Source organism: Amblyomma maculatum, chromosome 1 (genome assembly GCF_055883805.1).
Source record: "Amblyomma maculatum isolate TAMU_Amacu chromosome 1, ASM5588380v1, whole genome shotgun sequence".
Classification (NCBI taxonomy): domain Eukaryota; kingdom Metazoa; phylum Arthropoda; class Arachnida; order Ixodida; family Ixodidae; genus Amblyomma; species Amblyomma maculatum.
In genome coordinates, this window is record NC_139344.1 from 327520948 (window position 1) to 327593036 (window position 72089).

At 45.8% G+C, this 72089-nt stretch overlaps 4 protein-coding genes across 4 annotated transcripts; 3 read left to right on the plus strand and 1 right to left on the minus strand.

Annotated features, from left to right (window-relative positions):
* The first annotated feature begins 21570 nt into the window (after positions 1–21570).
* On the plus strand, positions 21571–28622 carry LOC146207372 (uncharacterized). The gene is made up of 2 exons (XM_084586997.1): positions 21571–21773; positions 25715–28622. The coding sequence occupies exons 1-2, from the start codon at positions 21704–21706 to the stop codon at positions 26251–26253; spliced, it is 609 nt and encodes a 202-aa protein (XP_084443123.1). The 5' UTR covers positions 21571–21703; the 3' UTR covers positions 26254–28622.
* A 186-nt stretch (positions 28623–28808) lies between these two features.
* LOC146207373 (uncharacterized) lies at positions 28809–30246 on the plus strand. The gene has a single exon (XM_084587002.1). The coding sequence runs from the start codon at positions 29387–29389 to the stop codon at positions 29753–29755; it is 369 nt and encodes a 122-aa protein (XP_084443128.1). The 5' UTR covers positions 28809–29386; the 3' UTR covers positions 29756–30246.
* Positions 30247–40719: 10473 nt separating this feature from the next.
* On the minus strand, positions 40720–53150 carry LOC146207374 (neprilysin-2-like). The gene is made up of 6 exons (XM_084576597.1): positions 53025–53150; positions 52201–52257; positions 51363–51419; positions 46229–46527; positions 42956–43165; positions 40720–42286 (listed from the first exon to the last, which is right to left on the minus strand). Exons 1-6 carry the CDS (start codon positions 53148–53150, stop codon positions 40720–40722), a joined length of 2316 nt encoding a protein of 771 aa, XP_084432723.1.
* A 15760-nt stretch (positions 53151–68910) lies between these two features.
* Positions 68911–69621, plus strand: LOC146207375 (neprilysin-1-like). The gene has a single exon (XM_084576605.1). It carries the CDS (start codon positions 68911–68913, stop codon positions 69619–69621), a length of 711 nt encoding a protein of 236 aa, XP_084432731.1.
* Positions 69622–72089: the final 2468 nt, after the last annotated feature.

The window sequence follows — 72089 nt, forward strand, 5'->3', positions numbered from 1 at the left end:
ATCCATGTATACAGGGCTATAGAGGTCGAACAACTCCGGCGCAGGGGGTGGGTTGACTGGACTCGATCCCGCTGTAGGAAGCATGTAAACGCGGTCGAGGTGAGCCGGAGCACAGTGCGAGAGGAGAACAGTACGGAAAACGCTATAATTGAGCGGGGGGAAAAAAATCGGAATCGGGTGCCGTATGCTAGTTCTTCGCCTCGACGCGAGGCGCCGACGTATTCGCCGCTCGTTTACGCGCTCATCGGGTCGGGCTCACGTAAATCCTGTAGGGTAGAATTCAATCAACTCCTCAGCTCGACTCACGCTGTCGGGTCCATGCAAACAGTGCCAGGGGAATGATCAAATCTGTTGACATTCGCCACTGGTGTAACTAGTCCCCCCACCCCCCATCCGCTCTCTTCCCCTCCCTCGCACCAGTTTTACAGTGCAGGTGTAACGACTCATTCTTCGGATGAGGGACGTTAGTGGTGTAATCTCATTGCGCCACCACTCGTAGACAAGTATACTCGACTGGCACAATGCTTAGGATCGCTTTTCACAAACATGGCGAAGTTAGTCGAATGACTCAATAAGATCCTGGTTTCTGATCGACTGCCATGGTCAAGACCCATATCTGACCTCTCCGATGCCTTTGACTGGTTCTCGGTAATAAATAAGAAACTGAATGAAATCCTATCAGCAAACGCTTTTAATACATCAATTAGCTTTAAACATAGATAACCCTTACAATGCATTTATAAATCACTCACATGCCTGGTCTTTAATAACACATTGCCGACTATCGTAATCGTTATCTGTGTGTGTGTGTGTGTGTGTGTGTGTGTGTGTGTGTGTGTGTGTGTGTGTGTGTGTGTGTGTGTGTGTGTGTGTGTGTGTGTGTGTGTGTGTGTGTGTGTGTGTGTGTGTGTGTGTGTGTGTGTGTGTGTGTGTGTGTGTGTGTGTGTGTGTGTGTGTGTGTGTGTGTGTGCGTGCGTGCGTGCGTGCGTGCGTGTGTGTGTGTGAGCGTGTGTGTGTGTGTGTGTGTGTGTGTGTGTGTGTGTGTGTGTGTGTGTGTGTGTGTGTGTGTGTGTGTGTGTGTGTGTGTGTGTGTGTGTGTGTGTGTGTGTGTGTGTGTGTGTGTGTGTGTGTGTGTGTACGTGCGTGCGTGCGTGCGTACGTGCACTGCTTGCTCCAGATGTCGTTATTCTGTTTACTTAATATGATGCCTTTCAACCTCTTGATGCTTTTACAACGATACTGCAAGCATTCTATTGTACGAATAAATATGTGAATTCTGTTGCGTTCAAATGATTTGCCGCGCGAAACTAAAGTACTTGGATCGGCAACGCTGCGAGTTCACTACAGCGCAAAAGAATCCAAGAACACGTGTGATGTCAAATTGCGAGGGAAAAGAAAAAAAAAAAAAAAGAGCACACGAAATGGACAACGAGGAAAAGCTGTGCTGTGTCACATTGACACACGACGCAGGGTCGTCCGGCGAAGCGAGGAACTCGAGGAATGCGATCCAACGGAAACAGTGGTGCGTTCCATTGCCGATGTCCTCGGGCACCGTCAGAAGAGAGCGTTGCAATACGACACGCGTTGGCGATAATTCTTCCTGCCACACAGCGCTCCGTCTTTTACTCTGCGTGATTTCAGTCCCTTCAACCCGCCTTGGGACGGCCGAAAAATTCGAAACCCACCAAAGAAGCAGTGTTACATTTCTCCGGCCGTCGTGTGTTTCTGTAGTTCACTTCAGCCAACTGACATATGGCTTGGAGCCAGGCATAGGCCTGTTGTATAGGCGGATAGGAGGAGCCTCTTGTATAGGCGGATAAAGCTTCAACACTGTTCCTGAATATGCTCCACCATATATAGGAACACTATAGGCTTCAACGAAGTCAAATCATGTGATGTTTAGGCTTTTCGTTTTGTACGCGACGGTGCTAGGACCTCTATCAGGCATCCATGAGTGTTTAGTCTCAGCCTCTTCTCGTACCTCAGTAGTTGGGAACGTAAATCATAAAATATTTACGTAAATGGAACGTGATGAAAAGACAAATTTTATTTTGTGCGAAGCTGTTACAATCGTAGTTCTTGAATACTGACCTTTAAGTAAGTAAATATATTGTGAAGAGGAAGAAGTGCACAAGGAACATGCCAGTCAGTGGCATCGTGATCGTCAGTGCCGCTGAAGATGGCGGGGTCTCACTGGCGGAGGGAGCCGGGACAGATGATGGCAGAGCCAACTTGTACGGCTTGGTGGTTGACGTCCTCAGGCATCGCAGGAGGTGGTAATGTACGGCTGCGGAGTTCCAGGGCGAGAGGATAGATCTTGACCTGCAGCTCCACCAAATGTAAGAATGGGGGGTTTATTCAGCAGATCAACAGGACTTGATCAGCAGGACTGAGCAGATATATATATATATATATATATATATATATATATATATATAAACAGTGCCAAATGGCAAAAACATTTGGCATGTCCTCTCTTTTTTTCTCCAACTGTTTGAGAGGACGTGTTACCCTGTGCTTCTTTAAGCCACTCATGCGAGATTTAACACTAACACGTTTATATGCGACTTCAGCTACTCTTAGCATGGTAATAACTTTAGGGCTCGAGCACTAAAACTTTTCTTTAATGACGACACCCAATGATAGGAATTAAAACGCAGATGTGGCATCTTACATTTGGTTACCCACTGCAAGCATGACGCAGAAAGTGGAGGTGGCTCAAGGCAGCACCCGCAAACGGTTAGAGTAAAGGGAAAATTTTCTCGAGAACGCCATTTTCGGCACACGCCATCTGTCGCCTAATCACAGCCACTCCTTCTAGAGCTTCAGGCCTGTGAGCAAACACGACAGTAGGGGTTCGCAGTTCACGCGGCCGGGCCTGTGGATGTTCTTGCCGATGGGAGCTTGCTGTGTGGGCCATTTGTTTTCAGCATTGCTTGATTTATAAACTGAAATATCGAAAACGTGAACAACACTTGTCCTGAAAGAAAATGCATTGCCAACTAATTGTGGTCGCCATTTTGTCTTGTTGAGGCTGGTCATGCACCTCGTAGGTGCGTTATTATAGAGGCCGACCAGCTGGTGGTATGAGTTTACGGTGACCTATTTTAACTGGAACAAGATGCGAAGCAAACGAAAGTGCATGCCTCAGTGCAATGTCGCGGACAGATCGAATTCAGCGCTGAAGGCACAGAAACCCATCACGAGGAGACATTTAGTTTTGTGAACTTCGTGTGCGCCTTATAAGTTCAGTTTCCGTTTCTTTGCGAGAAAAAATAACTATTTCTTCGGACTTCCGGGCTTTAAGGAAGAGCTGTTTCTTCGTTTTAAGAACTCGTATAGAATCCTTTGGTTCTTGGCCTCCCAGTGAACATTGGCATTGATCTCCAGGCAGTGCGCCGAGCGTGGCAGCTTCTTCATGAGAATAATTTGTTTTTCTTTCAATCTCCCCATTTTGAGTCAATTTTCGAATATGCTCGCTTAGATGTCCTGGTACGTCAGCCTCAGTTCACAATGCAGATAATGTTTTTTCTGCAAGTCTCAGTTGGATCTCTCCCAATAACGTGTATTTGCAATTTTTTCCCCGTGCTGTGAGAGGCAAGCAGGAAGCAGTCCTCGTCAATCTAACGATGTATATTATTCGTGCTTGCCTCAGAAACAACTAAATCCGAGTGTGGAGACGCTGTTATGACGCGTGACACCATTCGCTCTTTGTGATAACATATACATTCACAATGAAGCCGTCTGATAACAAGCGCTGCGAAAAGCTCTTTTTATGTCCTGGGTAATAACTCTGGCGCCTTCCCTTCAGGACGAAGCTGAGAAAAGCGGCTCAACCCAGCGAGCTGCCTTCGTCGTCACATGCCTCTTCTTATCACTGCCCTAACGTTGGCCACGTGTTAGCCTCAATACACGGCGCTGTTGCAACTGTTGGCTTGCTTTATGTTTATGACGGCTACTCCGAACATCTAAACGAGCTATGCCTAGTCACTGATATCGGCGTATAATAATAATAATAATAATAATAATAATAATAATAATAATAATAATAATAATAATAATAATAATAATAATAATAATAATAATAATAATAATAATAATAATAATAATAATAATAATAATAATAATAATAATAATAAAGCAGCTGTAATGCAGTTGGAATTTTGAGGTCCACATTCCAGCGCATCAGAAAGAAAAAAAAAAAAAGACCACTGGGGGTTATTTAAAGTGCACGGACATCGCAGAGCACGCGCCTATTTTTGTATTTATCGTCCATCGAAATACGGCGGCTACGGCCGACATTCGAACCCACGACTTGTCGCGCTCAGTAGCCAAGCGCTCAGTAGCCAAACGCCACGGCCACCCAGACACCGTGGTGGGTGTGTAGAGTGCATAATGATTTTATTCTGAAAACAAGAGGATGGCATCAATCATACTGCGGCAATATAGAGGCAGGGCGCAGTATACCCATATGCCATAGAATCATCAGTCATGAGAGTTGCGAGGCATTTAGCAGTTTTAAACGCTTTGTAGAAAATAAGTAACCGATTACAATGATCGAGCGATATATGCTGCTCCGAAGGCGGTTCGTCGTTGCTCAGTCAAGAAGGGAACATCCCCGCTAGCACTAATGTTTGCCGCTTAGTTGAGGTTCTCAAATCTGCATATGGCTGGTTACAACTTGTTCTGTAAAAACTAGAAAGCGTAACCGATTACAAGTAATCTATTACCAGATAACTTTTTTTATGCAATTGGTTAAATGAAAACTACAAGTAGTCAGTCACTTGAAACATACTACGCAAAACGTTCGAATTTACTATCAATCAAAATGCGATTGAAGCTTTTGGGCAGTTCAAGCGACCGTACATGACATGAAATCAGAATGCGCAGAATTATAAAGCAAAATATGTCACATTGAACTCAATAAATTACATGTATTAACGTACAAAAAAAAGAGAGTAAGGACGCAAAAACACGAACGGGGTTTGGCAGACACGATTACTAGGTAACGAAGAGTGCGTGCAAGGGGTGAACGTACTACAGGTCCGCTAGACTAATACGTCACTATAGCCGGATGCAAATTAGGACCGAAGGAAGCCCCGCTACCAAAGGAATCGTCCTGTTCTCGTCGTGTCTTGATTGGTTGCTTTTCCCACGGTTGCTATAGCGGATGGACGTTATAAAAGATGCAAGGCGGTCGACTGGGTAGTCATGGTGATAGATTGATACCCATACCTGGTAAATGAATTTGCCGCTTCGGCCTCGATTTATTTTTGACTACAGTGCATGACGAGTGCACACCTATTGCAGCATTAACACAAGTCTGACATGCCCCTATACTCCTCCTTCACTCCTGTGCCTAGTTTGTTGCTGTGTTGAATTTAGCCGTGACGACATGCTAAAGAGTTTGCCTGCATTTTATCTCGATGCACAACTATTATAACGTGCACCAGGCTGTACTGGTCTGCGCCCGTCGAAAACGATGAAAATTCTCAGACAAAGGGCACAGCGATAAAAGGCCCTCAAAGCATGTCTTGTACTGGGCACCATTCCTGCGGGGGTTGCACGTACGCCATCAGTTGTGACGTCGTCGCACCCGCGCAACTAATTAACGTCTTCCTTAATTAACCCCTTCTTCTTCTTTACCCAATTTACAGCGCCTCTTCCTTCCCAAAGTACCCGTGCCAGAGGCGTATAGCAAGCAATGCTCATTACCTGCGCACGTTCTACGTAGCGACAAGAGCGGAGAACACAACACTGTTGTCACCTTCGTCGTATCGCTTTTTTCCCCCCCTCTGGTGCTACACTAATTGAATCGCTACTAGAAAAGGAAATCGGCTCGGCGGTATACACTCCGTGCATTTTACCTTCTTGAGAATTTCATCTCAGTTTCAGTGTCTGGACCAAGCATGCAGACCATGCCGCTCGACATCCTATCCTCCGTGCTTGCTCTACATTTGCTTGAATACCTTCTTTTTTTTTCTTCTTCTTCTGTGCAAAAGCAAGAACGCACAGGTTCTTTTATTCAACAAAACTTGAAGTTGGGCTAGATGGTGCATTGTAATTTGACTGAAGAAAAGCGTACGGGAAGACACACACAAGAGAAGAAGACACAGGACACGCGCTAACTCACATCTGGTTTATTGCAGCAATAACAGCAAATATATGCTGAAAAGGGGTCATGCGCAGTACATACCAATCACATAAAGACAGAGGAAAAAATATAAGGAATATTACAAAACATTTTCAAGGAATATCACAGACCCGATCAAGAAAACTGATCTCTGCCTTCCAGAGCCGCACCGACGTATCGCTGACACACCTATCTCCCCTTTTCCCGATATGGAATGCCTCCAAAAGCTCACGCGCTGTCTTATCACGGCCTCTGCCCAGAATCTTAATGTCAGCCAGTCGCGGCTCGCACACAGTGCAGTTCGCGCAATGCGCTGCCAAATTTGTCCCTCCACTCCTTAAAGCCCGCAAATGATCCCCTGCTCGATCATTAATACAGCGCCCGGTCTGGCCAATGTAGGCCTTCCCACAGGTCAGCGGGATCTCATAAACGACCCCCATGCAGCAGTCGACAAACCGCTTAGCATGTTTTTTTTGCGGGCTTTAAGGAGTGGAGGGACAAATTTGGCAGCGCATTGCGCGAACTGCACTGCGTGTGAGCCGCGACTGGCTGACATTAAGATTCTGGGCAGAGGCCGTGATAAGACAGCGCGTGAGCTTTTGGAGGCATTCCATATCGGGAAAAGGGGAGATAGGTGTGTCAGCGATACGTCGGTGCGGCTCTGGAAGGCAGAGATCAGTTTTCTTGATCGGGTCTGTGATATTCCTTGATAATGTTTTGTAATATTCCTTATATTTTTTTCCTCTGTCTTTATGTGATTGGTATGTACTGCGCATAACCCCTTTTCAGCATATATTTGCTGTTATTGCTGCAATAAACCAGATGTGAGTTAGCGCGTGTCCTGTGTCTTCTTCTCTTGTGTGTGTCTTCCCGTGCGCTTTTCTTCAGTCTTTTATTCAAACGCACGCAGTAGACCACACTAGGTGAACTGCAATGTTTACAGAAAGTCGTCCTGAGTGATACTAAGAAATGCTATCCTTCTTAAGCATATTTCAGTCCTTCATTGGTTTTACTCTTGCAAATAAACAAAAGCAAACAAACAATAAAGCTGCTGAGCCCTTTATGTAACCGGCTTTGAGCGACGCGTTTTTCAGACGCCTGGAAAGATGCCGATACGTTAACGAACAATTGGCGTCATCGAGAAATCGTATAGGATGGTCTATGCGACAACCCTTGCTAATAGACCCGTCCTCTGCATTGACATCCGAACCAGCACACTAATAAGCGTAAAGGGCAATGCCTTCCTTGGAAAAGGATGTTTCCTGACAACAGATAAGGATAAACAAAGTACGCATGAGGCTGGGGCTCATGAACTAGATGATCGCCTTTCACGTGTCTGGCGGATGCCAAGTGAACGGGCTTTCCGTGTGTGCAGAAAAAAGCAAAAGGAAAAAAAAAATCGGCAAGGGGCCTGATAGCTCGTTGTCCGTAAGCCTTTCTGACGTACGAGTAAAGGTAAACAATTGCAGGGGCTTTACGTCAGCCCTTTCGAGCAGGGCTGAACAAAGTGCGCGAGGCATTCTCTTAAAACGGAGTTTTCCACTGGGGGTCGTTCGCTGGTTATCTGAGAACAGTCCTGCGTGTAGGCGATTGTTTGTATACAATCAAGAAGCAAAAGTGCACGGAAGCTAAAGTAGGCGGCCCAGGGCCGATGATAAGATGGCAGGCTAAATTTGTCTCTTTTGAACAGGCAGCAGAGAAAGGACGCACAAAATTAACAAAACAAGAACGGTAGGAGGGTAAACACGACCAAATTCACTTTTTTTTTTTTGTCCCATAATTCTACGCAGCAATGTACGCGGAAGGCAGTCCCTTTCAGCTGCCACCGTTGAGATTATGTAAGCGATGGGGACTAAAATCATAGTGATATTTGTTAATATACCTACTCTAGCTCTAGGACAGCCCAATGATAAATTTAACGGGCCAGAAGAAGAGGAAAATGAAAATATAGCTTAAAGTCTATAGAAAACGGCCCGAGAACTGGAACATTCACTTTGGCACAGCCTTCTGCTTGTCGTTGGATCCAGACATCAAGAAAATTTAGCTTTCAAAGAGCTCCACTGGTCTACTTTGAAAAAGCTCTGAAAGCAGACGACACAAAACTGTTCGGCGTTCCTCACTGGTCTTTCCAAGTATCAGTTAATCTTGCTTACACGTTCTGCCAATCGAGGCAGGACGATGATCGCCAGTGACGCAGCCATATGGGCTGTTCATACTGAAGTAGGGGGAGGCACAAGATGCTATACAAGACTAATGGTGTCAACATTTGTAACCTTGATCGTCTGCATCAGCAAGACTACGACCCCTGCGGCGCGAATGGCTCTCCATATCTCCATTCCGCATGTCATATCACCATTTAATACTGTCCTGAACCAGCGGAGGCCCACATCCTTCCCGCAAACTTCCTAATCTCGTTTCCCAATCTGAAGTTCTGCCGCATACGTATTCCTAATTCTTTCGATAAAATGAGATCCATAACGACATTTTCATTTTCATTCATCCTGGCTTTCATCAGTCGCACAGTTAATAATATAATGCATCGGCAGTGTCTTTAATCATGACGTGTCTTGCAACACGATAAAGCCAATTAAGAGATCGACAGGATGCTGCCAGACTGTTTCGACAAATTGCGGGATTTACTAATAAGCACTTAATAAATAGGTTACTACGCGACTTAATCGGCTTCCGTGAAAGCGCACTCCACGTGAGCATGTCTAGTGTTTTGGTCTTTAATTGCCTGTAGAAAACAGCGAGAGAATACCTGAAAATGTTCAAAAAGAGCAGCGCAAACTGTGAGGTCACTTTGCGCAGTTTATGCTTTTACATAACAAAGAAAAGCTCGCACGTAATTTTAAATATCGCGCTCACAAAACCTAGCACATTTCAGGAGCTTGTTCCCGGTTTTATCAATCGAAATCAAAAGATTTAAGTGAAATGTCAACATTAGTTTTTTTTTTTTTTTTGTGCTAATGGTATGGCATGACTATAGAAAGTGTGCAGGCAGTGCTTGTATCATGGCTTCTTAACACGCTGTTGACTGCAAAAAAGTAACCGTAATCGAAAGCGAGGTAAACACGATAATGACATGCTCAGGAACACGAAGGCATTTCCTTTATCACAAGCCATTGACCCCCATTACAAAGCGGTCTAGCAAGAATAAACGCTCACTCGGCCTGAAGGCCTTACAGCTGCGGTATAACATCCTCCACGCGAAAGAAGTCCACTTGTGACAACCTTTCCCCACGTCTTTCTCAGAGTTACAGTGGGAATCAAGGCGAGAATGACTACGCTAGGAGAAAAACTACAAAAATAACACAACGAAGCACCCCCTTGAATGAAGTTCACTTAAACAAACTTTTCATTGACAAATCGCGTCACCAAGAACACAATGAAGTAATCTAGGAAAGGTGTCAAACATTGCAATTGCAAGGATATGTTTCCAATAACATGTAATGTCGGCATTTTCTCAGATTGTACGAGCGTCGGATAAAGAGTATATATTCAACGCAGCTTTTCTGCGCATACATCCTCTAAAAGGTTGCTTTGCTCTTCAGCAGGGTAGAGGGACACTTGTGACGTCCCTAAAGCTCTATATTTGTGCAGTGTGCGGAGAACCCGCATTTCAACTTTAGTTACTGCACTTACTTAATTGAATGCCTCTTTTTTAAAATCGGTGCTGTTAATCGGAGCTTTAAAATCGTTCCGGGGAGAGGATACAATAATAAAATGAGTAAATTTGACAATTCAGCCCTTATACACCATGTTTATCGCCGAAAGCGCCAGCGGCTCATTCATAAAAGATAATACTCGCTAAGAAAACCGACAGATGAGTTCAAAAATAGCCATAAAAATGTCCATAAAAATGTTCAACCCATACTTATAAGGTTATCTATGCGGCGCGCAAGTGAGGCCATAAATGTCTCAAGCGTCCATGCTTTATCTTTTATGCTGTCCTGTTTTCTCTCGCACCTGCTCCATTTTATTCTTTGCTTTTTGTTCTGCGTAAAGCGTATTTCCATCACCATACGACGTACTATAAGAAAAAGGAGTTTGTTTCAGGTCAAGCTACGAAGAAGTGCTCACGTTCTTGTACTGTTGGAAACGAATAAGTAGTACGCCTGAACTCAGTACACGAGGCTAAAATCAAGAATTGCAGCTGCAAAAGCACCATCCTTTGTGTAAGTTTTAGCCGTCTGGGCAGTTTCAGGCGGAAACTATTGAAATGTGTCCGTGTTCACAGTTTCCAAGTAGGTGCCTGATCAGAAAGAAGCGAAAGCGCAGTGAAATGGTGAGCGCGTATTTGCCAGCTGCCTTTATTGCGAATGCATTCGAAGTGTTTGCACACTGTTGACGTGCTCAAGCGATCTCACAAGCGCTCGAACATGTTCGCGCGGAATAAAAGCACTGGTTTCAGTATTTGTTCGGGTATTTTTGTTTTTGTTTTTTTCATCACAAGTACATCCATACGTATCCAGCATTATTGTATGGGCCGAATTTAGTATGTTGAAAGACAGCCGTGTAAAGCTTGGATTTCGTACACTTTTGTTTCTTGGGTTCACCTAAGCGCGAGAAAAAGAAAAAGAGAGAGAGAGAGCGGTTCATTTTATCCTCGCTCACGTCTCCGTTTCAACGCAGTGTAGAGCGTCTGGATGGCAGACTGCTGGCCTCATCACTTGCATTCAACGTTATCAGCCCACGTAACAAAAATAAGCAAATTCTCAACGGAGTCGATCACTGGCGCTTGGGCAAAAATAATTAGAAGAATAAAAGTGTTGAGCCTTTTGCCACGGGGACCGAGTTCGAGATAGAGTTCCAGGAACTACGGTATTCGCTTTTGCTCTGGGTTCTGTTGCCAGGGCTCGAAGCTTGACGACCGAGCTCTAGGGCTGTAGCATTCCGTCTTTCCAACTCCGGTGCTGTTGAGCTGCTGCCCATTCAGGATACTTCACTTGGCAGAAAGACGCAGCTGCGCGCACGCAAGAGGAGGAGTATTAGAAGGAGGAGAGAGCGGGGGGGGGGGGGGGGGGAGGGGGGGAGTGGACGGGGGAAGGAGACAGGAGGCGGTATTTCACCCAGACGCGCACAGCGGCAGAGTTTAATGAGCGCGTCTCATTAAACTTGGCCACAAAACCGAACTGAGCCTTCTCGTTTCGCGGGCACCCGCTACCGCCGCGTTTCCTTTCACGCAGATCACATTCGTCGGCTCTCTTCCTTCCTCCTCAAATATCCTCTCTTTCTCCCTCGCATGTTTTTCGCCTCTGCAGTTCTCGCCTGTCGGCCTCCAGCATCTTCTGAACGTTCCGTAGTTCTCCAGAAACAGACACACGCACAAAAAGAAGAAAAGTTGATTCAAGAGAACAAAAATGTAGCCCTTGATGTCCCTGTAAGTACAAGTGTGGCAGATGCGAGCAGCATTAAAGGGTTGAACAGAATAGTTTTAATGGGATGTTTTGAGGATGCCACGTACTTTTAATGAGAGCTCGTTTTGAACATCGATTGCTCTCAGTCTTGAAAAAACAAAACAAAGAAAAAAAATAAGCTTCTGCTTTGGAAATGAGGAGTGCTAAACGGAAACGAGAGAAGAAAAAAAAAATCTTGTGGTAACTAAATCTGATACAGCAGCGCTTAGGCCTAGTCTCTTTGGGAACTCTAATGATTGCAGGGTGATCTGTCTCATAATTAAATTTTCCTGCTGGCTTTTCGAGAAGCTGCTAACGTTTCGACCGGTGTCCAGTTGAGGATTAAGCACACATGAGAAAAGCGTTGTGAATTGAGGGCCTGCAGGGTACATCTCTCTCTCTCTCTCTGTCTCTCTCTCACACACACGCACACACACATACACACGCACGTCTTCAGGCCCTTTGATTTTCTTCTGGGGAACGACCATACTCTCACCCCCCCCCCCCCCCCCCTTTTTTTTTTAACCTTTCAGCGTTCGTATGCTATGACCAATGGGTTGAAATTTTGACGTTTATTTTCAATATTCAGTGGAATTTTTCCGTTGCTTTCGGAACGCTAGTTTCGTCTTTTTTCCGTCGAATATTATTTTTGGTGAATTAGTTATTCACCAATTTCGGATATTTAAAGTGACAATCCATTGCGGCGAAAAATAATTAACGTTTGTCAGTGTGTTTTTGTCCGCATGATCAGCTTGTTCACCAGTAGTTAACGTACAAACAGTATAGTAACTGGAGCTGTGCTTCCAGAAGGAATTGCCATCGTTCCTAAATAAAGTAATGAAAAAGAAATAAACTAGTCAACAGGCGAAAATGCAGGTGGAATTTCACTCCTAGAAAAAAAATTAGGCAGAGGTTTCATCCGGCTATACCTAAGTAACCAAAGCGAAAGCTACGCGTTACGCTCGACCTCGCTCCCTTTGTCTCTGTGCGGCCGCCTCTCGGCGAGCTACGTCCACTGGATGATCGAATTCGGCCTGTCTTCTTCGCACCCTCTGAGACGCAGACAGTTGACGAGGCGTCTCGCCTGGATCATCCATGACATCTGCTGCCGTCAAATTGTCGAGAGCTGTTGTGATTCCTTGGCATCGGCTGAGGTATCTGTAGAAAGAGCGAGTGCACGGCTCCGCTGTAGCTGCGGTTCAGTGACGTCATGGCTGTCACGTGACAGGGCAGCGGCGAGCGCTCGGTCTCAGCTGCGACGACTGTGACGACATAGCTGTCACGTGGTTTCCCCTTGGATAAAGGCCAACATCGCGCACACGCTGAAGAAGCTACGGACGGGTGTAGTAAAAGCTTTCGTTTCAAATCTAGAACAAGTTGCCGTCGGATTGTCGTGCTGGATTAAACGAGATAGCCGGGCAGCACACTTGTCTGCATGCTGGCTTATAGCCAGAACATTTGTGCCCACGCGTGGTTTCGTGTCACTGTCCTATGATCATTTGGCAAACCTACTTAACCTACTAACTGCTCTAAGAAAGTGGTGATAGTGAAGAAACAGAGCTAGCAGGTAGCGAGAAGAGGTTGGTTCCAGGTCAGCAGAGACGTGTACAATAGCGAAGTGACACCTCCAATCGTTCATGAGCGCTACTAGTTGTCCAAATCATGCCGGTAGTGCCGAACATGTGAATTATGTTATAAAAATGCTATCTAAGTATATGCTTCGTTTAAGAGTAAATTAGGTTAACAACAACAAACAACGCTATATTTAGAACTGAAAACATTAGTTTAAAGCTGGAAGTAAATGTAATTTTAAGCTACACTTCTGAATGGCATTACCGTCCTGTAAATACATACTAATGTTATATGCTTATAGAATTAATTTAACGTTCTAAATAAACATTGCGATAATCCAGACGATATAACAACGTATGCTTGAAAATTACAAAACAACGCCATAAATATATTTTAAGCTTTGTATACAAGATATTTACCCACTATTTCTAGACTATAAGTGTTTTTCCGCTAGCCGTAATATTGTGCTCTTGAATTGTGCATTCTGTGAATTAATCCACTCAGCTCAATTTCTTTACCAGGAAGGTTTGCTTATTACCTTTTCACCACTATCACTCATGGGACACCCTTGAGTGATGGTTATATGGTAGCTGTTAGAAGGTGAGTGTATGAGTTGCAGGCATAAGCAGATCAAAGATACTTGTACCTTCGATACTATCTTTCGATACAATTTGTGTATGCAGGCTGGAAAATGCGGGCTATCATATTCAACTTCAGCATGCTTTGAATGAGGCTAGTCGTAGCGCATTTTTGGCATTGGTGTGCACGAAAAACTACGGACTATATGGGAACACATACAAAAAGACACAATACTGTCAGCTAAATATTTCGACAGTGTCCGTTATTATACACTATCTATACACGGATACAAACGCATGGCAAATGAAAAAAAAACAAACATACATAAGAAAGCATAAAACGTGATTAATTATTAAAACCAGTCTATTATGTGTTCTTTATTATGCAGTCTCTACCTACCAGCTGTCGATAAGTTATGGTTATATTTTTCAGAAGTGCATGAAAAGGGTGGCTATGAACATAAATAAAAAGCATAGACGTTTCGGGATAGATCAAGTCTCCTCTTCAGAAATGACTGCTAATCTGCTTCGGAGGCCGAAACACTCAACGCAAGCTTTATTTGCTTCAACGCTGACGTAGCAGAGGAATTTACTGCAAGCCCTTTGCAACACTCCAAGCGATCTGCTGACGTTAACTGATGCTTGAATACACCATGTCGCAAATAATACAGTGTTCAGGTAGCACGACCGGAGAGATTTCTATGCCGTTACAATGCAATTACAACAACACATCCCACATTACTACAGACCCTGAAATGCTTGTGGTACCTAGATGTGGAACAAACTGTTATTAGAATATTGAAATATATAATACCAAAATGTTTGAACTTCTCTGTTTACAGGAACCTAAACAAGTTTGTTATCTTCTGTTGGAGAAATGTTCTTTGATTAGTTTTTATCGGTGCTGAAATGTATCTGTCTAGAAATTATATTTTTCCTTTGTTTGATATTGCATTGTGATTCTCCAGCCTGTAATAAAGCTAGCTCCTTTGTATAACGCATGTATTGTTCATTGTGTGTCGCACGAACTGTCGCTGCTGACAATGTCGATTTCTACAGGTTAAGAAACCTGTCAAGCTGTCATTATGGAACCGCTTTCTTTCGTGACCTACGCATCATCTTGTATAACAGAAGTGAAACCGTATTCATTTATTCGCTCGAATGACTTCGTAAAATGGCTTTCTGAATTCTTTGCAGAATCTGATATTATGAAACTTAGGCAGATCCCTTGGAGCGTCATCACTTGTTAATGATGCTGTAATAGGGCGTTTATTGACGCTCAGATGGAGAGCTGTGAGGACAGGACCTTGCAACGGCGAGCCCAGCGTACTTCTTTGTCTTCGTCGCACAACGCACAGGTGCATGTCGATGGCTGAAGTGCTGACTATCACAGTACATTTTCCCCCCGGGTAAAAAAAAGGAGCCATCCTGGCGACTTATGGCGCGGAAAGCACAGCAAGGTCATAGAATGGCTTCAATCGGTTCACGTGAACTGTTTCACGACCACGGCGACGCAAGTCCGCAGAGGGCGTGACGGGATCAACTACGTAGTTGACTGCAGATGTTTGCTGGAGGACCCTATATGGCCCGTGGTAGCGAGCAAGAAACATCTTTGAAAGGCCAGGGGTTGTGGAGGGCACCCAGAGCCACACCAGTGTGTTCGGGAGATATGACGAAGCTTCGCCGGTATCACGGAGGTATTTTTGTTGCCACTGATTTTCTGTTGTGAGAGAGCGGGCGAGCTGACGGCATTCTTCTGCGTACGTGACGGCATCGGATAGCGGGGAAGATTCGGAAACGTCAGGGCGGTAGGGAATAAGTGTGTCCATAGTACAGGGTGGCTCGCGCCCGTAAAGGAGAAAGAATGGAGAGAATCCAGTAGTGGCCTGTGTCGCGGTGTTATATGCGTAAGTAACAAACGGTAGAACTTGGTCCCAATTGGAATGGTCGGTGTTCACGTACATAGCCAGCATGTCACCGAGAGTGCGGTTAAAACGTTCTGTCAGTCCATTCGTCTGAGGGTGGTACGAGGTAGCGGTGCGGTGTATGATGCGGCATTCTTTCAGGAGAGCCTCAAGAGCGTCTGATAAGAAAACGCGTCCGCGGTCACTGAGCAGTTCGCGAGGGGCACTATGGCGAAGAACCAGGTTTTTCAGAATAAAGGCAGCCACGTCGCGTGCGGAAGCAGAGGGCAGTGATGATGTCTCAGTGTAGCGGGTTAGATGATCCACTGCCACGATAATCCAGCGGTTGCCAGCTGAAGTTGTAGGAAGGGGACCGTATAGATCTATGCCGACACGATCAAACGGACGGGCAGGACACGGCAACGGCTGCAACGAAGCAGGGGACTTGAGAGGAGTCTTTCGGCGTTGGCAAGACTGGCAAGAGCGGACAAAATGGCGGACAAAGCGGTACATTCCACGCCAGAAGAAGCGTAGACGCAAGCGCGTGTAGGTTTTCAACACTCCGCCGTGGGCGCACTGGGGATCAGTATGGAAAGCAGCACAAATTTCGGCGCGGAGATGACGGGGGATGACTAAAAGCCACTTCCTTCCGTCGTGAAGATAATTGCGGCGATAGAGCAGCCCGTCACGAATTGAAAAATGGTGAGCTTGGCGGGCAAGCGCCCGAGACAAACGACCTGGAGAGTGACTTGAAAGAAAGTCCAGAAGTGTATAGATATCCAAGGGTCGCGCCGCTGTTCCGTGGCCATGTCGATAGTGGCAAGCGAAGACAAAGGCTGCACCCTTTGCTGCAAAGGCAGATCCCTTGGAGCGTCATCACTTGTTAATGATGCTGTAATAGGGCGTTTATTGACGCTCAGATGGAGAGCTGTGAGGACAGGACCTTGCAACGGCGAGCCCAGCGTACTTCTTTGTCTTCGTCGCACAACGCACAGGTGCATGTCGATGGCTGAAGTGCTGACTATCACAGTACAATGCCAACACTTCCTCTATGAAAAATGCACGAACAAGCATTTGCTTGGCTGTTATTACTGCACTTTTCTGCCTCAGTTTTCAACTATTAAGAGCGCGTTTATTTCAAAGACCATGAACTTATCAATAAGCTCGTCAAAATGTATTCGCCAGAGTTTATATAAAATCTCTTTGCCCGGCTGACATCAATACAATTCTAACCATGTGCTTGGCGCATCATGGACTTAGAGCCGCTTTTGTGTAATAAAACTCAATATAACTATCATCAGCCCCATAGCTAGCATAAAGAGGTCAAATAAATTCTAAATACTCAAAATCTCGTTTAAATTTCTACTCGAGTCTTTCTCTCGCCTCTCTGATATGTGGCTAGGCAGTGTCGGCCACAGAAACAAAGACTACAAACAATTGTGCAGCTTGTCACCTACGTACCTGCGTGGGGAAGTTAAAGATTCCGCTGCATCAACAATCGGATCATCGCAGTGATGAGGCGTAACATTAAACTGCTCGCAGAGTTCTGCCTGTCTGCTAAAAAAGTAATGGTGGCAAGTTAAACCTGCGAGTCACACTGACCTCCCTCGAGCAACTCCTATCCGGCTGCACCAGGAGTATGCCCGCCTCAACACACTGGTACAATCAATTGCCCAGTGAGAAACCAGGAGATATGAAGGAGGGGTAGGGGAATCCGGTAAGTGCGTGGATGAGATTAAGAATTTCGCAGGGATCAAGTAGATGCAGCCAACACAGGACCGGGTTAATTGGAGGAAAACGGGAGAGGCCTTCGTCATGCAGTGGGTATAGTCCGGCTGATGATGAGAAACCAGGAGAGCACGAAAAGCTTCCCATTGTCCTACCTTCGAGCCTGGATCAGCAGCCGCCACCTACTCTCGCATTATTTCTAACAACACTGTTTGGCATAAGAGGTCATAGTCTCCTCACTGCCCTTTCCCCCAGCTCCTTGTACAACACCTGAAGGCTGTGTAATTTACGCAAATACAGCCATAACCACATCAGGTGGTTCGACTGCTTTTATGAGCCCAACGCACCCCCACCTGAACACCGGTGACATTTAATGTACTGACACTACATCTAATCTTGACTTCGAACTGCAAGCGATTTTAAATGTCGTTTCAGATTTACTTGCCGACCTTCCTTATAACCGGGTGCACATAATGATAGACTAAATTGCAAGAACTACCGAAGCCTCTAAATAAAGTCTACACATCCTGCTTGTCAATTCTACTCAGCGCCTATACACATTCACTTGGTCTAAGCTAACACGGATGACATAAACATCGCCGCTGAAGTGCTTTGTAGTGTAACAGATGTGATACAATCTCATCATGTCTCTTTGCCATCGCATCCGCTTCTGACGCATTGGCCCTAATACGTGCAGTTCAGCTTCAGCTGCGAAATGAGAGGATTTCAGGGCCGGACAAATGCGCTCACACCGCGATGTGCTCGCTTGCGGCACCACGTACTGCGGACGCGGACATGCCCAGTAACGTCGCCTCACGACAATGTTGTTCAAAAGGCAGAACTGTCGCACACTAATAGACTCACATTTCTACGTATGGTTAAGGAAAAACATTTATGTTCTTAGCTTATGTGACTTTTAAACATAACTGGACTGCGCGCGTTTTTGTAAGCGTGAAACTGTTCATTAACATTATCATTTAATAGCATACTTAATGCCTTGGGAAAACTTAGCGTCAAAAATAAATTATTGTGCGATGTTACGAAATCGCACAGCATATTGGAGTTGGTGGCGGTGACAATTCGGGCTTCTCCTTTGAGATGGGAGGGCAATTTGTAAATAAAGACCTCCAGGAGCTTTGGATACCGAGCTTGGCATAGTGGCCTGTAGGGAACTTACAAGAAGCTACGCATACTGTATATTCCGCCATGTTGTCGTCGCTGGCAGCAATCGACGCAGCGCAGAAGACTGCGAAATGAATTGACCGGTACCTTGCCGTTTTCGACTGTCCACCAAGCACACACGATGTTACTCGTGCGCTACCACTGCGTGCGTGCAAGATGTCTCCAGATTTCTCGGGTACATATGAATCGACACTGTCCGAAAGATCGGGAGTGCTATGATGAAAAGGCAAAACAGTGTGGCGTGGACCTGTGAACGATATATGTGCGGACGACTGCACTGTGGGTTCGGACTTATGGACGCGTGTCGATATCGATGAATTTCTAGTTCTGAGGTCTAGTTTGGTACTTGCCAGGATTGGCGTCGATTTTGTGTCTGTTGGTTCGGGCCGGCCATACAACGTCGGCGTCGCTCAGAGCTCCTTTCCCTTCTCACACTCGCGCACCTGTAATATTGGGATCCTGGAGAACGTGCAGTCGGCCTGTCCGGTATTTACTTTCAGCGCGTTGCATCGGGTTCGGCTGTTACAGCCTACCAAAGCACAGTACACCATTGCAGCAGCACCATTTGCGAGCACTACGCGACTATGTAAACTCAGCTGTACTTCACATGCGGCGACTGTGTCGTCTGCTGCCAATGACAACATGGCAGGTTACCCAGCATGCATCGCCTCGTACAAGCTCCCTATAGGACGCTCATTCACGTTCCTTTGTTTTAGTGGGGCTTTATAGCCATATAATTTTTATACCTTACGACTGTATGCTTATGACTATGTATGAATACGTGTGGGATAATCGAGGTAGGAATTAAAAGATTAGATATATATGAGTAGCAAAGTGCATGTTCATGAACGAGGATCCACAAGGGGATCCGGGAGCCATTAGCACTTTCGCGTCATACCGTTAAAGGCGGGGTTTAAGCTTCCCAAAATTTTTTCTTAGTGCTTAAAGTGCTACTTGAGGAGGCAAATCAGAAAAATGCAGGAGGTATATATGAGTAAAGCTTTGAAATTTGAGGATGTCTTTGGCAGGTGGTAGTTTGCTGGTGACATGGCCAGGCGCTGATGGGCGGCGGTTTCTGTGACGTCACGAGAGCATATGCCATGGCTGAACTGGCAGGTGGTGCTAAATCGGGCTTTGCCACTGAAGTGGGAATGTGAGGTCGCGATCCATCCTTCAAGGACCCTTGGATTCCGAGTCAGATACGCCATTGCTAGGCCACGCATGCCCATTGGTAAGGCTCGGTTATAGCAGGCTTTGTATATATGACACTCCTGGCAAATTGAGCAGCATACATCACGGTCCTCCTCACGCGCGTGCCTCTGGCAGGCGATATATTTGTCAGGTGACATGGTCGGGCGCTAATTGGTCGGTAGTTTCTTTGAAGTCACCTGTCCCTAAAGTTACCTGTTTCTTTGCTTGCCTTTGCTCACATTAAACGTAGGACTTCACCAGTGGCGTATGTGTCATATGAATTAAACTAATAAAAGCGCATGATGAGTCAGATCATAGATGAATTAAGTCTATTTCCGGAAGAATAGCGCGAAGCCTTTTGTGGCAGTTGTCAGAAACCAAGATACGCCGCATGAAACGACGTGAGCAACAGTGGGCGAAAAGACTGCGACCATGTCATCTACGTCTTATATTACTAAGGTCAACAACGCCAAACTAGTATTTTCGCATATTATAGTAGATCTAGTCCCGTTAAACCTCTGCAGGTTCTTTTATGTTTTCGAATTTTAGCTGATTTTGAAGCTGTGTGGAGAAAAAAAAAAAATACACTCGTTTAGAACTACCGATTATGCTCCCAAATGACAAAAATGAACTGCAGAATACCAAGATAAATATTCAGCGGAAAGGCATCAACGCATTTCGCACCTATAGGTGCGAAAATTAACTCTTTGCAGCGCGTAGCTCGTGCAGCGAATTTCGCCGGTGTGTACACAACATCGAATCGGAGAACACGGAGGCGAAACGAAGGCGAACATAAACTTCAAACGATATTTTGTGCTTCACCCCTTCAACGCCTACACTCTAAACAGGAATAAGTTGATAAGGAAGTAAAAAGGGAGTAAGCATGTCCTTTAGCGCACTCTTTCTAAGGCCACATCATTCTCTCCAAGCTCTGAGGTAGACTTTCATCGTTTGAAATGCAGAATACCTGTGATCAGCAATATAGGTAGCTTTCACTTCAAAATATGCGAATCTACATGAATTACCAAGATTTTTACCGTGGCTGTATGGCCTTGTCATTGCTCAAAACACTTAGTGCAGCCGTTAAAAGTCTCGTGCCGCTGTTAATTACATGAAATAGACATGGAGAATACATGCTTCTATTTTCAATAGAGTATCATTCTGTACAATACGTGATGAAAATCTACTCGTCTTAGAGATTTCTGTGCCCTTACAAGGGAGTGTGCTAGGGGACATGCTACTTCTCCCTTATGAGCTGCTGCCACCGGCGGAGCAGCGCATGCGTCAACAGGTGTCTCGTTTTACTCTGTGCTGGTTTCGCGGCGTTAAACAGAATTGTGCAACAAATTAGTTTCACTCGACGGTAGACACCTCAAACATGCCGTCAGCGGAGACACGTGCCGAAAGAGAAATTTGTATCCTTGAGCTCGGTGCACCTTCCTTCCATTTCTTCGAGATATAAATACTCTCGACGGAGAGATCGAATGTGATTTTTGCGCTTCAACAGCATCTAAATACGGCCTAGGCAGACAGGATTGGATCCCAGAAAGTTAAAATCAGGAAATAAAATTAAATGGCGAAAACAATGCATTGTTTACAAAAGAAGCAGCTCAGGCAACGTGCTTAAGGCAACGTATCCTTGGTGAAGGATAAACTAGATTATTCGTTACTGCTGTCTCAAAACATAGAGCGTCTGCAATGCTGACAACAACAACCACTCTGTTCTGTACTATTCTCGTCTGAGTGACGCTGCGGTGCCGCTTTAACGTCGGACCCAGTGCACGATGCGGCATCGCCGAGAGTTCTGCTGCCTGTTTGGGACACAGCGACAGGAACGTGTTTGGTGTTTGAACGCAAGCTGGCAAAGGAATGCGTATGCGAGGGAGAAGGTCGTGGAATGATAAGAACGCTTCAATACAGAGAAAACCCATTGTTCTTGACGAAATAATCTTGTCAGCATATCACCCGCCCTTCGATGCTCGCGAATGCCATCGAACCGTTCGCCACAGGTGCGAGATGCCGCAACACTTTGGTTTCTGTCCTGCTTTTCGCGATCAAGGCACCAAGTATTCGGAGGAATCATCAGGTAAGACTTTTTTGAAAAGCTGCTTTCATGTTGCCGGCATAAGCCGCGAGCCTAAATGCGGAATTTTATGCAGTAAGATTTAGACACAAGAGCTGTTGATATCAGGTGCGCCCGTGAGCTGAAGTCTACGGGCAGCCTCGATTACCAGTTTTCCGATTATAGTTAAGTTTGCAGCAGTTATTTCATAACGAATGCATTGAAGAATGCCTTCAATATCCCTCGTTCTCTTAGAAACCGGCACTGAAACAATTATTCTTCATTTACTCTTCTACTGTGGTGCTTGCTGTGTCACGTGCTAAAAGGTGTGTCATTGTTCGGGTTTAGAGGCGCAATACACTTCTGCTATATTTTTACGTCACTTCATATCAATCAATGTTTGGAAATAGCTGGAAATAGCTTATCCTACCAGGGTTTCCCTGACAGTAATGAACATGGGCAGAACGATAATGTTCCTGGACGGCGTTGTGACCTTTGCGGGGTCGATGAGTTCGTTTTGTGTCATAATAATCTCGTTCGATCCTAAGAATATCGTACACTGTCCCTTCGACACATATAGAAAAAGTCCCATATTGGCATCGGGAATCGAAAATTGACAACGTCGGCATTAGCAGGTTGAGTCGGACGAGGTGCACTCAAGGTGTAATCTAAATGACAAACTTTACAAAATGTGCCTAAAGTAATGCATGGTATATTCATAGAGATGAAAAGTATCCGTATATTCTCATCAGCTTCCACATTTTGGCAGAACAGCATGTATTTTGTACCTGTCATTGCTTGGTACAAGCTGCACTGGTAATTTGAGGCGTGACCTCACATCCCCGTATAGCTTTGTGCCGAATCTCTATACCATATGACGACTGAGAGGCGGATACAGATTAGTGCGATAAGCGGCGACTGTGAGCCGTTGATATAGCTATTGCTGCTTGACCTAGATACCGGAGAAACAAAAGGACAAAATAATGAGATTTTATCCCTCTAATAAGGCTTGTCATTTAGGTAAGTTAGATCGTTTTGCGCGCACGCACGCACACACGCACGCACGCACACACGCACGCACGCACGCACGCACGCACACACACACACACACACACACACACACACACACACACACACACACACACACACACACACACACACACACACACACACACACACACACACACACACACACACACACACACACACACACACACACACACACACACACACACACACACACACACACACACACACACACACACACACACACACACACACACACACACACGCACACACACACAGGTTATCATAACCAACGATAGGTAAGCGTTAGAGTAGTTTAGCCGTATACGTCTTTGATATTAGCCGTATACGTCTTTGATAGGTCAGGTCAACATGACAACTATTGACGTAAGCACACAGTGATAGACATTTTAATTTTCTTCGCCCCTCTCTGCTCAGCATGGCAGACGGACATAAAGTCACGGGTGAGGTTTCGACGGGCTCGTTATGACATCTATGTGAAGGAAGTACACAGCCTCAGAAACAAACAAACAAGAAAAAAAGCATTGGGGTATGCCTTTTTTTTTCTTTTATATACATAAGCCGCGGTGTTAACCAATGAGAAACTATTACTGCAGTCATTTTATGGCTGAAAAAAAAAAAAATGACTGGAAAGGAAAAAAAAAACGCATGTCACTGGTGAGGCCTGAACCACGCCCCTCCGAATTCTGTGTCCGCTGCTCTACCAAACTGCTCTATACTTTTTGAAATATATTACCAAGCTTCGACAGACATCAAAATACACTGCAGAAGAAAAAAAAGTAAAAGCCGCCAACTCCTACGAGTATGGCTCCATCACACTTAAATTCTCTAAGCGCAGCCAAAAGCTCTAACCTTGGTAACCTGTCTGAGACCACGTTTGAGATTTAAATAGCTCAATAAACTCGTGAATGCTTTCACGAAAGTACATGCGTGCAGTCCACGCATCCATATCGCAGTGATATCCGGCCATTCGGGAGCGCCATATATAATGGAGACCAACGAGCGCAAATAAATCAAAAGGACAGCCATCTGTATTATGTGTGTAGGCAGAAATCTAATTCCATACGAGGTGAGCGGTAACTCTTTTCTAATAGTCCTTTCTAGCACGTCCCAGAAATAAATGCCTTCCCAACAGTGCAAAAATACCTGATTTATTGCTTCGGATTGTTTACAGATGAGGCAGTTGGATCCCCATGGTAGGAAAAGCTTTTTTTTTTTTATATATTATTGGAAACACTTTACAGAGTAAGTTCCGGTGTGCAGTTTGAAAAAGAAACCTCTACACTCCGGAGGCTGTTCAGGCTTCTAATTTTGTAGTTCTCTGCTGTGTTTGAGTGCTTACGTTAAGAGAGTTCATCAGCAGTACCTTATCCGTAGCGGGGAATGTATAATATAAGTCCAGTATTACCGCGAGTATCCAGGTGAACGGGATCGAACGAGGGGAGCGGAAGCTTTAGAACCACTTTAGGCTACCCATATTCTCAAGACAGCCAAAACTGACAAGGGTGTGGAATAAGGGCTCTGTTATGACATGCAAATCAAGCTAGCACTCACCCAGGGAAAGCACGACGAATGTGGACGACAGACAGACAGATAGACAGATGGACGGATGCACTTATTTTAGTCAGGTACTAGTGACTGCAGGAATATCGGATATTTGTCTGTCCTAATGGTAATCTGCTCTTGCGCTGACGCCGCTGTGTCACAAAAGAAAGTGTAAACTTCAAAGCCCTGATTCAAAGAATTGCTTAGAAACCCTATATATGCAAAGAGGAACGACAACGTTGTATAAATCTGATGCAAGAAAACAGAAAGAGTGTGTGAATACTGCGCGATCCCGACCGCATCCAGCGGGCAGTTTACTAAGGAGAGGCTTAGGTTAAGTAAGTGGGGCGAATCACCAGAATGACTCGCTCCTGGCAGCACGTGCTTGGGAGTGGCATTGAGGTCAACAGGAGTTTGTGATTTCTTTTCAAAACAGTACAAGCAAGTGTTACGATGCTGTCCGAATGAATTATTGCCGCTTCAGAAAGGCACTTTACGGAAATAATGAGAGCTGAGGGAGCTGAGTACTGTGCGAAGTAAAAGCTGCAGTTCGAGGCCGTGGGAAAAATGTCTTCCTTCACGAAAAAAATAAAATAAAAAACGCGGTTCATCACTTATAGATGCGTGTTTTCTTTTGCTGATTTCATGCTTGCTTGTAGAAAGTGTCTTTTGTTAAGCAAGCACAAAGCAAACAACCATATTATCCGGAATTTTCAAGCCTAATTAACCCGATTAATTATCGCGCACGACTGACCCAAAATAAACTGGAGGTGTAACCTTGGCAATGTTTCGTCCAGCTGACAGACTCTGCGTGCGCACAGCTGCTCTACACAGACGTCTCCGAAGGAACGTATAGTACAACTACTTACACTGAAATACGCCATTGTATTAATTTGGCAAATTGGTCATGTTCATACATGTCTTGAACATATGGCACCACAAAATGGGTAGCGCCGTCCTTGTCATCTCGCCTAAGTCCCTGTCCATTTGCGCTGCCATCTGTTCACGCCATTCTACACTACAGTGATGATGTAGATTGACCTCGGTTTTGAAATATTCAGAGAAGGATCTGCTGTTCGACGGTATTTGACTACAATGCTCCTCACCTTCTAAAACTGTCAACAAATGAAGGGATTGAGAGGATATAAGGATTGTGCAGCAACAGAGATGAGCGCAGCGGTTAAGTTTTCTTTCATTGACAGAAAATACGAGGGGCACAGTTTCTTCCGACCGACAACGTTCACAGAAGTTGATCAGGTGAAATGATGACTGCATTCTGTTCCTACCCGAAAACGATAATAAACCAGAAGTCGAAACCCTTTAACTCCAAAGATAACGACTGAAACGTTTGGTTTATTTCCATCCATTTTCAGGGAGAACGTCCATGTCAACGAGTACCAGAAACATTATGGATCCTCTTCTCTTCGACTACTACGACCTTCCATCGGCCTCAGACATGGCGGCCTTCCGCGACGACCTCGCCCGGGAACAATCGGGCCGCAAGCCGGCTCAGATTGTGATTATCGGCGTCGCCAAGTGGTTCGGACGGACAGTCGCACAGCGGATCATAAGGCACACCCGCGACTATCGCGGAGGTCAGGAGCTGGTGGCCATCGACTTGGTCATGTTTCTGTTGACCGAGGGACACGAGTTGGAGCACTGCTCGATGGAAATATACGCCAGCCATTTCCCCAGCTTATCCAAACTCTGCATGGACGATCTTGAGGCGCAGGCCCTGGATTTGGGAAAGACGTTTCGGGGATTCGACGTGAAATACGCCCGAGTGTGGGACCGAGAGTCCTTGGATGCCTTCCGAACTCGGGTGTCCGGCAGCGGGGTGAATGTGGCCAGCATGAACTGTGACGACTGGAAGTTTTTGAGGACGCTTGAGCGACAGTGGGTGGTCCCGTGATACCGAGCAGCCTTATGATAACAGTGAAAGTCGTATTTACGTATATACAGGACGCCAAAAAGTAAAAAGAACGCGCTCTGCTTCTTCTAGTCTTTCCTCGCCATTCTGGAAAAACAAAAGTGAGAGATGGCGTGTCCTCGCATAGACGTCACATAAGAGTCACGAAGAAATCTAATTACATTACGTGTCGGCAATGCAATAGAAGCTGTCGATCCCTATACATCAAGTTTTGCACCAGTCTATCACGGTTGTGTTTGCGGACCTCTTACTTCTGCCTGTATAGGACATGTATAGGACATCTCCTCGAGTCGCGCAGTTAGTGGTTAGATGTTCATCCGACACACCTTAGAAATGGCGCCGCGGACGCGCTGAGACATATCGAAACGTATAGTTGTCACTTGTTCTCGTGACATCACTTCCAGTCCGGGGAATTATGCGACCGAAGACGCGTATTTTTCCCGATGAGGATTGCTATCTGCACAAGTGGGACTGGAACAATGAGCTTCAATTTTATTACCCGGACTAATACCGAGACAGGGGCTTTAGCAGATGCCGCTCAGTTAGGTTTGAAATTTCTGATACCATTAAGACCGAAAATGCCAAGACCACTCTGTGAGCAGCCAGGAGCAGGAAATTCACATTTGACGGATGATGTATGGCCGCACATTGGGTAACAAAACAAGGGCGCATTGATGGTGACCGCGCGCTGTGGGAACGAATGTTTATATCCCAGAATAATTCGAAGAATTTCGCCTTTTTTTTTTTTTTTTTTGTCATGCATTCGTTTTGGCGGAGAACAGAATGTCAGCTTTACGGTAACACAATTTTTTTGGTGGTTTTGATAGGCCAGGAATCCTACATCTGCCAGAAGGCATTAAAATATATGATGATTATTCCGTGATCATGGCGGCGGAAACAACTGACCGTACGAGGAAACAGCCCGAAAAATTATACATTGTTCGAGTAGCTCTTCTTATAACACGGAATAGGCGTTACACGTGTTATTGACATTTTGTGATATCACTCAATAGTGAAAGAAGCTATGTTGAAGTGCCCATGCTACGTATCCCAACTTGTAAGCTTGCGAAAGTTAAACTGCGATTGGACGCAAATCTGCGAAATGTTTTGTGCAGGCTACACCCCCCGAGTATTATATTGACACCAAATTTCCCTGTCGCTTGAATACAATCAGGTTTAACGGCGACAATGTCCAAATGGGAGGCGCATTGAATGGCAGGAGTTGTAATAAATTATTTTAACCCATGAGTGAAATAATGATTATTTCAGGCGAACCGTGACGTAGGTCAACTGCCAGCTGAATGCGGAAGTATTAAAGCAACTGCATAAGAACGAACCAACTCGATCATGCAGAAACTCCCCGGAATGCGATCTTCGCTTCGGCATAACCGGAAGTGCCCGATGTGAGCGCAGTGTTGGAGGAAGAAGGAAGTCGTATTTCCGAGTACTGAAGCACGACCGAACTTTCCCATGACGCGGACTACGTCTTACTCGACGATTTCCCTTCCCATCGGCACGCAGCGACCACGCGTACTAGAGGGTACCGGCTTCAAGAAACCGGACTCAGCCGGACTTTAGCCAGATGACGGCCGGCTCTGATAAAAATTCTGCTTGCGCAACGCCACCCGACAGCTTCTTGCCACGCGTCCAGCTCTTCAAGTCGTCCAAGCCACACACCGAACGGGTATAGCTTTCCTCGTTCTCCGATGTCTTTTTATGCATTCGGGGTTCTAAGGAAAAGTAAGCGGCTGTCGCAAAAGGCATGAAAAAAGAAAACTTAAATACTAGTTGTTTTTCTGCCCCCTCTGTGATAGGCTTTTTCTTGGCGACCACCCCAATATACGATGAGCGCGACTACAGATAGGCCGAGTAATGCACTGACTTAAGCCTCGATTCATAAAGCCCGAATCATCCAAACTCTCGTGCAAGTATCGTTCCCTCAGCGACGGTAGAGGCACATTCTCTGCGCGCCGAGAAAACAAAGCCGGCGGTTTAGCTCATCCGCCACAAAGGTCCCGACACTTGCAGCGGATGTTTGCCGATTCCGTTTTGGGCCATGCCGCTCGCTCCGCGAGATCAGATTTCGAACGGATAATCTTAGCGACCCGCTGAAGCTCGCCGGCCGTCGCCGAATCCAGCATAGCCGACGGGGCACAAGACGCATCGTGAAGAACGAGCTACAAAACTGGAAGTGCGCGACGACGAGGATAAAGGAGAAATATAGAGGTCGGACCAACGAGAGGCAAAAACAAGGGAGAGAAAGCGGTGCGCAGGCATGCACGAGGAAATAAAAAGAAATAACAACACAAAGGAATTAAGTGAGAGCCGTAACGGGAACGGAAAGAGAGCTGAAGTGGCAGGGGGTCGGGGTGGAGGGGTCGGTGTGGCGGCAGGCACGGTGCAAAAGCGAGCGATCCGGCAAGCATGCTCTCACGAGCCACGCGCGTGTAGTTGGGCCACGTCGGAGCTGACGTGTAGTGCCTGGAAGAAGAGGGTTAACGTCGACCGGCGGCGGGCTGTGAGAGGGGGGGATGAGGGGGGAGGACGGACCGCAATAGAGAGCGGCGCTTCCTGCGCTGATAACGCCGACGGCGGCTGGGAGCGCGCGTACGCGCAATGGTCTCAAAGTGCGCTCCGGCGATACAACTCTCCAACGGCTCCACTCTATACCTCGCTATCAAGCGGCTTGCTTAAAAGGAGGAGGACGCAGCGGCTCCGGCGAGCGTCGCATACACGCACCGACTACGTGGCTTTGCGGACGACGAGCCGACGGCTCACGATCGCAGCAGCGTTGCGTTGGAGCAGCAGGAACACCTGTAGCGAGGAGCGAGCTGTGACGACAGCGACCTTCACAGCGCACCGATCCGACTCCGGAGACGCAGACCACTGCGAGAGCCACACAGCGAGAGAACTGCTGCCGCAAAGCTAGGGCTCTCCTCTCCCTAAAGACTTCGCGGAGCAGCGAGCCTGTCTTGGGCCATTGTTCTCCGAGCGTCGGCGGAGCCTTTTGGAGAAAGTGCGTGCAACGCTCCACTCTCCACAGCACTCAGTCACTGGCGACGTTGACACTTTCCAGTTTCCGACAACTGTTCAGTAAGAAGCCGGAAGGAAGAAAATGGAGTGCTACGAAGACCCCGAGAACCCGGGCCAGGTCTACGTCCGCCTGCTTCGTCAAGACCTGCTGGAAGAACTCTTGATGTCCAAGAAGCGCGGCAGGCTCGTCGTACTTTTGGTGGACAAGGAGTTCCTCGTGTACCGTCCGGCGCACGGCGCGAGGTTGACGTCTCCTCCGAACATAGACCTTCTGGTTAAAGACGTGAGCAGGGTCCTCGGCCGAGACCTCTGGGGCGTCGGACAAAATCACACGTCTAAGGATTCATCGGTGCACATCTTCACGGACATGGACCTTTACGACTTGTCAGACCTGCTGGCCAAGGAATTGAACGTCAGAGTTTTCTGCCATCTGTTCCATCGGGTGAGGTGATTGAAAATGTTACTGTGGATGCTCGTGGGAAAGAAACCAGCCGCCGCACCCTCTCCTCCGTTGGGAAAAGAGTAGTACTCTTACTTCAAGATGGGACTGAGGTATTTGGCAGCTTGTGCTCTAAGTCTGAAGCTTCGGTGGTTTTTTCGCTGAAACGTGTTCAGAGCCAGAAACGGTTTCGCCTTGGAGGATGACTTGGGTGTGTGCGTGTGTGTGTTCGCAATGTGCGTACTTTTTTCCTTCTTCGTGTACCACACAAAACGTGACGCCGCGCTGATCATGCCTAAAGATCGTGATTTTCAGGGCGGTGGAGCGTGAAAAGAGCCTTCGAAGGGCGTAACACTAACGTCGCCTCGCGGGACGTACTGTGTCAAGGCGCAGTGAGGTGTGGAAATTCGTGCCTTTTCAACACGTGCGCGAAAAAAGTGGTGACCTTCTCACGTGGCACCTGTTGAAGCACGACTCGCAGAACCCCTCACATGAATTGTTAATTTGTTCATTCTCTTTTGTCAGTGGTGACGTTTTTGACAGCGTAAACCACAAACGTCGCTTGTCCTTTTCCGCCTGGGGTTTATTTTGGACGGTGACCACGAATAGTTCCAATCTCAACATTACATTCCAAAATGTTCGTTCAAAGTTTATACTGCGGAGAATTCTGGATTATATCTTAAATCATGGCGTGCGGCTAGTTTTGAAACCTTATAACTCGTGATTAGTGCGCCGTATAGCGATAAGCATTCGAGTGAGGCTAGCTGTTTAACTACTTTTATCCAAATCATAACCCTCTGGTCCACTGCGACGTTGACGAAAGTAATCTTAGTTTGGATTTCTTCTTTTTTTTTTTTTTTAAATCGTAATGAAGTTCTCGAACTGTTGTAATGCGCATTTTTAAACTCGCTGTTTCCTGCTCCGAACTTGCTCTGCTCAACACTCGGTGAAACAATACACCTGCGATTGTTTTTATTTAGAAGATTGACGGGGGGCACAGAACTGCTCGACACGCAACGTCGAACAATCAGCCTCCATGGCATTTTTTCAGGAGTTCATTAACGGTCTTTAATTTTGTAGCTGTATTGACGTTAGCAGAGAACAACTGCTATGTTTTTGCCTATTGATGAATAATATAAAACATTATTTATGCGATTAATGCTGCAACATGACTGCGAGCAGTCGTCTTCTACATCTGGAGAACACCATTATGGAAGCGAACTTGTATGCGTCTGTCGCACGAAGTGTAATGTGCCGCATAGATTCTGTGCCCTTGCTTGCTGATTTGCGTGGCCACTGTCTCATTGCTGATATATCTCAACACTGTGAGGAGCGCAATTGTATTTGCCCCGGATTTTATTTATTTCGATTGACACTGCAGAGAAAAATAAAAAAAAATCACGAAATTTCTCAACAGCTGATTCTTTCTACACGCAACGTTCATATTTTAAATATGTGCATGAAATGCATCAACCTACGTGTTGGTTTTTGATAGCAGGAACCTTGAAGCGTGCAAGGTGTGAATTAGATTAGCGGCTAGACAATTGATTGATGCATGAGACGGTAGGATGAAAGCGCATGAAAGGAATACGCATTGCACTCGAAATCTAGATAAAGAAATGCACGTGCGACCGATAATAATTGGCAAACAAAATATCGGACACAGCGCCCTTCAACAATTCGATCTGACGCACTTTTCCTTCTTGTTCTTTCTTTCTTTCTTTCTTTCTTTCTTTCTTTCTTTCTTTCTTTCTTTCTTTCTTTCTTTCTTTCTTTCTTTCTTTCTTTCTTTCTTTCTTTCTTTCTTTCTTTCTTTCTTTCGTTCGTTCGTTCGTTCGTTCTTTCTTTCTTTCATTCTTTCTTTATTTATTTCTTTCTACTCCACGCTATTCTGTTTGCAAGTAACGCTTAAATGATGTTACGTCTCTGAAAACATACGTCTGTCGTGTGTAGCGCAGTGTGTGAAAACCATTACTGATGTATTCATGATTTATGCAACCTTTAAAAAAGTCTGCCGCCTTCTGTACACACCGCCAAGTGAATTCATCAATCATCACAGGTGGCTGCGAATGCCAGTATAATACGTTAAGAAGGTAAGATCTAGATGTCGCTGACACAACGAAAAAAGGGCCGTCGACAGCTGCTCTCTCTCCACGGACTGCATTAGGAGCAGGCTCATTTTGATTCGATGAGCCGACAGGTGCTCAGTGAAAGTGGTGTGAGCGATCGAGCATTTCCACGTCGCAGAGTGAAGGAGGAGGTCATTACTCTGCAAAGGACGTCCGCGCGTCACGAACACGTATACCTGCACCGCTGACGGTTGCAGGGCCCGAATGCAAACGCTGCACGCTGACGCCGCGCCACCGCGGTATGCATGCACAGGCCTTTACCGGCGTATACGCGTCGCATCGTGCATGTAGGTGTGCAAAAATAGGATCCCTCGCTGACGGTGCTCCGAGGCACAAGTTGAAACCGCCTCGATAGCAGTGCCGCCTCTTTTCTTTGTTTTGTGTCGTCCTACCTGCAGGATTTTGCAAATAGGACGTTTAAGCGGCATTTTCGCACTGCTTAGGGGTGGCCAAATCAACGCAAACCGGTCCACTCTTACGACACTACTTAATTAATCTGTATTGTTCAATAAGACAGCTCTGCGCTAAGCTGCCAATGGGCACTATAAGATAAGAGCAGTGCGAGTTGGAGAAAAATATCGAGCTAACGATGTCATATACCTAAAGACAAAGTCGAACGCTGGAAATAAATTGGTTTGGTTCGGTTTGATTTGTGGGGTTTAACGTCCCAAAGCGACTCAGGCTATGCGAGCCACCGTAGTGGAGGACATCGGAAATTTAGACCACCTGGGGTTCTTTAACGTGAGCTGGTTACGCATGGCACACGGACGCCTTGCTTTTCGCCTTCTCCAAAAAGCGGCCGCCGCGGTCGGTATTCGATCCCGCATCCTTGGGCACAGTAGTCGAGTGCCATAACCACTGCATCACCACGGCGCGTCCAAGCTGGAAATGGATTTAGACGGGATATGTAATGTAGTCATGCGAAGTATAGATAATCAGTAGTTTGTTAATACAAACAAACACTCCCTGCTTTGAACCGGGAGCCGCGCTCGGGATAGAGAAAAGCTGATCTGGATTAGTGAGGGAATGCTTTGTCCTGCAGTAAGCGTTACCTAACTGGTTATGACGATGAAACCACCTTGGCAGCCACCGTTTGATCTCGACCCTGCACACATCCCAGTCTTTGATTCGTCATCGTCATTGATATAATTAGCCTAACTATACGCCTCTTGCAGGACTACTTCCGTTTCCACCAAACCTCCTATCAACCTTATCGCCAGTTGGAGCCACTGTGTCCCAGAAAAGGTCATAATCTCCTCCATCCAGTTGACTCTTCGCTGCAGCTTCTACGTTCGTGTTCTCTCGGAATCTATTGCGTTATTCTATAAGGCTGATCCATCGGTTATCTACTCTTTACGTCACGTGTCCTGGCCTCGTGAAGTTGTTAATTTCCGCGGGGATGCCAGTAACCCAAGTTTGTTCCCCCACCTGCTGAGCTCTTCCTGTGATATTAATCACGCTGACAATAAGCGGAACGTTGCCAAACGAACTATTGCTCAGTGGTAAGCAGAAACGTTCCTAATGTAATTGAGACAATCTGCAAAGTAAACCAGAATGAGTTTAGGAATAAAGAGAAGCTGCGATAAGGCGCAGTGTAAGTGAAAACACCGAAAAGGAAGCAATCTACGCTCAACAAAAGCAGTAGGAGAGCAGTTGCCCGGACGATGCTGCGCATATCAAGCTATACGCAGAAAACTTTTTTCCCAGCTGCTCGCTGCGACATACAGCGTGGCAAAGCCATGAGACGAGCGTTAAGACAGGGCAGTTTTACTTCCCTTTGCAGAGCATGTCCACTAACGGCTCTTTTTGTCGCGAGGCGTTGCCTTCAAGTGCGGGTGAGGGGGAAAGAAAAGAGAATGCGAAGCGGAGCAAGCTATAATTCGTGTCCTACAATGCAGGTGGCCGCCAGCTATTGAGACCTTGGAAGCGAGAATGAGGTCGCCGCTAAAGCTTTTGCCGTCGCATGCGACTCTATTATGAGATACTGGAAAAAAACTCCGATTTTTGCTTTCATTTGAGATTCGATTCTGGCTGGCCCTTTATGACGGTTTTGACGTATTAGGCCGCAGATTGCGTACTTACAACACAGAAATTTGAGGCTGTTTCTTTCCCTCCATTCTGCCGAATGAAGCCCGTGACTGTTATGGTAATCTCCACCAAATTCATAGACTCCGTGATGATTAGCTGGAAATCAATGGCAATAAGGTATCGCCTCAGAGGTTAAAGCCGCGGTCGTTTCTAATAAAGAGTATACTGATACGTCTGAGTCAGCCAACAATGGCACAATTTAGCACAATGTATTTAGAGAAAATGCCGTTCTAGCGTCCAGCTCACCGCTTTCATACGGCTACAAGAATACTGCCCTCGTGGGTGCTAGACTGAATGCCGGCAGATAGGTGTCCCGTTCCCGCCTGGCTCAGCGGGTCCTGTCATTTATATTTTTGTGGAGATCCGACAACGAGCGTGCCTGTGAATCATATCAACAAATTTGGTGACCCGGACGTGATACGTGACTCTTCTACCTGTGCAGCAGAGCTAACATTTGGCACTACTCTCCGTGTCCCTGGCAGGTTCGAGCCCTCGCCACCCACGCCTGCTGACGTCACGGGTTACGTGTACGTAGCGCTATGAGCACTGTCGTTCCACCACGTCACCGCCAGTATTCACGTCAAATCCTGTCAAATTTATTTTTATGGAGACCCGACAGCGAGTGTGTCTCTGAATCATCTCCACAGTTCCATTCCCTATTCGCCTTGTTGTCTTCTTTTCAATGAACTTGAATTCGACATTAAGTTTTTTTCGTCATTCATTTTTTTAATCAGATAGTATTTTTTTTTTTTTGCTCTTTTCATAAAATACTACTCTTGGAAACTTAATCCTACTTGTAAATTTCTGCCATTCTTGTTCAGAAGCTTTTCATTTTTGCGTTGAGAAAACGCGAGAAAAAAAAAGGGGGGTTCTTGTCTTTCTTTTTTTTTTTTTGTATTTTCCAATAAGAGGAGTAGCGGCGTTGATGTTACCCTTTTTTTTCTCGCCAGGCGAAGTAAGAACGTGTCGTAAACATGGCGCTTTTTCTTTTGAAAGTAATGCCACTGTCCTTTTCAGAATAGCCAGCAGTATAGGCTTTGTTCAATGACCCTCACTGCTCGCTTGAGAGTCAGTTAAGAGCGAACTGAGGGTGGAAATGCTTTTATGGAGTTTACACATGTGCTGAACAACACATGACGAGAGTGCAAAGATCACGACTGTTTGTTTAGAGAAGCGTTGACAACCTGCACGGTAGCAATACCGAAGCCTGCATCGGCTCAATAAGAAAGCAGTTGAATGACTGCAGTTTATAGGGCGTTCCGAAACGCCAGTGAGAGCGATTTCTTTTCGGACGTCACAGAGATACCGTAGGACACAACTTCGCGAAAATAGTCGCAGATATTTTGTTAGAACACAACAAAAACTGAAGGTCGATCGCGCCATCTCAGCTTTGCAGACCGCATGAACTCGCTCTCTAATGGGCATAAGAGCTCTTCGAGAGCGACCACTACTTGAAGGCTTAAAAATCAAGTCCGGTTGAGTTGCAGCGCCTTATAATTTCTACTGTCTCGTGAAATCATGACAATTTTTCGACAGCAATGTTCAGTGCGCGATATTCTAGTGCCTTCCGGAGTGATCTCTGGAGCCCACTTTCTTTCAGCATTACTGAATTAGGACCACTAACTAACCTTACACGGTATCTCTTCTGTGCGGTGGTAAGCTTTAATTTATCAAGCTTCCCTTTGCGATAATGGAGGACAGATGTAATTCGCTCCGACAGCTTAAAAATTTTGGATAAAGACTGGTCTATTCACTTCCCTTTCTCTTGGAAATACGACACGCAATGCTCAAGATCAAGAAGTTCAGCGCGTCACTTGTCCAGCAGCGCTGTGCAGTGTAAAAAAAGGAACTACAGCCAGAGCAGCTATGCAAATGATGACTGGAAATTGAATTCACTGAGCAACCAATTTAATTCAGGGGCAAATAAAGGTCTTTGGTTTCAGGAGTAGCCGGCGCCTCTCCCGAATTCGTATTGTTCACACTCAGTGGGTAACAAAATACCGTAGTTTTTCTTTGTAAACTTCGAATAAAGGTCAGTATACCCTCCTACCTCTTTAATACAAACTTCTTACGTTGGCCGTGATATTAACAGACGTCGGTTTGTTATGTATTTTTTTTTTAACTTCCTGCTTAGTCTCCATAGCGCCAGGAAGGTGCACTAAAGGTTGTAAGAAAAAGTTATTAATCACACTTACCGCTTTCGTGCAATGTCATGCAATACATGACAATACCTTTGCTTAGATCTGGGAAAGGCCTGTAGCGGTGCAATTTTAGTTTTAGGTCTTTTTTTGACTTCTCAAGTAGAACTCTGGTTTCATTGTGAGAGCAGCTGCTTTGTAAATTGTAACTTATCGATCTAGAAATATAGTTCCAATCGGGCGTATTTTAATATGACACACAGGCTGCTATCGCTAGAAACTTTGACTAAAAGAGACAAATTTCCCTGGAAATGGAGCTTTTTTAACTTAGATCCGATCCCTACCTCCCATACACACATGAACTAACATATAAAATGAAGCACCTCATTAGCAGCCGTTATCACTATGGAACTGCAGTGAAGTCAGTGTCATCTTGTCTTGCGAATCTCTAATGGCATGTCACATCTCCGCTGAGTTTCCCAGATGATCAATGTGTTCTTTTTCATCACTGTCATCAATAGTTTGAATAAAGTGGCGGATAAAATTTTGAAATTCAGTATTATCAGCATTATATATTTTTTTCACTGCCAAGTAAAAATTAACCCGGTCGCAAGTGTCAAAAGAAAAAAAATTGCAGTAGTAACAAAATTCGAACAGCACCGTCCTCAGTGTTGTTTTAAGCTTACTTATACGCCATCACAATACCGCGGTTCCACTGAAAGCAGGAACACTCTGCTGGTGGCGCCGCAGATATGCATGCAGCTCTGAGATTAGCGGCATGTCGGATAGCAATACAGGCACCGAGTATGCACAACATGCGCTTGCGCAAAAGGCAGCGCATAAAGACGGGCAGCTCGTAGTGATCGCGCAAGCACACAGCGGACACCGCCGCGTGCCGATCCGAGCAGCCTGTACATCAGGATCACCGGCGATGCGCGTGATGGATGATAATTAATTCCGGCTCTCGGCCCAGCCGGCGGCGCAACGGGGGGCAGCCCGCCACAAGTGCACAACACTGGCGGTGGGAGCTAGGGCTGCGCTCCGCGGCTACAGCGAGCAGACGTCAGAGATGCGTGCACGCCGACTGGATAAAGTGACATGGTTCTGATTTATTAGTAGCAATAGGTAATGGGAAGAGAAAAATCTTTTTTATTTACGATTTCACATTACGGTAGTTCCGCGAGCTCTTTTCATTGCCATCAGTCCCAAATTCAAGATGCAAATGTTTTGTGACGAAAGACGCAGCAGCTCTCTGTCCCAATAATGGGGCATTCGAACTGGCGACCCGGAGCAAGTCTTCTTGCTTCACGAAATCGAAAATACTTTATTGGGCGATTTGGATACAGATCCAGAGTTTTGACTAGACCGTATGGTCCCGGCATCACGCACACATGTTGCTCCTTAGAAGATTTGAAGAGTGCTCGGGATTGCCCATTGGAATTCGCCATAAGTATGGGCGCCTGGGCCGCGCCGCGGTTGAAAGATTGATTTATAGGAAGGGAAAGGTGTGGTATATGGTAACTGTCTCACTTGTTTCCTGTCGAAACCTCAACCGCGCCGTAAGGGAAGGGAGGAAGGTGGGAGTGAAAGTGGAAATAGAGAAAGAGGAGCCGTAGTGGAGGGCTACGGAGTAATTTCGACCACCTGGGGATCTTTAACGTGCGCTGACATCGCACAGCAAACGGACACCTCTTCGTCTCGCCTCCATCGAAACGCAGCCGCCGAGGTCGGATTCGAACCCGCGGTTGAAAGAATATAACTGATTTATTTATAGGAAGGGAAAGGCGCGGTAACTGTCTCACTTGTTTTCTGTGGACACCGCGACCGCGCCGTAAGGGAAGGGAGGAGGTGGGAGTGAAGGTGGAAAGAGAAAGAGGAGCCGTAGTGGACGGTATACGGTGTTAATTTCGACCACCTGGGGATCTTTAACGTGCGCTGACGAGCGTCTGAAAAAAGAAAGAGGGAAACAGTCACTGCAGCGCAGCGCTCCGCATACATTTAGGCTATCACCGCACTATTGGAAAAGGGGAGGTGGTGAAGGGTGGCATTTCCTGGCCCTACGGGGCTGGGACAGTAGGTCAACGCCGCTTGCAGCGGGGGCTAGCCAGCCACCGAATTTTATTTGTTGTAGGCCGTCATTGCACCCACCACCACTTCGGTGGTGGACGGCTCTGTTGTTGAGGCGTGCGTCTTTCTCTCCCTCTTCCTTTTCTTTCTTTTCTATTTTCTCTTCTGTCTGCACGAGGCACCGGAGGTGGCTCAGCTACAGAGCCAGTAGCAGGCCCGTGCATTTTTTTTTTACTTCTTCCTACAGCCACAACAACAGGCAGCGGAGGTAGCTCAGCCACAGAGGCAGTAGCAGGCCCGTGCAATAAGGCGCGCTTGCTCACAGAACAGGCGCAGACACTCACCATAGAAGAAGAAGAAGCAACAGTCGGACGGCGCAGACACACCGATCCAGAAGTGGTAGCTTGGGAGGTCGCTAAAAAGCAGCGAAGATAAGAAAAGCGCAAGGCTCGACGAGCGGCTGAAACGCCAGAAGTACGAGAGGAACGCTTTTCGCTTCGAGATACCCAGGCTTAACCTTAGCTAAGCCACAGCTATTTTGGAACCACAGCGGTGTGTGCACCGAACGTGCAGACGCATAGGTTGGAGCACTATTTCGTGCTAACTCGCACTTCACTTATGCCGTGCTCTGAAACGCGGCTGGCTCCCACGTCAAAGGTCACGCATGAAAGGAAGCCGCAATTTGAAATGAACTGCCTGCTCATGCCCCAAGCGAACAAATGATTATGTTGTTGTTGTTGTGGCTGTAGGAATAAGGAAAAGAAAATGCATGGGCCTGCTATTGGCTGTAGCTGGGCCACCTCCACTGCCTCGTGCAGACAGAAAAAATAGAGAAGAAAGAAAAGGAAGAGGGAAAGAAAGGCGCGCCGCAACAACAGCCGTCGTCCACCACCAGCGGTGGCGGGTGCAATGACGGCCTACAGATAAAAATTCGGTGCCAGGCTAGCGCCCGCACCTGTACCAGCCCCATCAGGGGAGATCACGAAGTGTGTGTGTGTGTGTGTGTGTGTGTGTGTGTGTGTGTGTGTGTGTGTGTGTGTGTGTGTGTGTGTGTGTGTGTGTGTGTGTGTGTGTGTGTGTGTGTGTGTGTGTGTGTGTGTGTGTGTGTGTGTGTGTGTGTGTGTGTGTGTGTGTGTGTGTGTGTGTGTGTGTGTGTGTGTGTGTGTGCGTGCGTGCGTGCGTGTGTGTGTGTGTGTGTGCGCGTGCGTGCGTGCGTGCGTGCGTGCGCATTTGTGCTTGAGCGAGAGAGAGTGAGTGGAAGGGCGGCGGTGCTGCATCGGCGGCGTTAAGCATGGAGTCCGTGAAGTGTGTCGGGAATGGGACCGAATCGAAGAAAGCAAAAAGAAGCCTGAGTATGTACAATAGCTTTGGGATGCCCCACCAGTCAGCCGTCAGCGAAACGTCAAAGTTAGACTCAACTGCAATCATCTGGGCCGCTACTGACGGTAAGGAATACTTTTATCAGCACTTGCATAAATGTGGACTAAAAGCTTATTACGGCGAATTTGACACCTTTCTCCTATCAAATTTGTTTTAACTCATTTAAACGGGTTAAGTTCAGCTGGAAGGGCTTCTCGCCATCTATCTTATGTTACTTTGTTCTTGTCATTGCAGTATTAATGGCAGAGATGAGAATTGAATGAGCACGGTCTACGTTCCCAGTATTAAAAGTATTTATAGGTTTTTTATTTTTTCAGACGAACCAAAATCATTTAAAGAGGAACTGAAAAAAAAAAATGTAAAAGTATGAGATCGGAATATATTCTCTATTTTAGTGACTTAAATTAGTTATTAGTTGTGAAATTATATAAACGCGTAAACAGGGCGCGAAAACGAAAGGATAATGGCTATTCCTTTCATTTACTGTAGGCGTCTACTAGTTCACAAGTAATACTGCGTTTATGAAGCAAATTCGAGCTAGCCATGCTAAAACTTAGATGTTGAATGCAGCAGAGGCCCATGATTCCTTCCTCGATGACAGTTACTTACCCCTTCGTTACTGGCTTCTAGCTTCACATCTTCCTTTTATATTTTCATATCTTACACAGTCGATCGTAAAGAATCTCTGGAGAAGCAATAAATCAAACAACTCTCGAAACTGTCGAAGCTATCAAGCTGAAGCTGACGAAAGTTCCCTCTAGACGATTTGGCTCGTTCTGTTTAGTGCACATTAGCAGGATATACAGCGAATTTATTTGAAACTGTTTGCACGCAGGTTTGTTTTTTCAAACGAAATATTTCTGCATTGATGCGCCATCTCAGTATCATCTGGCTTTGCTTCTGTCGCTGGAATTCGCTCATTTCAAAAAGAAATTCGTATATGATATAACCGTTGTAAATAGCTTTGTTAAGCGAAAACGCAAGAAAATAACCGCGCGTAACCATTAAGAGGTACACGCGGGAGCAAATGCATGGATTCTATTTGACTTATGATTACAGCGTAGATAAACAACAGTAAGCGACTTAAACTTAGAGTACTTCTGGTAACGTTCAATACTAGAATGCCAGGCTGCGGATAGTATATGATAAGGAAGTCTGCTCCGCAGCTCGAACCTCATGCATCATCTTCTATTGACACATTAAACAATTTGCATTTAACGCTGGGATTCATAGGCGAGCCTACTGGGCACTTGAATGCGCTGGCGAAGTGTGGGAAGTTCTTTAGCGGCACGTTGCACTCGTCGCCCATGGTTTGTGGCCGCTTGGCGCACATTGCGAAACAGTAGCTGAGAAAAAAGATCTGCTTGTCGGAGTAGGCTTCGAGGTGACGGATCTTGAAGTCGAAAAGATCGCGGAAGTCTGTGCTTACGGCGCCCTGGAAGGAGGCGTAGGCCACCTCTAGCGGCACCACGGTCTCGAACAGTCCCAGGGGACGTAGCACCGACGGCTTCTTGCTGTTGCCGAGGTCGCAGCGTACCTTGCTGTCGTAGAGCGCCGCCGACGCAACCGAAGAGTTAGAACCCCACCAGCGAAAAGGGTGTCCGCCTTGCTTTAAGGATGTCCCTTTATCGTCTATCGATTTTGCCATTTCTCGGGCAATGTATCCCCCGAGCGATGAGTAGAGTACCGCGAAAGTGCCGTCAGGATAGTACACCGGGGGATTCAATAGACCGACGGCGATGCTCATTGTATTCGGCAGGTAGAGGTACGAACTAAGGCCAGTGTTGGGAAACATTCGACGGCTGTACACGGTCGCGAAAGCCCTGGTCTTTCGCATCTGCTTGTAGGCGAGTGAAGCGCTGATCAGGTTCGACATGAAGATGTCGGTCATGTTAGAAAAGTCGGAGTAAAGATGCTGCAACGAGTCTGCATGAAAGAAGTCTTCTGGCGGCAGAATGATTCGAGTCATATGGTCTAGCTTACGCCAAGCATACTCCTTGACACCCTGCTCTACCCAGTCGAGCTCGTTGATCAGAATCTTCATCCTATTCTTAATCCTCTTCGCGAAGCTGTCGATGTTCATAGGTGTCGTACCGAACTTATCGATCAAGGACTTTGACACGCTGAGCAAGCCGAGCTTCGAATCGACGTAGTCCAAGCAGGCTTCTTTCCTCAGTTCCGCTATTCCGTCGGATTCCGCCCAATGGAAGCGAAGGGCAGGTGCTCCCGAGGCAGCCCACAGGTGCGTCTGAATAAACACCCACGTCAGGCCGATGATGAGAGCAGACTTGGCAGTGGTGTGGTTCTTGATCAAGCTGTCGAGGTTTTCGAGTATTCCGACGTGCTCGACTACGACGGGACTCTCCAGATTCCACTGAAAGTCGTCGTCGTGCTTGGCGAGCATTTCAAGCCAGATGCCGGCAGGCAGAGACCGCGTCTTGCTGTCCAGGGCACTTGCTGGAAGCCACTGCTGATCGGGAATATCGTTCACGGTGCGGACCTTGGTGGCGAGGATAACGTTCTCAACCTTGCGCAACTGCTCGACATCAATAGCCACGTGGGTGAGGTTTACGCCCATCACTGTGAAGTGGCCCTGCGCGAGCGTCATATAGTCGGTGGCCGCCATGGGGTCAGAGAAGCGTCTCTTCCAGGCAGTGTCCAGACGGCTGCGCCCTATGAAAAGCTTGGGTTCTTCATGGCCGTCGATTACGCTCACGTCGAAGAGGAAGTTCATGCCCCACCTGAGCCGAGAAGCGTCAAGCACTTTGAGCAGCGCTCACTTTTTGTAAGAAAGCGAAAATAACATTCGTGTGCACAGTTCAAACTTTGCGCACGAATGTATTCGCCTTAGCAGATATGACCGCAGAGCTACATTTGAAGATCTAGCAGCGCTGTATTCGTTTCAGAGTAAATCTTGAAGCAAAAAGCGAATATCAGGACAACATAGATATTAAACAGAGAGGTGCTTGAAGCATAGTGACACAATACTGATTGAAATGCCTGTCGACTACTTGCCGCAGTATATCCCATAGTGCGTTATGAAGCCTACGGTTCATAGCAACTGCCGCCTCCAAGAAAGAGTCTGCATGACCCGGTATGTCAATCTTCACGCGGCTCCTCAGCGATCCAATTCTTAAGAAATGAATGCGGATTAAAGAGACGAAAATTGACAACGCATGCAACTATCCTGGGCACTCTCTTCCAGCTAAACATTATTTATTAGAAATGAGGGCTACATTTAAAGACTGCCTCATGCGCTGTATAGTTGTCGTGCCGCTAGCCAATAACATAACTTTTACAAAGAACGGGTTACCGCCTCGTAGACTTGTTTTCCGCGTACTGGGAATCACTTCAACAATGTGGTAGTGAGTAAACAGCGCTACCAGACATTTCACTGCCAGCATCGTCACCTGATGGCCAGGCTGAGCATAATGTCCAACGGGTGCAGGGAGCCCACGGGTTCTTCTTGCGGCCACACCAGGCCAAGGGAGCGCTTGAATTCGAGGAACGCGTGCACATTCCGCTCCCTGTTATCTTTCTCGCCGGCCTCATTGCAACTGCTGAAGAACTTCTGGGCAATGTCCAAGCCCCTACTCTCTTTCTCGATATCCTTGATAGCCCTGCGTGTCCAGGAAGAAAAAAACGTGAGATATACCAGAGCGTTTATGGCTATCACACGTTGCCTATTCAATATGCACCAAAATAGTTATACGTTCTTGGCGTATTTAGGGGACATTTAGAAAAAAAACGCATGTTTGTGTTAAAGAATGGGAGAAAAACATTTCACCTTGTACTATTCTTTGATGTCACGGTGAAATGGGCAAGATAACTCAAGCTGAAATACGGCCACCGCGGAGCAACAGCACGCTCATCAGTGTTTTTTTTTTTCCTTTTTAACGCAGACGCCTTACTAATCGCACAATCTTGGCAGTCGTCGAGGTGGCTGCAGAGCCTCCTCCCAGCAACCGCCCTTCAAAAAGAAAGGGAAACTCGCTGCCAGTGACCCCAGGAATTGCGCTTGTGTTCAATCGGCGTGTAATTGGTGCACAAGGCAGAGACCCCACTACTTTACCAGCAAAGGCTACTGCCGCTGGCGCTAACTGATATATCCTCGACCATCCCGATCATGGAACTGCTGATGATGATATGGTCACATTTCTGACTAAAACATCGATCAGATCAAGACGTCGACAGTCAAGACAGCGGAACAGAACGTTACGCCTAAACCATGAAAGATTTTTAGTTGAAGTTTGTTGTAGGGAGACCGTGTACCTGGTGGAGACAGTGCCTTCAGCTAGATATGTTGTAACTTGTGCGACAGCAGTCAATGCAATCACTATCGGTTGCGACTTCTCCCGGCCCGACGACATTATTGAAGAGGCATACGCGTGTAGGTACCAAACGTAATACGTTGTCTACTCCGTGCGCCTCACCTTGACGTCTCATCGCTAAACGCCTTAAAGACAAACAAAAAGTTCCAAGGGCACTTCAGAACCTGCAGTGGAGAAATGCGAAAGCCTGAGCGTTGCTGCTACACACTTCTCCAACACAACCAGCGTTCCGCTGAACGCATCAAAGTTCACCGGCGTTTTATAATCGGTTTACTGGAAAGGAAAGACGCTGTATCTGTCACTTGCGGAATCTCGCTGACACATCTTGCGGACAAACCCCGCTGACGTGAGATTTTCAACACGAGCCTAGAACGGTTTTCGCTTTAAAACTTTGGGGCCATTTTTTAAAATCTACACCTTACACCGCCATAGCAAATCTTCAATACCTCCTATAATGTTTTGCTATACTATAGTGCAACTGTTGTAGGTGAACAAAATCGCCCTTTTGATCTCCTTCATGAAACTAATATGCAGTTCCGCTACTTTTGCTCGTGCTTCTCGCAGTACCAGTATATTTACCCAGTCTTCGAAACTGTACCAGTCGTAAATCGACTCGATCTTGTCGAAAAGGGAGCGTTCACCGCCAAAATTTACTGGATACAAGTAGCAGTCTCATTTGCAGAAAGTTAACACTGCCCTGCATTGTCTATTGTGGACCTGCCCAGCTACGGCATCCGTGAGAGTCCTACGGAAAGTAGGCCTGCGGTGGGACAGTGAATGTGATTACAGGAAGTGGACGCTGAACAACCAGTTTATCGGCAACCTATGTGATTATTTAAAGGAGACCTGTTTGCACTCTTTCTTCTAGTTTCCTCCTACTCCCCGCTCCCTTTTCACTATATGGCAAACTCCTCGAAAAAAAAAAAAAAAAAAAAAAAAAAAAAAACTACTCTACCTCAACATATAATCGCGGAATTGAAGTAGCGAAAAGATATCGCAAAATCAAAACAGCCAAGAAGGGAGCTCTAAATTTGCGCTCCATGTCCAGCTGCGTATTTTAGCGCGTGAGAGGTCTTTCGTGCTATATTCAGACACCTTAGTGAAACATGGCCTGCCCTTCTAAGAGCATGTCCATCGTGCATACAGCGAACATGCGAATAAATGCTCTTTCAACTCCCCGCGCAATTCAAACGTTTGCGACACGAATCAATGTGTAATTCTAAAGCCTTGCATGCTTGAACGCTACACTGAATGAGGGTATAGAGTTCGTAACGTGAGAGAAAGGAGAGTTTTGATGAGAAAACATGCGACTAGTTTTCAACTCTCCTCCTTTTCTTTCACTTTTCCTCTTAAGGAAAGCCGTGTATTCTGTTGAGTTCATGCAAATGAAGCTGAAGAGGAAAACGCTCTCTAAACATTGATTAAGCAGTGTTGCCAACCAGTTGTGCAGAGTATATATAGTGGCCACGTCCGGAACAGGGAAACACTGCGCGACTGCTTACACGGTCAGCACGAAGTGCCCCGTAAATATGTCCGCCCTTTATCTCGTTTCCTTTTACGACTTCGGGGTTGTCTTTAGCGTAAAATTCGCATTATTTTCTTCATTTAGCTTCTTCGAGTTGCTCGAGATTTGGCGGAAGACGTGTGGCAGATACAGAGAACATAAGAACTAGGCTAATACTTCAACAATACCGAAACATACCACACATACATAACAAAAGGCTTCACGCTCTCAGCTGCCAAAGCCGAATACGTGCTCTGCTACGCAAGCTGACAATTCGTAAGCCACTGCTCGGGGTCTGTTCCGGCATGTCGCTTTGGCATAGTCTCTTTCCTCTGCTTTCTCTGACTAGGTTCTTGGTCAAGTTTCGTCGAGGAGACAATCCCTGCCTTTTGGGATGCCGTGATGTGTCAGCTTAAAGTTTACGCACTGTTAACGTCTGTAGGTGATTTATTAGGCGTTCATTAAGCTTGGGTAAGAGTGAGCTGTCTGTTGATTTTGCGTGCGCGCGTTTCATGTGTACAGTCATTCCCGTTTGTTAGGGAGTCCAGTTTCTGCTTCTCCTTATGTCGCTTGCAAGCTCATAGTCTGGCAGAGGAATTCGGAGGACTTCGAAGAGAATGAAATACATTTAAAAACAACCTGTTAAATTCCTTATTCATGGCATATCATGAACTCTTTAAACAAATTCACCCCGTTTACTTGTAAAGCTCGAACACACGCCACATCTCGTGAAAACTTGAGGCCACTGCACGCTTTCTGCGTTTAGAAAAGTGGCGAGGGTTGCATGCACTGTTTGGCGACGTTAGGCGTACTGCCTTCATCGGCGTCTTAGGGGGCAAGCGCCGTACTTCTCCAGGGCGTCGGACATCATGTACTCCTCGGTGGACTGCTGGCGCAGCACGTCGTCCCAGGTGCCGCACACATGGCTGTGGAAGTTATCGCACGGGTTGACGTCGTGGTTGATGGCCATGTAGAGGGTCCGTCCGTGCTGCTCGCAGCCCTTCGAATTGCATATGGCCACTTTTCTGGTCGAAGTGGGCGGCTTCATGATGAAGAAGACCACGCCGATCGCCACCATCGCCAGCAGCAGCAGAATCCCGACCACCGCAAGTATACACTCACGGTCTTTGATGTCGCCCACAGTGATCTGTCAGCGCAGAAAATAGGATTCTGCTGCCTAACCGCATTCGTCACATTGCCTTCTCCCCTATGGTTAACTATACGCCAGAGAAAGCTAATGAGGAGCGTTTTTCGCAGTACTTGTGAGACTATTAACTGTAGAATATTGTGTGATATCGCTATCAACATAATGATAGAATCGGCGCCTAATGTTTTTGTTCTTTTTTTTTTTTTTGACGTATGGGAGAATTTAGTCTTTTAACTTCGTAGAACGCTCGCCCTGCGTAAAGGATGTCATAGAAATACTATGGACAACTAGCAAAATAACGCAATACACTTGAGGCTATGATCGGATACGCGAAAACATTGCGTTCAAAAACTACTTCCAGATGGAAACATGCGCTTGCCTAGCGTATCTCGGTGTAAGACTGTCTTTCACACACGCAATGGAATGTTGCCACGCAATTGCTTCCCGGAGTTTCTTTGCCGTAAGCGATTTATCATTGATGGATTGGAATGTTACCAGAGGTGTTCTCAATCTCACTTCCTGTTTGAAGGTTCTCTTTCTATTTTGATATATATATTGTTTTCATGCCTCACGTGAACAAAACACTCCTTGCAGGTCACACTGTTCATTTGATGGATCAGAGACCAAAACAGCGTCAGCAACAGAATATGTTATGCATTATGTAGCGGTCATAAGCGAACATCAAGTGGTAATCGATCGATCAAATGTATTCTAATTTCTAAATAATTATTTGAATGAACACGGAAGAGAAATTTATGTGCCTACATTTCTTCAAGACGAAATACTATATCTCCAACACAACGTTAACTTTTTCCAAGGTACGTACTAAGAAAACATTAAAGAGCACTACAGAATATGCACTGGAGTAATGCGAAAGCACGGATGCTGCTGTTGGTTGCTTCTGGTTGCTTCTAGTTCCTTAATTTACTTCTTGTTTACCCATTTTAGTCTTTGGTACTTTCAAATTGCGCGCCAATCCCTCCCTATGCCCTTTTTCGGCTCTACTTCCGGTTGCGTGACGTCACGTCCTTAACGTAACCCTAACTGACTGCCTTAATTAACTACTTTAGTCTTTGGTACTTTGAAATTGCGCGCCAATCCCCTCCTATGCCCTTTTTTGACTCGACTTCAGGTTGCGTGACGTCACATATTTGACGTCACCTTAATTGACTGATTTAATTAACTATTTTAGTATTTGATAGATTCAAATCTGGCGCTAAGCCATTGGCTAATGAGGCCATTTTCGCTTTTACTTTTACATTTGTTGCCTGTAAATAATTACCTAATTGACGTGTTGGCCTAATTATTTCTTTGGACATAACATTACGTCGCCCTCTATCAATTGACACCACTCATTAACCTCAACCACTTCTCAATTACTGGCAACTGCTGCAGACACAATTTTGCGGACGCGGTCTGCGGACAGAAATCTGTGAACACAGCGAAGTAATGCTCTCGCATTAATATTATTTTAAACCACGGAAAAAGCAGACTGAAATCGAAAATACGTCCTTGTTTAGAGACGCTTCTTCGCGTGATGCATAGGTGGCGCCCCGTGCATTTTTTAGAAAAAAAAAAGGCACTCGTATGTGCGTTGAGTGCTTAAAGTAGTGACCAGAGTTGATGAGACATCTTTAGCAATGCGCGCGATACGACCGACTACAATGCTCACATTTTTTTGTGAAGCAGAGAGCGGGTATTACTTTGCGGCATCGAAAATGCAATTTTGCCAGCTGAAATGATCTCAACTGACGCCCAGGTGACGCCTAACATTAAAATCAAATTTCTCCGACATTATACGCCGCATGGTTGCCATATTTAATGAAAGTAATCAGGAACGAGAGAAGCTTATCGTCTTTAAATATACACGTAGACTTCAAAAGGAATAATATTGAAGCACTCACGGTTCTTCTGGTCAAGTACGTATCGACTTCGGTGTTGGTCATCCTTCTTTTCTTCGAAAGGGCTTTTGAATCCCTGGATATCGTGGTTTGCGCGGTCTGCGCGGTATGTTCAGCCTGCTTGCCCTCTACTCTGGTGATGGCCTGCAGTCGAGCGAATGCACTTTAAAGAACACCAAGTAGCCGAACTTCTCCAGAGTCTCCACTGTATACGTTGTCCTTTATCCAGCTTGAATCGATTTGGGGCGTTTAAGAGGCCACTGGCCACGCTCTGGTAGAAAATAATCAACTTTCAACCCAAGGGACTGTGAGGCATCGTTCTGGGAACGCGCGGCAGTAAAAATGTTTTCTTGAAAACTCTAAATAATAGCGGAGTTGCAGCCAACGCAATCAACCCTATTTTGCCGTGTTTATCTCCCTCTTTTCTCTGCCTATCCGAACTTTCGCATTCTTTTCCTTAGACGACTATAGCCTCTGGGAATGAGTTTTATCCTCCTCATCCGATGTTCACGAAAGGCGCAGAGTGCGTTAAATGCACACGTCAGGTATTTATTTAGTATTGCCATAACATGCACTCAAGACCTCATTTGTCCCCCAGGGGAGAAAATGAGAGCTAGCATCGCTGAGAAAGCTCTAGCTTGGGTTCATTTGACGCGTTGTTCGTTGTTGGGATCGTAAAGTTCGCGATCATTCTCGCAATGAAATGAACCCGAAGTGAATGTCCGTTCGGAAAAGCTGAGTCAAAAAATGAACCCGCACGGCGACCTGCGTGACTGCAGCGAGGCAACAGAATAGACGACGTCCGGTATCCACCGTTGTCACCTGATCGACGGGCGACGGAGAAGCGCCCGCGAACAGCGGATGACCCCAGCGTGGTGTATACGCTCGCCCTTCACCCGTCAGTCATAGAGACGGACCAATGGATGGTTCTCCTACGCTGACGTCAGTTAGTTAGTTATATGTGGTTTTATGGCAGATAAGCAACAGTGGCTATCATGCGCCAAACCCAAGGTTAGATGATCTGTCAGATGTTTAGGGTTATATATATTTGATTTAAAACATTGCCTTTCTTCAGAAATGCGCAAACAATAGAAAAATTGACGAGTGCTTGTTCTCCTAAAAGCAATGCAGGGTGAAATGGAATGTGTTCCGTGTAAAATACGCAGAGGTTAGCATGTGAGCGTGCAGGATCATGAGGTTTAGCCGATGGACGAGCATATGACTCTAGAATTTGCAGAGAATATCTTCAATGCTTATCTAAGCACTGACATTGTTACGGGCGCTTTAAACCTTATGAACAAAGCCTAACCAAAACGAACGAAAGACGGAATCACTCCGCTACTTAAACAGTCAAAGGTGTCACACCACGCTAAAGCGGTGGAATGGCTTTAAGAATTATGACTTACAGCAGCTACCACTCTAACCGGAGAAGTATAATTTTTTTTTTCTTTTTTGAAACTCATTAAATACTTCGACGCCCTGTCGTCAGGCATGTCCTCAGATTTTGTTGCGGGTAGCAAAAGAAAACCAGTCGTGAAGTGGCTATAGTTATAGCAAGAGAGTTAGAGTTATGGTTAGAGAGAGAGAGAGAGAGTATGAGTGCTTGTATAAAACATATATGGTGCAGAAGCAGCAGAAGTGGTAGCGCAGTCAGTTGGCCTCGATAGACTCCCCATGCGCCTCTCGATCATCTTGCTTTATGTAGTGTAGATTGAGTCAAATAAAATTGCGGCGAAGGGACACCTAAGCTTCGAAATTAAGGGTATGACGCCACAGCGTTAACGAATTTCGTCTCCAACTCTTCTTGCGGATCCTCGTTCGCGTGCATGCACTTTGTAGCTCGCCTAATCACTAATCTCTTACTTCGTGGTTCTGTTGTATCACGCATAATCTACACTCAACTATCCGGTATGTGAAAGATCACCCGACGTAGATAAAAGGCGTACGAACGCGCTGCATGGCTATTCTTCGTTTCACAAGCTGTTCGCGGCATCTCGAAAGTTAAGGGTGATCTGGGCCAGTCTGGGTCGCGCGCATGACATGGCCGTGCTCATACTTCCCTATCACCGACGACGGCACATGATCGAGAGCATATGCGAGCACTACCATGTGGTGTAGTGTGCCATGTACGAGCACTACCATGCAACTATAGCGTTGCGACATATAGCTACCAACCAATGTGAACTGTGATAGGGTGGCCAGAGGGAACCCTATCACATTTCACATTGGCCAACCTGCAGGGCACAGGATTCTCCTCGGCCTCCCGAAACTCTCCATATTCACCTGTAACATGGACGTCTTGGACAACCTACTGAATGACTGTGTTGGGATCCTGAAGGACCCTTTAATGCTATAGCGTCCTACACTTAAAGGCGAAGCTCAAGTGCACCCATGGGATAAGGTGGCCGGGGTGAGCACCCTTACAATAGGATTGCCAACCGAGCATGCCTCTTGCAAGCGGCACTTGGCAAGTGATACAGATTGCAGGCATGTGTGGCGTGCACTGCTATATGAGTTGGTAGCTTCAATTTAGGGCAGCTTTTGCTTTTTTTCAGACAGGAAGGTTAAACGACAATCTAACCAGGATCCTTTTGGTCCCGAGGCAGACATGCCAACCATAGGCGATGCAGGCACGTTTGGACAGCTTGAATAAAGCAGGTCTTTTTATACATGCCCGGTAGTCTTTCACGGTGGTGACACCGGCAGCTCTCATAGCGGCGTCTCTTTTATATCAGCCAGAAACTGGGAAAGGGGCAAGTGCCTACGTGCGGGAAAATATAGACTCGACTGTATCTGTAAACATACATATACATGTCTATCTCAATTTCATTTTTGAAATCAGCTTATGGCGAAACGAAAATAACTCAAAAGAGCGCTCAAATTTCGCAGTATCGAGTATTGTAATCGCGGGCCAATTTTATTTTCTGGACTCACTTGTACATGTGCCACACCCTTCTGGTCTTCAGCCTTGTTCACTGGTTGGTTTGAGGGCTGTTAACGAAAAAAAGCGCCGAAGACACTGCGTTATCTAAATCACAATAAAGCGGGTCGTGACCGAAGCGAATACTGTGTAGCTTTCACCCCCAATACTATGCAAAAATTACCCCCAACGCGGACACTTAATCACTGATTACGTGCGACTGTGCGATAGCAATACAGTTCCCTATATAGGCACCCATGCCATGAACACCCATAATGCGGCTTGCTCCGATGGACACTATTGCATGTGTTGGTTGGCGGTTAGACTCCGGACCGACAGCTGGAGCAAGTTGCGACTAGCAGTTCTGTAAGATAGTTATGCGTGGCAAAATAGTGTAATCACACACAGACACACACACACACACACACACACACACACACACACACACACACACACACACACACACACACACACACACACACACACACACACACACACACACACACACACACACACACACACACACACACACACCCACACACACACACACACACACACACACACACGCACGCACGCACGCACACACACACACACACACACACACACACACACACACACACACACACACACATTATAAATATATATATATATATATATATATATATATATATATATATATATATATATATATATATATATATATATATATATATATATATATATATATATATATATATATATATATATATATATATATATATATATCGATTAAGCATATGGCGGAACCCAAATATCCCAAGAGCCGCTCAAATTTCGAGTATTGTAACGCGGAACAATTTTATTTGGACTCACCTGAACCTTCACCACGCCCTTATGGTCGTCAGCCTTGCCCACTGAATGGGTTGAAGGCTGCAAACGAAAATAAGTGCTGAAGCCACTGCGTTCATCGAAATGAATTCTATGCAGTTCATACTTGACGGCGTGCACACATTAACCCAAAAGGAAGACACTTCATTGCTGACTGCGTGCGGCGGTGTGATGGCATAGCAACTCCCTAAATATGCAGCCATGCCATGGATTCTCATATTGAGAGCATGCTCCCATGAACACTCTTGCACACGTTGGTTGATGGTTGGACTCCCGATCGTCAGCTGACGTAAGACCCAACGTCGCACGACGAGAGGCGCAAGGCGCAAGTCGTTTTGTGGTACATCCCACACAGATCTAAAAGCAGTTAGAGCCGCAATTGTGCGTCAATTTCGGGGTCCACCGCGTACGTTTATCCCAGAAACCGTCGCATCACCGAGTATGAGACGACACAACGGCGGCAAAACGCCGGCTTCCTTACGCTGTCAGATAAAATCACCTCAAAACACGATTGCGCACACAACTCAATTACCTCCGGGCATATCGGGAATCGAAGTCAAACTACATCCTACTGTAGGGCCTTAACGGTGAATAAGCTTGACTGCCATAGAAATGTGCTGGCACCTCTGCAGTACTCATCTCTGCATTTTTTTTTTCTTTTCGTGTAGTAATATCACCGGCTATGAAAATACGAGTGCGGATATCCGAACACAAGCGAACATTCCCAAACCCACAGAATGCGAGTTGTCCGTGCGTCCGCCTCGCAGAACTGAGCCTGACTGAGCCTGCATATATAGACGTGAACTTGCCTTTCTCGCCTTTTTGATGTCGGGACTTTGATGGCGCTCGTGCTTGGGCTTGTGATGAGACCGTTCCTTCTTTGCCTTCGGGCTCGCAGGTGTCTTTTCCACCGGAACAGGTTCAGGCTCCGCCATGACTGAAAGTATGTGCCTCGCGACCAGCGCAGTGGCACGATAGGCTAAAGGGTGGCGAAATAATGAACAGCTTGTCCAAAGTGAACAGCACGGATGACAGAAACGACCAGCAGCCACGCCACGTTCTTCTTCTTCCTCTTCTTCTTCTTCTTCTACCTTGATAAATGGCACATACCCGCGAAGGGGGATTGGCCAGGGTTAATTGTGGACTGCCAAATGTCCTAACGATGCTGAATTAGTGTATAAAACTAATTATCAGCTAAAGAAAAAAAATCTAAGATTGAAGATAACAGAATTGAATGAAATAAAAAGATACGGTGCAAAAATTTAGAAGTTTGTAAATTTGGAATACAATTAGCAAGTGGATCTGTCCGTAGCTTTGATGCAGTTCCGTAAATACTGAAAAATTTGAGACAACGCATATCCTTTTGCATTCGCATCGAAGGAGAGTAGAAGCAGGACAGACAACGTAAATCACAAGTGGGCTATTGTGATTTCTAAATGTACCCTTCTCTGATGTGACAACCTTCGGCAAGCGAGAAGGAAATGTTCAATATTTTCAATCTCACCGCAAGCCTCCCAAATGTTTATGGGGCTGAACCCGCATCTACCTAAGTAAAGATTTGGGCGGGGAATCCTGCATCGCATGAGAGTCTGCGTTACCTCACACTGCCGTGATTGACATGAACGAACTTTCCATGAGTATATGAGATGTTGATATTCTGCTGAAGATAGTAAGGGATCATTCCATAAGGCGGCTATGTATTGATAACGCTTAAAACGGGGCATTCCAAAAGTGATGATATTAGGGATGGTACATGGAACAGGTGCGTCAAGGGCTGATTTAGCTTCTCTGACTCAATCTCGTTCTTCTTCGTCTTCTCGTCCACCTCCTTCTTCGTCTTCTTTGTCAGCGGGTCAAATTATACACCAAGCAACCTCATTAGAAGTTGCACTACTCCCGAGACGTCCTGAACTGAATTGCTAAGTGAGGACCAGTAAAAGTAATAATTCTCCGCGTGACGCAGCAAAATCGCTGAGACATTGTCTGCAAGGATATCGCGACAAATATATGTGTCATTGCCCGCACTGAATGCGCAGATGCAGATATTAAAAATATCGGAGCCTGTAGGTTCAGAACTTTGTATACCCAAGAACACACTGAATTCGATAATGAAGCTGCTCAAAACCACATTGCATTTCCGCAGAGAGAGCGAATGTTTCGCATGTAGCTAGATCATTTGACAGGAGAGAGTGAGCTTCACAAAACTTTCTTCCCAGAAATAGGGTTTCCGATAAGCTAATCACATAGTAGCTTTAGTTGACCAGTATAGGCGATTATTATGCTGTCGTGTATTCGGTTACTAGAACTATAATCAGCGCTCATAGGCGGCGATCGATGTCAGGTAGTGTCCTTGCGTTGAGACGCAAAAACTTCACTCCTAGCGCTTCTAAGCTCAAGTGAAAGGACGTTAGAGAGATTTAGCTTTCCAGAGACGGTACCGACGTAGACGTATACCGGTTTACCGTCCCGCTCTCACACAGGCGCAGTGGCACCCCTGTCAATGCGCGTGCGCAGGAGGGGTCCGGTAAATCGGTATACGTCTACGTTAGTACGCCACCGGCAAACTAAATCCCTCTATTGTAGGTTATCCAACTCAGACGGCAGGATTACCGGGAAAGTTGAAAAGGAATAATTTGCTATTACTCATAAAGTCTCACCTCAAATAAAATCTGTAAACTTTATTGAGTGAACGGAGTATTCTAGGAGCTATGTTCATTACGAGTATTATTTTGAACTTCAGAGTGAGATATATGATTCTTTCTACGTCAGTGCTACAAAGAAGGTGTCAGTGAATCCATTCTGAGTCTCCGTTAACATACTGACGATATCTATTACCACTCGTACTCGTTTCTTGATCTCTTTACCTTTCCAAGCGACAAAATAACGATATTGATTACACAAAGTTCTTGCTTGCGGGCGGACGTGGCGTTGCGAAACGTGTTCTCCCACTGGGCCCATGGCATCTTGCGAGACCGGTGGAGCTCTTGCAACAACGTGCAGTCAGGGTAATTGGTACCTTAGCCATCTGTGTCCCGTCGTGCAACGCGGTTTCTTCGTGACCTCAGCGAGAACAGCCCGTGTACATATTTTCACACTTCACTGTTCCTGAGAAGGCCAGTCCGAAGGTAACGGATTCCCCGGCGGCTGCTGTCCGCTAATTGAAAAGCTCCTCGCATGCGTAGACTCACGCGCCTAGGTCGAGATGCGCAAGCATTACCGCGTGTCCTGTCGACACACGTATGAGCAGAGCCGCCACCACCGGGAGCTACGGAAACGAGAGCATACGCAACGGTGCCGCCCTCAGCCGGGAAGAAGAACACTTGGAAGCATATATAGGTGTGTCCAGGCACCGCCCCTGTAATTTGAGTCTTCCGGGCAGGTCATGTGAGAGGCCTGCTGAACGCTGCGCGCTCAGTCACCTCCTTCTGGCATATGCCACACAGCAGATGGTGAGCGTTGAAGAGGGAATTTAAGGCTGCGGCCTTGTGCATGGTCGTGACTGGTGCCGTGAATGGCGTTCCACATTGCCCTCTGTATATCTATCCTTTATTTGGGCGCCAAGGTGGAAGGGGGGAGGTGGGGGGGTTGGAAATGACTTGTTAATACAATCCGTAGGTTATTGAAAATAGCCTTGTCCGAGAGGTGAGCATCGCTGGTTTATTGTTGTTGCTGCTGTTGTTATCACCGTTATTGACCATCTTCTATGCTTAAATGTGTTGATATGACTATGAGATACGCATGTTATGACGCTACCGTCGATAAGGGCAGCAGAAAACGCGAGAATAATGTTGGGCTTGGTTTCGTCTGAATGTTATGTATAAGCAATTAACTAAGCTGAGCGGTCACGTTTCAATTGCACGCCTGTTATAAATATATATATATATATATATATATATATATATATATATATATATATATATATATATATATATATATATATATATATATATATATATATATATATAGCTACACCCATGTTTTCTTTTTAATTGAATTATTTTTCCCATATTCTCAGGAAGAAGGAAGCAGAACTATATATAATTGCCCTCACAATCACGCACTCTGCGTACCTACGATATCAACATCTAACTGGCACAGCTGGAACCACTGCCTATCGTTACATTTTTATTTCACATCAATCAACACCACAAAAATTCCTCAAGCTTTGCCTGCTTTTAGTTGCTGGTGGCTCCCTACACATGTGCACCCCTCATATAGTAGTTTTCACGTGATAATGCGAAAAGTGTCCCATAAAAATTGAAAGCACCGCGCTGGAGGCGCTCTATGATATTAGAGCATTTCCATGGCCACCTTTTGTCAAAACCAACGAGTCATACTGGCTTTGAGCGCAAAGGCCGAGGTGCCTCAGTTGGTGTATCCCTAAGCGGAGCAGCGAATTTTGCAAGCACAGCGAACGAAGGATAAAGGAGCAAGCGGGGTTCAATTTTCCGCGGTATCTTTGATGCATACACGTGCGGTTTCGCCTTTCCACCGCTGCTGAAATGCGGCACAAACTACTGCGCATTCATCACATACGTATACTGTCGGTGCCCAATGTGCCGTTCTGAAAAACTAAACCAGTTAACGAGCCTGAGCAATACCCTCTTCATCGAATCGCAGTCGTGACTCTGCGTGTGTGTTTGTGAGAGAGAGAGAGCGAAAGGGGTTTTCAATAGGAAGAATTGGACATACTACACATGAGAAGAAAGGGATAAATTAGGATTAACTTCACCCGTGCAATGAATGGATGACTTTCGCTCGGGTAGGCCTTCAGGCCCAACGCGCTGTGTCTGCTTATCGGAAACAAAGAAAAGCCAGCATAGAAAAACAGTTTCTAACAAAGTTCGGCGTAGTGAGCTTATAATTTAGTGCGAAAGCACTGATCTGGAGATTCAGCGCCTAGAAAAATCGCCTAACGTTTGCGTATCCTCGCGTAGACTTTCAAACAGAAAAAAAAAAAAAAAAATACGTCAACGCGGATTCCACTCGATCGAGTTCGAATCCGGCTACTCGGGTTCAGCAGTCGGGCGTCTTAACCACTAAACCACAGCGGCAGGTGGTTCCGCTAGTTATAACCACGCTTAAGTAGAACTAAACCTCGGCTATTTTACTTTTCGACTTTTCTTAACTGAAAAATGTCCATGATGTGTGTCTAAACCAGCTACCCGAGTATCCACACTGCCAGTAGCCCTGGTAGTATGGTTAGCGGCAGGCGAAGTGGATAGTTAGTAACCAAGCTCGCAGCACGGTTGGGAACCACGATCATGCCAGCGCGAGCGTTGAAAATTGAAAGTCCGTAGGAAAAGGACCTCTGGCGCGCGTACTATATGCATTCACGGGCTCGCCGATCTTTTCTAAACTCATTTCACGTTCCCGGGAGCCCGTTAATCTTTCTTTCCAAAGCTCGCCGTTTTCGTCCAGGCCGCCCTCGAAGCCATTTGCCACCGTTGTTATTCAGGGCGCACAGTCCGATTAGCATATATCCACGAAGGTCTCGCGCCATTCCGACGGCGGAGAAATCAAAACACGCCTGCGCCACCGCTGCCCGGGCGGATATAAAGGAATTGTCTTCTCTTTTTCTTCTCCCCGTGTGCCTGTACGCGCTGAACGAGCCGAGCGGGGCCGAAACCATTAGTGCACTTTCGTAGAAACAATAGGCGGCCAGCTATATGCATTTCATTTCCGTTTGTATCCTCAGTTTATTATTATTATTTTTTTTTTTCAGTTGGGTTCCGTTGTTATCTTTTGCCTTTCTTCCATCGCTCTAATCTCGACTCAGTGTTGACCTGACCGCGCTTTGTGAGCTTTGATTAAAGAACGTTCAACCCCCCTGTTTCTCTAAAAGAGTTCGAAAAGATAAACACTGACATCCGAGAGGTATTCTTAGGTTGCCAGATTGAGAGAGGAAAGGAGATACCTTGCTCTTTCCCGTTTTAGCCTGGAGTTTCGGAAGCGGTCGACCCTTAATTTTGAGCGCAACTCTGCTTTCTTTCCTTTTATCGGACTTCGTGAACAGCTCTTTCTTCCACCCAGGCCACGATCCTGTTATCTTTGTTTTCTTTTATAACTGTTCAAGTGGCGAGAAATTGGAAACCCAGTTTTTGTTAACGTGAATTAAAATTAACTGATATGTTGTAAAGTAAATAGATAGTATCCATTCATGAGATCTCAAGCTGCCATTGTGAGAATAACAATGCTTATAAAACAGTTCGTTTGAAAGCATTTCGAGTATTTGGAGTGTTGTATAATGTACTCTACAGCTATGTGTCCTGCCTATGCCTCATGACACAGCAACAGTGGACAAAAATATCAACACTGCTCTTTCCCTATCCAGAGTTCTTTCCCGCTCGCAAGCGGCACGCAAGTTTTCTGCTCAAAATTTATTCATAATTTTCGCCAAGATAAGGTTCGCAAAGCAAGCCATACAGTATTACTTAGTGGTCCACGCATCGTTGCTTCTTCCCAAATCCACATCGGAATGTCTGTTTTCATCTGAGCTGATTTTAAATTCACATCGGAGAGAAACCTCCGTGGTCTGCTGGCGCCCTGTGTCATAAAATTCGCTGATTGATCGACGGAGGTGAGATACTTCATGAAACCACGTGAAATGGTAGTATCGGCAAGTGCGCAGGTCACGTGACAGGAGATTGGTCGTGTGTAGACGTGTCTAGGAACTTCCGCATATCATATATACCAACTGAGTAAGAATCAGCGCACGTGTAACTGCCGTAGAGGAGAATTTCCGCAAGCAGAGAGGGAGCCCTCCGATGGAGTATCAGTGGATGCTTAGGCTCAACGTATAATGGCGAGGAACAATGACGAAGGAGGTGCAGACCGAGCTGGCTTCAGACTTTAACGCTAGTTTATTTCTCTACAAACAATGCAATTAAGTGTCTCTTAATTTTAAATCCTCGCAAAGCTCGCATTGTATGAATCCACAATGGAACCAAGAAAAGAGATAAGAAGCACGCAGTTGGTTAAAAAGACCCCGACAAGTGCACGGGAAGCTTTGAAGAGTACGGCCTCCATTAAGAAATTACAGGAAGAGCTTTCCGTGACAGCTTCTTTAATTGTTTTTGTTATTGTGCATTAATGACCTTCCTGACCCAAGCAGAAAAAAAGAAACGGCTCATCGGAGATGATTTCGCTTTAAGAGAAAAGTAGCAAAAGTACATAGTCTGAATTTCGTGCATCATTACCTGAATATAGCATCTAACTGGCCCATTGCGTGATCAGTCCGAGTAGACTACGGTTATTCAGTGAAATCAAAGCGCATGGCTATGCAAAGTGGCATGTAAACCTACGCACTTAATGGACCCCATATGGGCTTTGTCGACTCTTCATATTTAATATACACATAACGAATAATGCAACTCACGGATCGATCAGGCTAACAACGAGGCTGTACGCATGTCCCGTGTTATTCGTGTCAGTTATCTTACTGCCGCTGAATAGTTAAAAGTAGTAAAGCACTGCTGTCCGGCAACCTGCGGTTAAGCATGCATCATATATAGGACCTTAATGATAGCTCGCTCCTTTCTCTGCATGAATAGGTCAGGGACGGTACGCGTGCTACCCGCTCTAACTATGTACTTTCTCGCTGACCTAGTATTTCTGCCATCAAAGCTGCATCACAGCTTCCATCAGACTTTTCCATTAGACGTTATCTATCTCGCTTGGAGGGACATTAACCATAACGACAACTCTACCAGTTTATTGCTCTTGATGAAATACGATAGCTGTACCTTTCGCGACTTGTTTGACCTTCGTTTAGGGAATAAATATTTTGTTTGCTTTTTTTCTGTTCGACCAAACTAATGGACTTATAGTGAGATGTCTAGTTCCGCGGGCATTGTTGAGTTTGATGTTCCGAGTTTGCCTTTTGTTCAGTATATTAGGTGGCGGAGATGCAGTAGTTAGCTATAGCAGAGAGGTGCAATATATAGTTAGCTAAATATTTGCTCGAGAAATTCCTGCTCTGGTCAGCAACAAATCCAACTGCAATGTTCCATTTTCTGTGAGGAGCCTTGTGGCCATTATAAAGTGGCCATGGCGCACTTTAATCCTCGCTGTCCATTTACGTACTTTAATGAACTTTTGTGCAGTAAGTGAAATTCCATGAAGTCGATATCCTGTGCTTTATTTTATATTTGAGCCCCCACTAACTACCAAGGGAAACGCCAAATGCATGCCTATACCGAACCGCTATTTTATTTAGTTCACTAGTGCCCAGGATAAGTAGAGGATGGAGCCACCTTTCTTTCTTTTTTTTTTTTTTCAAAATTATTCCCGCAGTCAATAAACAAGCATTTCATACTTACTGCATATGGGATGTTTAACCTTAATTATTAAAACATATTACCAACCGCCCCCTCCCCCATCTCCCCTTTTATATTTTTTCATTGTCGTACACTATTAATATTCTCTCCGAAGTCTGAATGCTAATAAAGAAAGAAAATTAATTTCTACATGCTCTGCAGATGCTTTACATGCGTCAAAAGTTTTCTGAAACTTATTGAGAATACATGACATTGTGCGCCAAGCCCTGTGAGTTATGCCTTGATGCAGAGAAAGCAATGGCTGCTGGGATCGCAGATGATAGTGACGTTGTTACTCTTTGAATAGGCACACGGTCTACGACGTCAAATACGGTTTAAAGCTTTCTAAATGGTTTTTAGAGGCACATACAGTTATGGACGTAACAGCAACGAGCAATCAATACAGGGGCACTGAACCAGAGTCTCTCCAAAATTTGTTCTTCACGAAGTTCAAACGAGCTAATTCCTGCAGCTCTGCTCTAAAGAATTTCATTCGGCCGCAAAAGAAATATTAATTTCTGAGAAATGTGGACTCTTCTGTTTCTTCCCTGATTATATGCTCATTACTGATGGTTTACTGATTATATGCTCATTAAAAGTTTTCTCTTTCTCTCTCTCTCTCTCCCTTCGCTCGATTCAAACTAATGACGTTTATAGTGAAGTCATATTATGTCGCCTGCTGTTTGCTCGGCTTGCGGCAGTGCACCTATTTTTAGTTTCTTGGTCATCTCTGCAGCCATAAACGCGGGCTTATAAAATATGACCAGTTTTCCCGGACATTTAACAGCTACCGCCATCTGCCGGTCAGCGGCAATTAACACAGCGCAACGTAATGGGTATAATTTTAACTTGTTCTGAAAAACAAAAACAAAAATACAAGAAAACATCTCTTAGCCGTGTAAGATACTTCTACGCGAACATGGTGGTACCAAGTCCGGCTCTTTGCCCTCACTTCAAACTCGTACCGATGAACTGCGGCTTGCGCTCAAGTCAGCTATTTGCGAGGGCTTTAGAGGATCAATTGAATCTAAGGACAGCATTCAAAATTCTTGCCGTGATTTTGAGTGTTCAGAGGCGCGCGTTACGTGGCGGAAGCAGTGACAACTAGAAACGTTTTATCATATATTCTACGCTTAGGTTGCAGCTATTACAATTACAAAGATGCTTAAGGCTCATCTTATGAGTACATGTGGCTAGATTCGCAGAATAAAGAGGCGGCGTTAAAGGTGCTGGCAGCACCTTTAACGCCACTCCTTCATTTCGCAATTTTTTTAAATCCGTGCTTAAATTTGTTTTTAAATTACTGTTACCGTAACATCAGTAAACATCCGAGATACACATTAGTAAATCATACACATTACATCTGTAACATTACAACAGAAGACACCATCTAAAGAAATAATACTTCGCCCACCAACAGTACAGAAGTGACATTGACACGTGCTTCCAACATTCGCAGTGAAGGATGCGCCTCTATTATCCGTCTAACTTGTCTTGGCGGATGCCCTCTGATAGAGCATAGGTGTTCAAAATTAATCTGCGACTCTATACAACGGCCATCACTCAAATCCTACACGCACTTTTAGAAAGTTTTACTGTACCATACATATTTAAAAACCAAACGCGTTGACCAGCCAATTAAGACCTTTCTCCGACCGTACATATATATATATATATATATATATATATATATATATATATATATATATATATATATTTTTACCAGAATCGCTCAACAGGGCATGAGTTTCTCGCCTCGTCAGATGAGTGAGGCCGATGCAGCGAGAAGCCATAGACGAAGAGGAATTCTCTTATTTTAGGGCATGTTTCAAGAGGCCAAGAAGAAGAAGAAGAAGAGGATCAGTGCAATGTTTTCAGCCTTTGAATCGCCTCTCTGTTTCAAATTTCTGCCATCATTTTTCACAGGCACCCTTCGTTCTCTTTAGTACAGCGAAGGGAAACCCTTCAAGAACGATGCAGTACTCCGGTGCCAAAAGCCCGCCCGAAGGATGCGACGGAACCATGCCCTTTGAGGACGTGTCGAGGCTGGAATCGCTCAACCAAGACATAGCCGACGAAGAGCTACACGGCGGCGGTTTGTACGGTCAAGTCTCAGCCGACCGAGACCCGTCCGGTCGAGACTCACTCAGCCGAGACTTAGCCAACCAAGCCATGCCCAACGAAGGATTACATGACGGTGTGACAGCCGATCAAGGAACGACTAAACGAAGCTCGCGGAACAAAGCGCAGCGTAGCCAAGAGTCCCGACGCCAACGGTTAAAAAAACGAGACTCTCTCCATCAGCGGGTGGAAGATGAGGACGCCAGGCAACAGGACGGGACCTCAGAAGCCGCACCTTGCCAGGACTCGCGTCATCCCAGCTTCGCTCCAATATCGGCGTCAATCAATCATGATCCGAAGACTGAGGAGAGGCCAAGCATCGTTCACAAGGTGAGGCTTGACACACATATTCGCCTGAATTGTATCGTTTTATGCATGTTTTCTCTTTGGCCGCAAAACTAAAGATTTTCACATTGTACAGTGAAATAATGCCATTTGATAACTCCCGTGAACCATCTACTGACATACGGGATAAGCTTTTCTCTGAGAGAAAGGCTTAAAGAAATGCCGCAAAGGATGAGTCTCTTCGCTTTCTTTCGAACTGCCGACTCAGCAGATGAAAAGTAGCATTTAACCATGATTTGAAAATTAGCTGGTTGAACTTCGGTTAACCCTGGAGGGAAGCGAAAGCTTCATGTACAGGTCTACGCTCATTGTCAAGCTTGGATTAAACACATTGTGTGTTTATCCAAACGTAAAGCCCGTTCTTCATCGGTCTCTTCGGCACGCAGCCTTTTCAAGGCCTCATTGCGACGTGCCTTCGCGTTCCGACGCGCTACTGTAGCAGGGTGTTCGTCATGCTCCATTTCGCGCAGTGTTGTAACTATAGACAGGAGTCCGGGGGCTCCTATTTGTACGCGTACCGCCCCTCTAACACCTTCTACTTCCACGTCACACTCACGTCACCTCACGTGACCTTGACAGTGGTCACGGGCCACTTTGTGGCCTTTGACTATGCACCAGTCAGATGGAGACCATCAGGCTTAACACAGAAGTTTGACCTCTTTTCTCAAGGTGGAAACCGTGCATACCCGACGTCAGTTCACGTGACCTTGACCTTGAAGATGATCACAGGCCACTTGGCGGCCTACGTGACTATGCCCCAAAGTCACATGGCGACCACCAGGTCACGTGACCTTGACCTTGACAATGGTCACGGGCCACTTGGTTGCCTACATGGCTATGCCCTAAAGTCACATACCGACCTCAAGGCTTAACACAGAAGTTTGACCTCTAAATCTCTACGTGAAAATTGTGCATAGCCGACAACATCTCACGTGACCTTTACCGTGGTCACAGACCACTTGGTGGCCTACGTTACTATGCCCCAAAGTCACAAGCGACCACCAGGTCACTTGACCTTGACCTTGACAGTGGTCACGGGCCACTTTTGGTCTACGTGACTATATATGCCCAAAGTCACATGGCGACCACCAGGCTTAACACATATGTTTGACCTCTCAATCTTCCTCAAGGCGAAAACCGCGCATTCCCAATGGCTCTAACTACCTGACGTAGTGAAGCTTTCGCTTCAAAATGGCCAATTGACGAAACGTTTCAAGAGCTCTTCAGACGTGGTCGCATACTTCAGCCGTGAAGCAGAAAGACACAAGATGACAATACAACCGCGACCTAGATTCATGATCCCGTAGAGCCATCGCGGCTGAATGCGGCGTCATTAGCATGAAATCGCATTGAAGTGGCCAAAAGAGCTTCAAGACTTAGACAAACAATTATTTCGATAGCTGATTGCGGTGAAACTGATTGCAAAGAAAACTTCAATCGTTTTTTATGAGATGTCGAAATCCAGACACCAGTGCATACATTTACAGACCCCAAAGGGCAAGTTAAGCTAACAGGTTAGCATGACGCGAAGGCAAATAAGCCATGTTTATTGAAAACAATGCATTAATACGCAAACAATGCGTAAAAGCGACGTATGCGTAGCAATTCTGCAACTGCGCCTGATGACGTCAATTATTCGGTGGCCACGGCCGGTTCATCGCCTTCTTGTTCGAAAGTATACTCGGATGCAACTCGAGAAAAAGTCGGGATATGCAAATTTCAAAGAACGGCCCTTCAGCGAATGGCGTATACCGCGCGATTAATTCGATTTAAGCCATGGTGAACTCCGCTTTCATATATCACACCCTGCTTTGGCCTGCTAGCAGCTCCAAGAGGATTATTCACGAGAATCGGGCGAAGCCGTTGGCTGTATAGAAGATCATTCGAGAGGCAAAAGTTATTTTTTAATTGTGTCCGACTATAGCCGGCCACCAGTTGGCAACTACCGTCGAAATACGAAGAAAGTGGCGAGGTTAGCGCAGCCAAGGATGCGATGAACATGATAATTAATAGGGTACGGACACAAAATCTCGAGTGCCACAAATTTTCGTATTCTTTGTCGGATGCGTAAAGAGATCACTCACAGGTGATGAGCGCAACAATTTTAATATTATTTTAAATATCGGCTAAGAGCCGCGTCGACATTTGACCCACTACACGTGACTTCAAGGTGCAGAGCACCAAATATTTTGGCGTATCTAGGCCACATATATGGCAAAATGACGTTTGAAAATTAATTACGTTACGTTACTAATTACCTTGCTGATGATTACAGAAATAGAGATAAATTATACGTCTAATTACTACTCCCACAAATCAATAAAATTTACTCCCACAAATCAATGAAATTACATTACGATTACTTCGATCTGCTGAGTCATTCAATTACTTTTAAATTACTTTCTAGTTTTCATCCATGCAAAAACTAAGTAAAGCCAGTAAACACAACAACTCTCCAGATACGACGCAGACACAATCTTTCGCTTTCCCACCAAATTCCGTCCCAGAGAACTATTGCCTCCCTCTTTCCTACAGCACGTACCATTACAAAAATAAGACAACCGCAATAAAACAACAAAAACAGAGCACTCGTGTATTGCATGAGCTGCGAACCCATCGTCTACGTGGCACGAAGCTGTCCGCCGTTTGAAGACCCTGAAGAAGCTAGGCCATTTATTTGTACCAAGAATCGACCTCGGCACCTTACGCTCAGTTATTCTCAGGCGATGAACCTTTCGCTTGTCTCCGCCACTCCAACCCTCCCCCACTCCGTAGTGACGAATGTAACCAGGCGCCACTATGCTATATATAGTCGACGAAACAGGGAACGCCCCTGCGCCGTGCTCCCGACTAGGTTTCAACTCCGGCCGTCTTGCACCATATCTGTCCCTTCGGAGGCACTTTGGCGTGTTACATCCTGCTGCTTGGGGAATGATTGCAACTACCGTTCTAGAGCCACCTGCGAATAACCCATATAAAACAACCTGTACTTGCCGGCAACGCCGACGTCAGTAGAAATGTGGTGGTCAAGGTTAAGAGGTTGACCATGACGTCATGGACTTGGCGCAAAATAAGAGGAAGGTTTCAGTGGAGTACGGAGAATTACTGCATTTTTTTAACTAGCGTATTTTGGTAAATTCCGTGTAACATATATTCTCAGTACGGACAAAAATTTTCTTGAAGAATGCCTGAAATTTCACACACATTTGTTCGAGTGCAGGCTGAAAATTGGTTGTAATTAAATAGTCACGCAGTGACCTGGCTAATAATGACAACTTTATTTTGATGGTTGCTAGCTTTTCAAGCCTCTATAAAGTAGAAAAAAGAAACAGGCGCTCAAAAATTTGTCTGCACCCTTTGAACATAGGGCAAACAAAACGAGTGGTAGAGAGATCTAGGCGCAAAATGCGAGCACTGGGTTTTATTGAGCTTCATAGTTTGTGGACTCAGGCTGCATGTACCCATTGTACGCAGTAACACTACAGCACCAAGGTCATGCAGGTGTCAAAGAAAAAAAAAAAAAACAATCGCCTCTCATCACCAGCCGAAGTATAAAAAAACGCAGAAAACTTTGTCATCACAACAAAATTTCTTTACGGTTTTTGAGTGGAAACCTGCTGTGACCACAAAAGCTTTTGTAGTAGCATCAGAAGTTCGAGCAGTTACCACAGAAAAGTTCTACAGAACTACAGACAACAGAAAAGTGCTGTAGAAAGAAAGAACCACAACTAAAAAAATTGCTGCACAACTACAGAAAAGTATGTTGTTACGACAAAACTACGAACCATTTTGTATTATTACGTGGTTCTGTAGATTTTCTTTTTCGACAGCTTTATGGTAGCCAACTTATACCGGCATGCAAATGCCAACACCAAGTGTTTTTTCTTCGTTAACGCCGGTAAGATTTAGCAGATCGACATGTTGCCGATCAGCAAGAATTAGCATGGCCCATTCTACTCAGCAATGTACCCAGTTTTGCGATACAAGGCAGTGCCAATGAACCAACTGGAAGGTCTAGAGGCAGTAAGGTAGTTCCTTATTCAACAAATGACTTAACTTCAATTTTTCTCGAAAGAGGTTTAAAAGAATACGAGAGACGCAAAATCGTTGGATGATGAGCTGGATGCTGCGAAACATGCTGACATCAAAATTTATATGCGAGAATTAATTATTATTGAGCATGCATAATGAGGAAGCATTGTTCAGACAACACGACGCGAATTCGCGACAATAGGCACTAAATGGTTAATACCAAGTTTCACAGTTCTTAATAATCGGGTTTATCCTTTCCTCGGCATTTAACAATCAAGGATAAAGGTGCGCGAACAGAAAGATGTTTTTCAACTTCCAATAAAATTGACGGATGCCAGTGAGAGTTCGTCGCCTAACTTTGGGTGGTTTCTGTTTTCACCTTTAACGAACACGACAATGCATACCCCTTGACTGTGCGCTGACTGGGTGCAGATTGTCTTTCGAAATTTTTGCTAGAGATACCTCCTAATAGTACAAAATAAAAAGCCCATTTTTGTTCTTCTTTCAATTCTTGCAGGACGAAGACGAGACAGCAAGTCTGCAAAATATCGAAAAATATGTAAACTTAGCGCCGCTACTGAAGATACCTGTGATCGCCTTCGTAGTTATGGTCATCATCATATTCGTTACCGCCTGGAACACCACAGTAAAGCCCAGGGCGGTGATAGACGACCGTGCTGAGATTTGCACTGACAGTGACTGCTTATACCACGCTGACGAAATCAAAAGGGCGTGGAACTCTTCAGCTCGCCCCTGTGATAACTTCTACGATTTCGTGTGCGGAGCTTGGGCTGTGCGCGAGAAACATCGGCGCATGGACGATCTGGTCAATGCAGCCGAAGGAATTGCCCTTGCCGAGCTTCGATCCGGTTCAAGGATGGCGACGAAAGCGACAAAGCTCTTCAAGTCGTGTGTCGAGGCCACCAGCGACGTCGAGTCCAACTTGGACTTGCTCAAGAAGTGGGCAACCACTGTTGGGCTGATTCAGCTACGCAGTCTCTCTCAGTCAGAGCGCAGAGCACGAAGACACCCTTTAGACCTTCTGCTGGACTTGGCCATCAACTGGCTCACGGGGCTTCTAAGCATTCGCCCGAGGTCGGGGTTTACTAAGGGCCAGTGGACATTGATCATTAAGCATGTTCCTGGTCCGTGGCGTGCGTTTCTCGAGTTAGAAGACCTGGCATCACGTGTTAGTCAGCACGCCGTAATTCTCGATGCGTGGCTACCGCATCACTGGGATGAGTGGAACCAGACGGTGGCAGATATGCGGACGGCCATTTCTAATGTTAGTGACGGGAGCAAGCCGATCGACATGGCAGCGGGATTCTCCGATCTCGATGGATTGACGCCGAAGCTTCCGAAGGGTCTCTGGTTGGAGCTAATTAACAGGCACTTCGCCCCTGAACTGAAATTACGGAAAGACGATGTTATCATTGCTCGGGACATTGACATGTTGATTAATATCGGCAGACTTTTCGACGCGCCCAGCCTTGACTCATTGACGGAAGTGTTCTCTTGGATTGTGATTGAGACGTACCTCAGCCTCACGGTTCCTGAATCAGGGCAGCGCGGAGTCGACATCGCATCATCGCGGTCCCAGCACGACTGTTTGTTGCAAACAGATTTGTTACTGGGACCCCTCAGCATTCAACAATACATTCAAGAGCAGTTTCCGCTACAGAAGAGAGAAAATGTCAGCGCGTTCCTTGAACACATCCGTGCGACGTGGGCTCTGATCGTGGGACGAGCATCGTGGATTGATATAACTTCAAAGCAACTAGTTTTGGAAAAGGCTGAAGCTCTCAAGACGGCACTCTGGCCAGGTGACGCATTCTTCAACAGCTCTGTTAGCACTGCGCTATACAGTTCTTTCCCAAACATGAACAAACCATTTATGGCTAACTTAATTGAAACCGCCACAGCACTCCGACGGCTCGTAAATCGCTCACACTTTGAGGATATTTATTCGAAGCAAATCTTTGGCGAGTCTGGTCTTCTCCTGTACAGGTATTTCCTCAATGAGGCCTACATCGATATGGCTGCCCTCAATGCGCCAGTTTATTACGACGTAGAAATGTTCGCAATGAAGTATGGAGGACTGGGTTCACTCTATGCCAAAGAAATAGCCAAGATGTATGACTCTACCGGACGGTCACTGGATACAAGGGGAAAATATTACGTTCATTCATTTTCCGAAGAGTCTCCCGAGTACCGAAAGAAGCTGCTTTGCAATGCCACTGGTGACCGATATCCGTCTTTCGAGTATTTCACTCACATCTCTGGACTGGAAACTGCATACCAAGCGTACAGCGCTGCTGTGTTCAAATACTCGAAGCTCCACGACTATAGACTGCACGGACTCGAAGACTTCAGCAGTGATCAGATCTTCTTCCTCACTTACTGCCATGTGTTGTGTGCGCCCAAAACCGACGACGAAGCTGAGGATATGTGTAATATACCGCTTCGGAATTTCCGACCCTTTGCCGAAGCTTTCCAATGCGGAACGGGCTCGTATATGAATCCCAAGAAAAAATGCCGTTTCTTTGCCCTGACAAAGGAAGAGAATGTGACCTGCGGCTGTGAGCGATAAATTCTAACATACCGCATAATGTACAAGACGGGGTTTTGCTAGTGTCTTTTACAAGTTGTCACTCCTGTGGAAAAAAGCGTTAGCTTGTTGTTCTAATATTTTGCGAACAGTGCTGTACTTTGGTAAAATCGAAATGTGATTTTTTTTTATGAGCGCGATAATTAATCAGAGTAGTTAAAAACTGGTGTTTCTAACTACTTCTTTTTGTTGTGGGGTATAAAACTTCTAACTAGGTTCTTTTCTTCCCAGGATCACTTCTGTTTTCAAAACCTTCTATCAATGGTAGATAATTTTCCGAATAGTGTTGTATTTTTCTACATCAAAACGTGAATTCTTTTTATAAAAATAAGAATTAATCGCAACAGTTAAAAATAAACAGGATTTCAAGGTTCTCCAATTGCTTCTCTTTGTTTCGTTATATAAAACCTCTAAACAGGTTCTTTCTTCTCGGGATATCACTTCTATTTCCAAGACCTTGCGTAGCGCCGACTCCTTCTAGTTGGAGATGCAAAAAACCGGCGCGGCCAGACATTGATTAGATTCACTTAACAAGACAATCACGGGATAAGCACGATCGAGTTGGGTGCTCTGGCGACCCGATCGCTGCGCGCGCGCATTCACATACCAGCGAGCTAGCTCATTTTCGAACTGGGAACAAACATGCGGGCGAAGAAAGGACCGAGAGTAGCGTGAAGTCGCATGCACGACTGGAGAGCTGTCAGCAATGCATAGCTGAAAGCGACGGGGCGTCAGGGCCTTCGGCGGCAATTAGCATCTCGTCGTCGTGTCTCTTCTTAGATGCTAATCGAGTCACCCGTAAAGGTGGGCATGCACACGAAACTAGTCGGACCGTCCTCTTCGACGGCGCTTTTTGCCCAGTGTCGAGCTAAGGGCCCCTTTCGCCGCCCCGTAGATCGTCGTTAACAAATTAGGAGAGTGCCTTTCTCTCAACATATAAAAGTACACACAGTGCACGCCGATCGTCAGGTGTCGAGAAGTCCGAATCACGTCGGCTTTCTCAGAGCTGTGGCTTCGACGAGTTACAAGAGAAGAGAGAGCGCAGACACAATGAGCTTGGAACCGTATTTTCGAATTATTACTAGCTACAAGATATGGACCCACGGTTGGCTTCGATCATATAATTCTCTTTACAATACTCATCGAATTACTGTTGCCATTTTTATCAACACGTTTCCCCGCGCAAATGGCAAATTGGTTTCTGCTATTAAACCTAGCATGTCAAGTCAACTTTATTTGGGAAAGAAAATTGGGGAGGGGGGGTCGAGCGTCCGAGACCACGAAGATTTCGGGCAATGTGGGCCCCTGCCCCGGTTCGGGTTTGGATGCCCAGGTCGCCACTGGGATTACTGTATTTTACGTAACAAGAGGGGTAGATGGAGAATGGAAGGTGGTAGATGGGCCCAGTAATAGCAAATTATGTGATTTAATGTTGTCGCTTCGCCGCAGAAGCGACAAGCCGGGTTAATATCTAAGTTAAAACCTCTGGAGCCCGCCCTCCTATCTTTCTGTATGCGGTCTCTTGTTACGCTGTCGTAGTTGTTGCAAAAACAGCTTATGCAGTGGCTTTTTCTATCCGAACAAGTTTCTTTTCAAAAAGTAGGAGCCTACACTCGGCTACCCAGCGGTTTGGTTCTTTTTCTTTTCTTTTTTTTTTTTAACAAAGCCGCTGTTTTGAAGTTCTCAAGCGGGAATGACATTGATAAATGTCAATGCAGCTATCGAGTTTTCTGTGTGATGTGTGCCAAGCCGCGCTGAGTGCGAAATTAACGCATGCCATCGACAACGTGCTGAAAATGACCTCTTCTCAACTGAGGGTGCTACTCGCATAAGGTCACAAAAAGAAAGAAACAAGAAAGAAAGAAAGAAAGAAAGAAAGAAAGAAAGAAAGAAAGAAAGAAAGAAAGAAAGAAAGAAAGAAAGAAAGAAAGAAAGAAAGAAAGAAAGAAAGAAAGAAAGAAAGAAAGAAAGACACAACGTGTTGTGACGTCGATTACTGGAGATCATTTGATTTCTTTTTGTCGTTATGTGGCCGCATATTGCTTTCAGGGTTTTTAGTAGTTAAAGTAGGAAATGTAGAGTTCTGCACGAAAAAAGTCCTGCGCGCATCGCGGAAATAAATTACCGCCACTAAGCGGAAAAAGAAGAGAGGTAAGCGAACCTTGCTGCCAAAGGATAGGAATGAAGAATAACTGCATCTCGAGTTGTTCTCTCCGGACGCTTTTCAACGCGCGCACCGCCACCAGTCCGTCGGGTCGGCAAGCAATCGCTGACCGCTTTCGCCAAAGGGAGCGCAGGGCGTCCGAAGGGCAAGCGCAGTGGATGGAGGGAGGTGGAGGGGGGACTTAGACGACAGTGTAGCCAGACTAATGACTGGGGACCGCCGCTCTGGCCGTGTATAATGCCATTCCGAGCACGGGGCCATCGGCAAGCGCGGGCCTACCTGGCTG

Coding starts and splice junctions, on each gene's coding strand:
- LOC146207372 (XM_084586997.1), top strand. CDS start 21,704: ATGCCGCAACACTTTGGTTTCTGTCCTGCTTTTCGCGATCAAGGCACC. Junction 21,774..25,714: donor GTATTCGGAGGAATCATCAG/GTAAGACTTTTT, acceptor ATCCATTTTCAG/GGAGAACGTCCATGTCAACG.
- LOC146207374 (XM_084576597.1), bottom strand. CDS start 53,150: ATGGCGGAGCCTGAACCTGTTCCGGTGGAAAAGACACCTGCGAGCCCG. Junction 52,258..53,024: donor ACATCAAAAAGGCGAGAAAG/GCAAGTTCACGT, acceptor TTTCGTTTGCAG/CCTTCAACCCATTCAGTGGG. Junction 51,420..52,200: donor AGGGCGTGGTGAAGGTTCAG/GTGAGTCCAAAT, acceptor TTTCGTTAACAG/CCCTCAAACCAACCAGTGAA.
- LOC146207375 (XM_084576605.1), top strand. CDS start 68,911: ATGAACAAACCATTTATGGCTAACTTAATTGAAACCGCCACAGCACTC.
- LOC146207373 (XM_084587002.1), top strand. CDS start 29,387: ATGGAGTGCTACGAAGACCCCGAGAACCCGGGCCAGGTCTACGTCCGC.